This window comes from Amphiura filiformis, unplaced genomic scaffold, assembly GCF_039555335.1.
Source record: "Amphiura filiformis unplaced genomic scaffold, Afil_fr2py scaffold_22, whole genome shotgun sequence".
Taxonomy (NCBI): Eukaryota; Metazoa; Echinodermata; class Ophiuroidea; order Amphilepidida; family Amphiuridae; genus Amphiura; species Amphiura filiformis.
The window spans coordinates 2,738,045-2,810,133 of NW_027305486.1; positions in this window are offsets into that span (position 1 = coordinate 2,738,045).

A 72,089-nucleotide genomic window follows, 5' to 3' on the forward strand; every position below is an offset into this window, starting at 1 on the left:
TTATTAAACAAATGCTTTTAGCTGAGGCTACAATGTTTGCATATTAATAATAATCATGAATAATGTCAAAAGTCAGACAATATAAATAAACACATAATAAATTGTGGACAATGAGAAAGAGAGTGAGAGTATTATTTTCCAAACGAAAATAATACGACGCGAAAATATAATAATCCCTATTAATATTATACGCAACTCGCCATCTCAAATAATTAATTAAATCCAAGATCCAAAATAATATTCGGGGAAAACCCGAGTAATTGACGCAATTAGTGCATGTACATGTATATGCGCTACTCAGTAATGCGCTGTGCGGTACGTATACCTTTGACCTCATTGATATGCACAATCTTGCACGTCAGCCATCTCTCAAATAATGGAACCCAAATAAATCTAATTACAAAAAAATCTAAGATAGACGAACTAAATCAGTCATTTCTCTCTTTCCGCTTCACCTAGAAAATACTGTTATATACCAACATGAGCAGCAGGGAATACTATATTGTTTAAAACATATGATTTTGAAATACGAACACGATAAAGCATGATTTTGGGGGTGAATTTGTGGCCAAAACCGACAAGAAATGTGCAGAGATGCTATGCTTTCCGTATACACGCACACGGAAAATAAAACAACGAAGCATCACTCGAATTGCTCACAGAAAATCGCTCAAAATACATCCTAAAATTAATTTCACGACTCCCAAATCACCTCTGCGTGTTCTATACATAATAATCTAAGTGAATTTGGAATGGTTTAATTCCTAGTATTATTTATAATAGTAAAAATAATAAAAAGAATAACGGAAGAACAAGAGAAATATAATTACCTAAAACGATCATCACCGGAGTGGGGAAATTTCCACTCCGGCGAGACCGCATGGTAAGCAGCCAATCAGCGAGGCTTATTACCAGTTAATTGATTGATTGATAATGACGTAATGCAAAACGAAAATTCGCCTTTAAAAAGGCGCACTACGTGATTTGGATAATAAAATTAAAGGATACTAAATAATAATATTTAATATTTCGAATCCCGTCACAATCGCATAACAAATATGTTTTTTTTATGGAAAAAAAAGGTTAAACATAGAGTAACAAAAATCTAAATTAAAGCAAAGGCTGGCAGATAGGACGGACAATTTTATTACAGAAAATGTGAACACGTTCAGGATCAGAAACTTACGTAGAATAGAATTGACGAGTTAACAAAAATATGATATCACATTCCCATGTTCATATCATGAACAGAGAAAAGTAATCATCAAGAAGTGTCAATTTGCATTTATAAAATGGTCCTGCATTAGAGTATTTTGTTATGGATTCTGAATAAATTGGTCCTTATGGTATTAACTGATATTTTTAAAACACATGGTCTCATGAGGTCCGCTTACAAACAAAATATTAGAGAGATTGCGATATTCCAAACGCAGCACGTGGAACGTACGTTTTCTCGTACGTTTTTACGTACGTTAATACGGTGTTAAACATTGCTAGTCTCGGTTCCAAACTGGATTGTGCTCATTCGTCACTAAGGAGAACAAGTCAGATGGAATAAAGACTATAATATTTGATATAATCTAATCTAGGTCGATAGAGGGCATAGTGATTGAAAAAATAACAGTATTAAGCTGAGTCTCTGCCTAATTCAAACAGGCCGCTTTTTTGATTTTGACTAAAATTTTGACCTACATGCTGATTAAACTTAATTGTTTTTTTTTGTGCTCCCCCAAATATTATAGTTGCCCAAAAACATATATTTTGGTAGATTAAAGATCACTACATCCATGCATCACGACTTTACTTTCAAAATGAGACATTTTCGTCCTGAAAATTGGGCATATTGCATGGACTTAGACATGAGGTAAAATCAACATATTTCAACGTAACATCTGCGTTTTATTCTACCTTAGAATCCAAAGTGGGAAATCGCAATGTCATTTTTTGTACGCAAAGTATCACGCACACTTCAATGGGCAATCTCTGCGTATGAATATTGCGTTTAAATTTAGTCCATTTTAACACATCGCTGTACCGTTATTATAATGATTTGTTACAAACAAAAAGGATCATAATAATATAGACTTTCCTTCGTATGTTCATTATCTTTGACTGTCTTTAACATATTGTAAAATGGACAAATTTTGTGCATTTTCAACGATGTATCTACGTCGATTTCGCATGTGGAATATCTTCAAAAATAGTTAAATACGTGACCTCGCTTCGATACAGGAGAGTGGTTTTGAATAGGGATAGATCAACGTACTTCCGATGTCTACATTTGGAAATCGCAATGTCTCTATTCCCAAATAATAGGTGGACGGCTGTAAAATGCCCAGTAATTAATGTTCATTGAAGTGAATAATTTACTACATATGGTCTTATTGCAAAGACTTCAAGACTCTTGCCGCATGGGTTCGGAAGTGAAAATGAAGAATATCAGAAATATAATGATACCAGACGTGTTATAAATATAATTCATTTGTCAAACTGTGCAGTTTTAAACAAGCAAACAAGCAGACCCGATATTGATGCGAAAAGTCTTAAATTAATGTTTGTGCGTCGCAGTAAGGTCGTTATATCATCGTTCACAGTTTACTGTATATGCAGGGATGATATGGAATATGCCTTAAAGTAAACCATGATTTGTTTAGCTTTAAGCTGCGACATGACAACAGCCTGTCACCGTAACCTGAATAGAATACTGCTGTTACGATATTGTTTGAATTGAAGTGATTTGTTTTTTACTTCTAGGCGAAACCTTCAGGTAAACACTAGAACATTGATCTTTACAGTTCTGCATCAAGTTAATGATTTCACTCTATACTCAAACACCATAGCATGAATCTTTGACATTTAAACTTGAACTTATACTTAAGCAAAACTTTGTTTAATATTTTAGTCTAGACTTTTTATATGTACGATCGTATATTAACTTATACACACACTATGTACCCAATTGTGTGTCTATATTCCGTTAACGAAGACGACAAAATAAGAAAGAAAAGTTTAGAACTTACGAGAGACATGTGACTCCTGTGTGAGCATTCTTGTGGGATACAGCAATAGCTTGTGGGGTACAATGGGGTGATATATAAAGCAGGCATGGTTCCCACAAAAAAAATCGCTTATACCCCCTGAAACGTGCAGAAATACTATTTTTAGAGGTACAGCATAGAGGTATGGTGGGTCTGTGTGATAGAAACGTCCCCAGCAAACTAATATTGTACGTTTTTTTGTACCGTACAAGAATGACGAGATAAGAAGAAAGAAGCACTTAGCTTGCCTTTTTTATAAACACATATTACGCTGTGACCCAGAAGTATCCTGGTGTAAGTAGGGGGTGTATGCATGTGTTATAACTGCCTGAATGTCTGTGTCTTCTTATATTCAAGAACTGATGTTCTTTAAAAAGTAGTATCGTTCGAGATTGATATAAAGGTTGGCATTGTTTTTAAACACTTAAAATGTGTTATATTTAAGTGGATATTTTCACTAATAACACCTGGAAAGGTGTTCTAAGCTCGTATAAAAAAAAACAATTATCCTGAAATCATACCCTGAAGTCATGGTTACACAAAAATTACACCTTATACCATTGTGATACTAATTATTAATTAATTTAATGTTCGAACAACGTTGTCCAGTTTGAATTATGCTACATTATTGCATGTAATACACGAATAATTTATTTTCTAGAGAACTTGGTGCAATATTGTATTCAGGAGTAGCATGATAATGGATCCTTCAAAATATCTTTTACCAATGCAAATTTAAGTGTGAAGTGTATAAACATATCTTTGCGTTTAATCAACTAATCTTACTCTTATCATTTCACAATTTGATTGTATTTCTATAAAAGTGTAATTGCAGTAACAAGGTATATTGTTTGATTTCCCAGCTATTCACCAAAAGTGAGAATCGGTCATTGTTCATTTCCCTAAAGGCATTTAATCTTGACAAGTATTCCCATATTAGATTTAATTCAAAGTTAAGCAGATTATCCCCAATGAAATCATCTGATTATAAAAAAAAACCATTTTAGTTTGATATTGGAAAATTTAACAATAGAGTCGTGCGTCAGACATCGCAAGAGGGTTAGATTCGATGACCAGGACGGGTTCGTATTGAGTATATTTTGGATAACTCTTGCAGCTCAATTACTACCTTACGCTTTGCCATTCGTATTTGTGTCCGTAATCTATATAATATCGCGTATCTATTAAAGCAACTTTCTACTCTAGAAGCCTGTTATCCAATCAAAAGAAACTGATTGCCTGACCGCGCACTAATTGCGAGGTCATTAATAACTCACAATGACTCCGGACGCGCAACAACGACTTCTGCGCGCGCGTGCGTGTATAAGCTACGTGTTGATGGCAATGCACACGCCTACGCGATGCCGTCGCGCTTCTGTGATTGGTAGCTCTTGTTGTCGGCGCGAATGCTATATTCGCCTGGTTGGTTTTTTTGTAGGGTAGGTTACAACAATGATTAAAACTGGATATATTTTACAGCGTTTTATAGCATAAAATAACACAAAATGCCATTTTGATTTGTTCAAAATATTAGACACGACGGTATTGCACCATCTATTTTGTGGTCATTGTGTGAAATTGTCGGGTTTTGTTTTGGGCCTCGGTATTTTTCCTCGGCCCAAAACAAAACCCTCCGATTTCACACAATGACCTCAAAATAGATGGTGCGCAGTTATTATTGTCTAAACAGTGTCGTAGCCAGATCGGGTTGGGGGCAGGGGGATCGGTCGTCATGGCCGTCGGTTCATGTAAGGCCGCCGGTAGACAGAAGGCGTTAGTGGAAAAATTGGGTTAACAATGGACTATTTTTTACCCAGGGTGACAGAAAAAAAGAGGATAATTGAAAAAAAATGATAAAAAATTGTGAAATAAAGTGAATTATACATAAAAATGTTGTGCTCTTATATTGGTACCGCCTATTATCCTTCTTTTTTTTGGCTCTTCACTTTTTCAAACCATGTAAAACAATGTTGGGTCAACAAATCGCACCTTCCGTTGGCAAAATATATTTCCGTCGGTACATTTACAAGTTGTGTACCCCGGTTCCAAAACCCTGGCTACGCACTGCTTAATGACATTTTTGTGGGGACGGGAGCAGTTTGGTAGAAACCTGATCAGTGCACCAATAAATCAGCATAATTTAGAGTATAATCTGTCCTGGTTATGTATGTGCAAGGTGGTTCAGAAAAAAACGTAAACCCATGGAAACTCGTTGTTTTTCAGATCCAATGGGAGTAGGCAAACACCTCGAAAGAAACTGTCGAATGTTACTCTTTTTTGCACGAAAATGTCGATTGTCACCGTTTCTTGAATGTTTAATTAGATTAAGTTTCACATATAAACGTATTTTCTTGACTTTGTAACAACAATATTATTATACATCATTCAAGATATAATTATAGGCTTTGGAGGATAAATGGGATTCATCTGAATATATGATAATTTGTCATCCATACATGTCCGACATTAAAAAACAATTCATGTCAATCTGTGCATCACCAAATTCAACCTTTGGGGAATTCATCCTAAGTACAAAAGTATTTTTGGCTAAAATTTACGATTTTCACCGAATTTTCTCCTCAATATAAAATTAAATGATTATTTCAACCTAACTAAGAAGTACAAATTCAGTAGTTATTGGAATAAGTTTACAAGACTGAAATGAAAACCATTGATTTTACTCTTTTTTTTTTTTTTTTTTTTTTGAACAAGTTCATTAGGAATGTAGATTTCAACTGTAAATTTTGTTCATTTTGAACAATTCCTAAGTAAAAACGAAGTTTTTGACTCACCTTTTAGTGACGTTTCACCACTACACTAGTGGCTTCATCAGACTGGCAACTCATCACATCTGACTCTCACTCTAAACAATGACGAGGGGGCCTACGTACTCAACAACATCTTTGACCAACTCATCACGCCCTCAACGGTGCCTACTGTTACCCATAAAAGGAAACAGTCAGATGTGATAAGTTGCCAGATTGATGAAGCCACTAGTGTAGTGGTAAAACGTCACTAAAACGTGAGTCAAAAACTTCGTTTTTACTTAAGAATTGTTCAAAATGAACAAAATTTACCATTGATTTTACTGTCTAAACCAATGGCGGGATTCCCCCTTTATGGTCATCTTTGACGGCCGGTATTGGGGTAAAAGTTGTATCACTAACATGAGCGCAAAGGATGAATCTACGATTATCTTAGGTCATTTGGGCGTAACCGCGTGCGTTTTTATTACGTACACAAAATACCTTAGTTGTTCTGGGGTTAAACGGAAACAAACAAAACAAGCAGTCCTGTAATTGTGAAAGTATTTTGTTGGAATATGACTAGATATAGCCAATTATGACTATTAACATTTATTGATATACCACGTCGTACAGGATTACTTTTGTTTTAAACAAAAACAACCTTAATGTATAGGTAAACATGTGGAGGTTAAAATAGCATGGTCATTTGGAGGCATCTTATCACCGCTTGTATCTAAATTGCCGCTTTTATGGGGCACTAAACGTTTGCAAAAACAAAATAAAGAGGTTATGAAAACATCGCTTCAAAGAGCCGGTCACTGCTTCATTTAAAACCCACCAGGATGATGAATGTTTTATGACGGAGATGATTCTAATATACACACATCAAAATTCAGGAATATCTGGAACACAATGAGGGTAACAGTACTACCTAACTCTATGTCATCCGATACGGATTAAAGCGGACAGGCAATCAAACTTGATGTTGGTGTGAAAAGCCTTTCTTTTCTTTTCTTTTCTTTTCTTTTCTTTTCTTTTCTTTTCTTTTTTTTTTTTTCGTTTTATTTTATTTTCCAAATATTTTAATATTATCAAAATTGCTAAAAAGTCCTCCATGCTTTTGTTTGAGTCTTTCACATAACAATTCTAATAAAAGGTTCTAGAAATTCCAAAGAGCATTGGATTTTTTTTTGTTTTCTTTTTTGCATGAACAAGTTATACTAGATAATATTTAATTATTATACTTATTTATTTATTTATCCAAATATTAACCTTTAATATAATGTGTGTACTTATCTATTTTTGTATTTAATACTCATCCTACGGAGCTAAATTTTGTATCACGGACTGCGAATGTGTTGTTGCAACCCCTTATTTTATATTGTAAATGCCAAGTACCGTTATAGTGGTACCATTGTATAATAGTTATGGGTATCTTCTATCCAGTTTACATTCACCACATAAATGCCACCGGCTGACTGGTTTTTCAAACAAAGTTCCTTCACGTCTTTACTTTACCCATTAATCAATCCACTAGTATTGACTGATTTGTCTTCATGGGTTAAGTAGTAAAGAAAATAATTGAATTAATTCAACATATTTACTGCGCTTAGGAAAAAATACGTTCTTCAAAAACGGTAACCACTTTCACAATGTCAGCATTTTCAATGAACGGAAAATAAAATGAGCGTTTACTGTTGTATTGTATGTTTTAAGCTCACAGTTTGTCCAGAATAGTTTGTCAAGTATACATTGCGAAAAGCGTGTTGAAACCATTTAACTTTTTAATCAATTCCATGTATCTCTTATTTTAGTTTGATACATACTTTCACCCCAAAAGCTTCAAGCTTTGAATATCATCAAGTTCGTCAATAAGAATGAAAGTACATAATGTAGGCGTAGCCTTTATCCCATGAGCTATGTTCTCAATATCATATTGATTTGTCTATCTATTGCCACGGGTTGAGTTGAGTAATCTGTTGGAAAAACTATCATCAACACGAATGCTTATAAAGAACAAAGATCACGTCTTTGAACCATCAAACACCGAATATCAATCAAAACAAACATAATTACTAAGTTTGAATAGATGAATGACTTCAAGTGCTTATGGCTAGCATAGAAAAACAAAGTTGTACAGTTTTCAATTTATAACAGCCGTAGTGAGCCTCATCATATTCTGGAGGCTATGGGCAACTATCCCAATGACATTAAAGTTCCGTGGAATATGTAGAGCTTGTCTATAAATTCGATCAAACTCAGTGATCCTCTGGGATTGGACATTTCGCATTTTGTAAATAAAGCTGTTGAAATATGTCAACTGTTATCACAAAAGCATCTCTTATCACAAGAAACTATTCATTCCTGTTAGGCCGCAATCAACGGATTGTTAGACGAATTTCCGAGTATTTTCAAATGGTGGCAATATTGTTTGGCATCTAGCTATCTAGAATTTTTTTTAATTCGTTTTACTTGTAATGTCAACGAAATTACTTCACATTACCCAAGCGTTGGATCCCAATCTGAGCCCATTTAAGCGATACAAATTTTAACCTATCACCTTACCCCGGGCTGTTAGACGGACTGTCAGAAATTCCCTTTCCATTTTCGTACCTCAGAAGAACGAGGGAGACAATTTTATATTGTAAATGCCAAGTACCGTTATAGTGGTACCATTGTATAGTTATGGGTATCTTCTATCCAGTTTACATTCACCACATAAATGCCACCGGCTGATTGGTTTTTCAAACAAAGTTCCTTCACGTCTTTACTTTACCCATTAATCAATCCACTAGTATTGACTGATTTGTCTTCATGGGTTAAGTAGTAAAGAGAAAATAATTGAATTAATTCAACATATTTACTGCGCTTAGGAAAAAATACGTTCTTCAAAAACGGTAACCACTTTCACAATGTCAGCATTTTCAATGAACAGAAAATAAAATAAGCGTTTACTGTTGTATTGTATGTTTTAAGCTCCCAGTTTGTCCAGAATAGTTTGTCATGTATACAGCCTGTCTCAAAAAAAAATTGTGCAAGTGAAAAGCGCCCTCTTTGGCAATTAGAAAATACCGTTGTGACATAATGCTTACATCAACGTCAAGGGCACAGTCTTAGCTCTCAAATACCGTTTGTTCTGTTCAATTTGCTCTTTTTAATCTCGAGACATGTTTAGTTAACAACGAAAGGGTAAAATCACAATTGTGCCACTTTTACTAGGGAATAGGGCGGGTACATGTAAATCAATGATAGCTAATGTTGATGCGTCTAATGCACTCCCCCTTCGCATTAGACGCATCAACACCAGCGCGCGTGCATTATTTTGTCTAATTTCATTAATTTGTCTAATTTCATGAACTTGTCAAAGTTCATTAACCTATAAGTGTGCAATATTTGTTTGTCTTTTAACATGTCTTGAATGACAAATGAGAACAGTATACCATGGTAAAATCATTGACATGCAGATGTATTTAATTTTACAGCAGAATGTGAAATATTTATTTATCGTTTAATTTGTCGTAAGTGGAAAAGGAGAACCATTATACCTTTATCATGATAAAACATTAAAAACAATTATGTATTGTTGTGTAATTGATGCATTCTTTTGATTTCACGAAGGAACTCTTGATAAACTTGATGCTATCATTGATTTACATGTACAGCCCTCTTCCCTAGTAAAAGTGGCACAATTGTGATTTTACCCTTTCGTTGTTAAGTAAGCATATCTCAAGATTAAAACAAGCAAATTGAACAAACTAAACGGCATTTGAGGGCTAAGACTATGCCCTTGACGTTGATGTAAGCATTATGTCACAACGGTATTTTCTAATTGTCACAGAGGGCGCTTTTCACTTGCACATTTTTTTTTTGAGACAGGCTGTACGTTGCGAAAAGCGTGTTGAAACCATTACTTTTTAATCAATTCCATGTATCTCTTATTTTACTTTGATACATACTTTCACCCCAAAAGCTTCAAGCTTTGAATATCATCAAGTTCGTCAATAAGAATGAAAGTACATATGTGTACATCCATATCAAAAGGATGCACTTGTCGGCTGCTACATGTGTCTCATTTTACATAATAGCTAGGAATACATACCAGACTCATCTGAGTGGAGGTCACTTCAAATCATCAAAAAAATCATATGGTTTCAGGATAGTTCTCTGTTTTCCTGAACCATATGACTTGGGGATGATTTGAAGTGACCTCCACTTCAGATGAGTCTGGTATGTATTCCTAGCTATTATGTGAAATGAGACACATGTAGCAATCGACAAGTGCATCCTTTTGATATGGATGTACACATATGTAGGCGTAGTCTTTATCCCATGAGCTATGTTCTCAATATCATATTGATTTGTCTATCTATTGCCACGGGTTGAGTTGAGTAATCTGTTGGAAAACTATCATCAACACGAATGCGTATAAAGAACAAAGATCACGTCTTTGAACCATCAAACACCGAATATCAATCAAAACAAACATAATTACTAAGTTTGAATAGATGAATGACTTCAAGTGCTTATGGCTAGCATAGAAAAACAAAGTTGTACAGTTTTCAATTTATAACAGCCGTAGTGAGCCTCATCATATTCTGGAGGCTGTGGGCAACTATCCCAATGACATTAAAGTAGCTTGTCTATAAATTCGATCAAACTCAGTGTTCCTCTGGGATTGGACATTTCGCATTTTGTAAATGAAGCTGTTGAAATATGTCAACTGTTATCACAAAAGCATCTCTTATCACAAGAAACTACTCATTCCTGTTAGGCCGCAATCAACGGATTGTTAGACGAATTTCCGAGTATTTTCAAATGGTGGCAATTTTGTTTGGCATCTAGCTATCTAGAATTTTTTTAATTCGTTTTACTTGTTGAAAATACAACGAAGCGTTGGATCCCAATCTGAGCCCATTTAAGCGATACAAAATTTAACCCATCACCTTACCCCGGGCTGTTAGACGGACTGTCAGAAATTCCCTTTCCATTTTCGTACCTCAGAAGAACGAGGGAGACACTTGACATGAATTGGGTTGGAGACATCGAGCACCCGAGGCAAGTACTATTTCATGCTCCAATTATTATTAAATTGGCATCATTATAGCTACAAGGTCGTGACCCCGGCAACATATGTGAGTAGCATGTAATACTAGTATAATAAATAGGTATCCGATAACGTTAAACCTGCGAGAGGCAATCGATATATTTGTTTCACACCATCTCAAATTCTTTGCTGTAAGTATTAACCGGTAATGAATTACGTCTGCCTGCGATCTGATAATCACCGGCTTCCAATCTTTTTGAAGCTGAGTTCGAGATAAATAGCAAAATGAGGACACATTTGTGACAACAACCACCATCACCATGATCATAAATCATAATCATCATCACAACATCTTACTTCTCATAATTTGTTTTGTCATCAGTTTGGGAGATGTTCTTAACTACGTCCAGAATACCATTGCGAACGTGATTAGTTTACTTCATCATATGAGAAAGGGGGCACTCAATACTGAGATGCACATTGCGTGCACTAAAATGCACCCATTTTTTGCCTAGTTGCCCCAACGGCCCCAATATCCTACCAAAGCCCCCTTTTCCACGAGAGGCCCCATATTTTTCTTGTTTTTAACCCTAAGGACAAAATGTTTTTTTGCGTGTGTGTGTGTGTGTGTGCGTGTAAAGGTCCTACTAATACAGCACCTATCCCAAATAACATTTGCACCAGACCCCATGATCATAGCCCCCCCGAGCATCGCTACATTTTCTAGATACAGAAACAGAATGAATCCGGGATTTTAGGGGAATTTATACTTACCAGTGCACCACAATATAGTTATGTGAGTAAGTAAAAATGTCCATTATAGTTCATTAACGAATGTTTATTCATTAGCAGTATATGGCTAATTGGATCTGATGGGCTATCAACCACTAACTGTTTTGCTTATAACGGCAGGGAATTAATGTATCATGAACATCGTTGTAAGCTAAAGTGGTAAATTTAGCCAAATCTACGAAATGTTTACTTAAAACATTAAAGATTCTAAATTGCTTTATTCTAGCACTTGTAACGGTTAAGAGTGCGTTTTAGCCTATTACCTTAATTGTACTTTTACGAGTTATAAGTAACGCTCCATTAATTAATCACTCTTCGACAGTAGCAATTACATTATGCACTCAACAGAGAGCAGTGCACTTTTCAGCATTTAGATAATCCTTTAAAGGGACATTTAGAGATATGTCAATCCCAAACACCCCGCATATCATTTGTGTTTGTATCATACAGTGTGTAAAATAGCACCCATCCGCAAGTCCGAGGCGGCTACTTTGTCATTAGATGTGCTGCTTCCCTAACCAGCCTTTTCCGACTCTGAAATGTTGCCACTATGTCTAGTAGTGGCTTACCGCCGTGCGCCGTGCATCTTTAGTTTGGACTGTTTTAGTCCACATTCCTTATGGCCCATTTAGCAATTCGCGCGCGCATACGTCACCAGTAAAGTCATTTTATAAATGGTCAGATTGAAGATTTTGCAATTTTGACACTCTTACAATCTGATAGCAAGAGACACTAAAAGATCACCCGAGCACCGATACTTCAAACCCAAAGATAGACATAAAATATATGGACGGATTATTCTTTTTAGTTGCTTTTACACATTCGGTCGTTTCAAGTTATGAGGTTCAGGATTTGTGTTGGTTTTGGTCAAGTGGTTTCCTATTTTACCCCCTAAGCTCTTGACTGGCGTTATTACTGATACCTTTGTCTGTACTCTTTGTTAGAAACTTCAAACTTGTAGAAAGTAGTTTCGGCTTCCATTTCAGTTTCGTACATTATCTTTGATCAAAAAATACACAAATATCATATTATATTCCTCCCGAGATTACAAAAGATTGTAATTGTTTGCACAATCTAATCGACAAGACTGACGCAGAGTGGTTATATTGTTTTATTCAAGTTGTTCCTTATCACGCTTATGGTTAAAACAATTGTGATTTAGTAAAAATGTGTCATTACAGCGGGATAAGTCGAAAAATAGCACAATGCCAGTATGAAATTGCAAGCTCTCTATTGTTTGCTGCCAAGAGTTATTTTTAACAGCGAGCAACATCGCTATAAGTCGCTTCCCAGAGCACGATTTCCTTCATTCAAACTTCAACTTCATTCAAGTTAGGGAATACATGTTTACTTGACAGTGTTGTGTTTCTTGATCGACCCGACTGCCTCTATTGCAGGTAGTTTTTATGCGATCATTTATTAATTACATAATTTTCTAATAATAACAACATCTACCACACTAGTATACACATGTATTTAAATATTTTCTGCCATTTGTGGTAAGTGTATATTCGATAAACTGTATACTATTTGTGTGCATGTTGAGGGCGCTATTTACATACATTTTAATCTAGCCCAATAATATGTGTTATTCATTTAATGAGAAAAAAGTAGTTTGAGAATATCCTTGCTATTATATCACTCACTCTTATAATATTTAATGCTATTGAATACCTTGTAAAGATCCAAACAAGATTTTAGATAAATAGCACCATCAATTTTCAACTCTGCTTAAAATTAATACAGTTTTACATGCGATCAAACAACCGTGATCGTATTTCAATGCACAAGCACAGATTCATGAATTAGTTTGTAAGTATAAAACTAAATAGTGATCCAAAAATCTTGAAGCAATCCAAGATAAGATGAAACATTACACAGCTGAAATATTTTTTACTTTTTCATACACGTGTTACAATACAAGGTAATTCACCATGGAATAACTTTTGGTTTAATGTCGATTTCCGTCAGAAGGCAACGATTTCAACCAAGATGGGACACAAACAAACGCTCCTTATCGTTTACCGATAATTGTTCAGTGCACATATTCAGTGACTTTTTAAATCACGTAAGATTGCCCGTCAACTACCTCGATAGCGCAGATAACGTATGCTTTAGATTTGATTTGATTTTACTTTATTTCAATCCTATTTATCTTGGGTTTACCTTTCAATGCACTAGCATTGTTTTCCTAATGTGCCCTGTTTTTTTAAAATTTTATAGTCTCGAGAAAACATCCTATTATTTCAAAAAGCAATTGGATTAACGCGATATTCTGCAGTAGTAAGTAAATATGAATTCCAAAGGTGTGTATCCTTACCACTACACCCGTTATCCCATATAATTATGCGAGTAAGTGAAAATCTTAGTTATTTTTCCTTAAGATATCGGATAGCAACGTTTGCACAGTATTTTGTGGGACCTGAGAGCACATCAGACATATCGAATTGCATTCTGAATTCGAGGAATATCCTTCTCATATCAAATAATTTTGATTATTTTTTAAATTCGCGACATAAAACAAATTGTATGGCAAATTATTAAAATTTGATTTTTGTTTAAATTTTTAATAGTAACAGTCCCCGAAGTAAACTTTATCAATCTATTAATATGTACTTAATGTGTATGTAGCTGGGATGAAAAGCTGACCATCAATTGGACATTTTGACCTTTCACATTGAAGATATACAGTTTTTTTCTCAAAAAGAAATATTTTGGTGTTTTGGGGAAAAATCCATATCTTCACTACGAAAGGTCAACATTTCCATATGAGGGACGGCTTTTCATATCAGCTGCATACACTTTAAGAACCTATCATTAGATGTATACAATTTACTTCGCGGACTGTTACATTTTAAAAATAACACTATTTAATCATTTGCTATAAAATATGTATATATTATATATCGCGAATTTCATGAAATCAAAATTATTTGATATCAGAAGGACATTCCCCGTATTGAAATGTAACTCGATATGTCTGATGTACTCTCAGGTCCTACAAAAGATACATGAACCGTCGCTATCCGAGCCCTTGACGAACGTTTATTCATTAGCGATAGATATCTAATTGGATCTGATGAGGCTATCAACCACTAAATACATCACTTTTACCCATACTTGAACATATTTTGAACATTGTTGCAAAATACTGGCACATTTACGCAAAGCTACAATACCTTTACTTAATACATTATTGATTCTGCATTACGTTACTGTCGTTTTAACGACAATGCGCGCGTTATAGCCTATTAACTAAATTGTACTTTTACGAGCTAAAACTAACGTTCATGCGATGTGTAAAATAGCGCCTGTCCACACGTCCCAGACGGCTACTTTTTATTCGGACGTGCTATTTTCCTGAATAGCCTCTCCGGACGCTCTGAAATGTTATCACTGTAACTAGTAATGGCTTACTGACTTTTGTGACTGTCATTTTCTGGTCGGTATGTTGTAGACCACGGTTATACTTATGGTCCATTTCAGCATTTGAATTGCAATTCCCAGTAAAGTCATTTGATAATATGTTCCTGCAGGCACCACTGTATGCATCAACACCAAAGATATATTTATTCACGGTTATTTGATGTGATCATTTATTAATTTTTCTAACAAAAATTATAATTTATAATGTTCAATTTTAGACCTGGACAATGCCAACAGCTATCACACACATGCATTTTTTAGCTATTCTTAACACACATTTTCGTTTCTATATCAAATTATTCATGGTTTTTTTCTGCTTTTTATATGGTATGTTTTATTCTATAAAATGTACATTTGTGTTCAAATTGAGGGCGCTATTTACAAATTTATATGAGCCGATGTTTTAATATTATTATACAATTGGATACATGCATTCAAAACCCACCAAAGTCCATGGGAAGTGATTTTGAGGAAAAAAACCTGTGTATCATTTTAATTCCTTCAGTTAGATTTACCTGGTCAATATGGTAAGTTTTACATGCAAATGAGTGGGTTACACTGTATTAGGTATGACGATTAGCATTTCAGGGATTTCATGGGGGTTCATTTCAAATGCTGGACTCGGGTGGTTTTTTGAATCATATACAAAGACAACAATGTTAGAATGAGATTACCAAGTAGTAAGATAATACAAAATAAAGCACACAGGTATGTATAATGTTGATATGCATTCTGCCATGTTATATAAACCACACACTTTCCTTGATTAAACTTTTTTTTTCAAAAGTCACTCTCCAGCAATGAATGTGTTACAAGTAGATTTTTATACATACTGGATTTCAATCAATGTGTTACAAGACTCAAATCCTGGACCTGGGTGGCTCTTTCAGACATGCTATTTTTCACATGCTCAATAGACACAGAGGATGAATTTGAATTGTTCTTTCATACATATGACAGGCCTATGTATAGCAACAATTTCCCATGCTCAACTCAATTTGGCCAATGTATGGATTTGGGTGGGTTTTGTATTCATATATTCAATTGTCTTCCTCTTGTAAAGAAAGAAAAAAGATTTAAGATAAATAGCAAATAGCGCCATCATTGTTCAACTTTTCTTTAAAAATTAATACAGTTTTACATGCCATCAAACAACCGTATAATTTATTATGGACAAGTACTTTTCAGACATGACATACTACTCTTAGGAGAAACCTGTCGTGCGGATTAGTGGCCTTTTCGCTGAAATTTTAAACACCGTGTGCAAGTTTAATTTGTTTGATCCTGCAAAAAGTGTGAGACATTTTAAATCAACAAATTCTTTTAAAATAAAACAATAAAAACAACTTTCAGTTTAAGCATCAAGTTGATAGCATCTTGAATAAACATTGACAAATAACAAATAACGACAATAAGATAATTCTATATCATCAAATCAAATTACAAATTCCTTTTAATCACGACATCAAAGGGACACTGAATTTTGTTTCTTTCGTTCTTCTTCTTCTTTGGTTTTGACAGTTGAAAATGACTGACTAACAAACTATCGAGATTTCCTTGTAATTCCATACATCAAGAAGGATTACAGTCCCGTCGCAGTTTTAATCCCTACGCAGATACTTCAAGTAGTAGCTGGTTTCGTTGCTTGCACTATAAAATCGAAAAGACCGGTGTACAGTGGTTATATTATTTTATTCAAGTTATCCCATATCATTCTTACGGTTAAAAAAAGCGTGATACGTCGAAAATAGCATAATGTCAATCTAATTATTTGCACCATATTTCCCTCTTTTTATATAATACCTCAAAAGTATGATTACAAGGGTTAGTGAAGTGTTACATTTCAAAACAGTTCAATTTTAATTAAGAACTGTGCAATCAGCAGAAAATGTTCGATTTTTCCTGCAAAAAATCATTTATAATTTTCATTTCATTATTTATATCATTCTTTTTATGCAAGAATGTTAACGCTATTGACGATGAAAGGAAATTACGGACGTAAACACTATGAAAACTCTAATAGTAATGCATTGCTCATGCATTTGATTTAAAATCATTCCGTGGATTAAGACTAATTGTTATACTGCGAAGAACTGTTTTAACGGCGAGAAACATCGCTTTAAGTCGCTTAACAGAGCACGATTTTCTTCATTCAAACAAAATCTGAAATAAATGTTTATTGACGGTTTTTTTTTCTTGAACGACCCCGACTGCCTCTATCATATTTCACTGCATAGACAAAAGTATATAAACAATGTCTTCGTTAAGTATGAAACTAAATACAACACAAAAATAAACTACGCACATAAATAACCCGTCAAAAATCAAACCCTGCTCATATTATGACAATATGATAGACACGGTCGTGTGTAGCAACTTGTTAGCTCTATTTTTTTATAGCTCATATTTGTTATCAAAAGCTCTAATTTTACAAAGATTGATACCAGCAGACTTGTAGCACCAGTATCCGTACTCGTACCCGTAACCGTACCCGAGTCCCAATTTCCGTACCCGTTCCCGTACCCGTACCCATGGCTTCGGACCCGTACCCGTACCCATGAATTATTTTGACTTCGGACTGGGACCCGTACCCGTACCCGTACTCATGGCTTGGTACCCGTACCCGTACCCGTACTCATGACATGGGACCCGTACCCGTACTCATGGTCCGTGGGTACGGGTACCATACAGTACATGGCTACACAAATGCAGGAAAGTGAGAATAGAATACTCTCACTTCTCAGATGTATGTTAACTCCACTCTTGAATCCCACTGTGACGCCTCTGATATCAAATAGGTTACATCATGGATGGGGTTGGGTGGGGAGTAACACATGGATCCAAATAGAAAGCTATAGCAAGTACCCTTAATTTTATTTTAGCCTGGTCCAGTGTCCTGAAAAAGAAAATTCAAGCCCTTACACTAAAATGAACATGAATGCTGCACATATGTATAGCTTTACAATGTAACAGCCTGTGCACACTGCCACCCATATACATGTATGCTACAATGTACATCACATGTGTCATTCACACAATGACTGATCAATACAGGAAAAAAAACATTTCAAGATTGATTTCTTTTGTGGTGAATTATAAGTTATCATGTTAAATTATCATTATTATAGCTTTTATTAATCATTTTGATATTCCCCATCCAAATAAACTCTACTTATCATGTAGAACTACATGATAATGTGACTGTGTGAGATTTTCCACCAGCCACATGTACAATCTTGTGTCCAGGCTTGGGCTTATGCATCTGAGCAGTCAAATGAATAGAGAGGTCCTTACCAAATAGAAATTTGGGATTTATAGGAGACTTATAGGAGTTTTAAAATATTAATAAAACATGGATATAATTATCCAGATGTGCATAATTAATGATAATAATTATATGATTAAGCTAATGGATAATCTTGTGGATATGTATGTGCATGAATGGTCCCACTTACTTGGAATTAATTTAATTCCAATTGATGTTTTGAGATGAATAATTTTTCCACATTGTAAATGGATTAATTGGACTGGAATCGGACTGGGGTCGACTTCGAGCCCGAGTCATTGTTTGACCGAGCCGAGTCCGAGTCCAGCAAAAAGTGGACTTGAGTCCGGACTTGAGTCCGAGTCCAGACACAAAAGCTGCATCACTGCTAAATAGATGTTGAAATTAGTATTGCACAGTCTGGGTGTCCATACATAGACATATTTATTTCACTTGCGTCCCAAAAATATGCCACCTTTAGGCTATAGATTCACAAATATCCAATCTTTTTTGTACTTGTTTAATTAATTTGTTTATACCCATACCCATAATAGGACCCATACAAGTACTTGAAGTCCCAATTTCCATACCCGTACCCATGGTCCGTACCCGTACCCATACTGGGACCCGTACCCGTACTCGAGTCCCAATTTCCGTACCCGTACCCGTACTCGTACCCATGGCTTCGGACCCGTACCCGTACCCATACTCATGCCCTATTTTGACTTCGGACCCGTACCCGTACTCATGGACTGGAACCCGTACCCGTACCCGTACCCATTATTGGGACCCGTACCCGTACCCGTACTCATTGTCCGGGACCCGTACCCGTACCCGTACTCATGGCGGGTCCCAATACTACAAGTATACGAGTATACCAGTGTATGAAATTTGCTTGTCCGCTTGCCCGCGAGCAGCCCATGTCGGCTGTCCCATATGACCAGTTTATTAAATTGTTCATTTAGAACGCATAGATTGTTGTAATGACTTACTGATGATATGACATAGAGGTTATTTCAGGCTATATGTCAACGGTCGTGCTCCTTTCTTAATTTGCAACTTTTACAAATACACCAAATTTCATATACTGGTTTCATTTTTGTTTCCATTTAGAGGTTTTGGTAGCAATGTGGTATCAAATTAGAGCTAACATGACGACTGTGCCAATCAAGACGTTATAATAAACCAGGTTTAGATTTAATACGGGTTACGGTAATAAGCAGTAAAATATGATGTATCCGTATTATATTGAATGCCCTTAAAAGGCATTAAAATAAAACTATATACATCTTGTCTTCTTTCGACGAGTAGGAAAAATGGTACTAGTACATTTTATATAAGTAGTTGTATATTTTACTGCTTATTACGGAGTAAACGCTTTAAATCACTTCAAAGAGAACGATTTTCTTCATTGAACCGAATTTAGTGTAAGTGTTTACTGACGGTGTTGCCGCGGCTCCACCTCTATCGTATTACACCGTGGAAAATATAACTTCAACAGAGTAGTCAAGTGTTTTTATTCATTGTGTTAACTTCTTTTAACTTTATGTTCTCAACGATCCAGTACTGTTTTTGTTCACATTTCTTCTTCTTCTCCTTCCGGTACTGTGCAGAACCTCAAAGGAGACGACCATTTCGTTACGACTCATTATCGTTTCCCGCGGGACGCCATATACATGCCTCTAATATGCTATGACTATGACTGTGTATAATATTAAAATATTTGTAAATTTGGCATAACAATACATACAGATTTATATGTGATTTAGGATGTGAGAATTTAAGCACGTTACCATGGGCATCACGGCCTTTTTTTCTTACCCAATTTAAGCGTGACAAAGTATGCCCAGAATAGCCACTTGTGATATAGGGGGCGAATTAAATCAGGCTACTTTAATACGTCGTCTATTTTTAATTCGGTCTCATTTTACTCTCATTCTCTTCTGCAATTTCCTGCAGTAGATGAACGAGCTGTCTCCTATACATCAGTTAAGTGTAATTATTCAATGCGTAGCATTCTAACGCGTGTGTAGTATATTGCCAAGCACCGGCTGAGCTGTTTCCGTTGCTATATTGCAAAGATCCGGGTGACAATAACCTACCTTATTTTCATCTTTGGACCTGCTATTGGAACTGTCGCTACAGTTGCATTTGATAGGAGTGCAGTATGAAGTTGTTTTAAGTGTGTGCTGAAGCAGGATTATATCAAGACCGTGCTAAATTACAGCTATTCACCATTGTTTTTTAATAATAAGTGTTACGAGTCGTACTGACTCAAGGCTAAAATCACCATTTTCCCGAACTCACACGAATGCACAACACTATACTGATTGATTAAGCTAACAAAATCCAAGTCTTTAATTGAAAACAAAGTATGCTTGTTACATATAACAACAATATTGCATATACAATAAAATCACACTATCAGTTTTATTCTATCAGTACTTAACCAGCGGTTTCTTGTTGGTGATCCTAGAGTTCTTGCAATGTTCTGGACGACTATTATATATCCTTATTCACTTGTCCTGCAAAAATCAGCGAAGTCCAGTGTACACTTGCGTTTATAAATATCCTTGCGTATGAAATCCTCACATGGAAACGATGCTGCTTTCTCCTATTACTTATCTTCTTGCGCTGCTTTCTCCTAAATATATCTCCTTGCGCTGCTTTCTACAAAAATGGTGTTTCCTTCACCAATCACTCTCTCTCCAGGGAACAGGTTTCTTTGACACAGCTCCGCTGTTTTTGACAGATGTGTGGCCTTCACAAACCCAGCAAACTCCAGCAATTCGACAGAAGAACTTTAATCCTTTGATGAGGTTGCTGTATTAAAATAGCTCAATTATTGGCTAAATAAACTGGTTAAAATGTACTTCTTTTTGAAGCACGAAGACCATCACACACATGTGGAGTTTACAATCTCCCATGACATTCTGTGAAACCAAACTCCAAATCTTCACCTTTTATACACACAATCTATTAATAGACCATTCTGTCACATTTACTTCCTGGGGGGACTTTCCAAAATGATCTCCATTTCACAATACAAGGGATTTTCCCCTTATGGTGCAACTATGCACGGAAAAACCCCTATGATATTAATAACTCTGATTCACTTTGTTTACAGCATTTAAGGTTGTTGTAACACACAAACTCTTGCATGATCACTTCCAAGGTGCTTCCCCTGGTCTCATATTTCTCATGACATACGTTCAGCTTGTAAACAAAGTTAAATAATTAAATTAAATTACTGAGGGTACATCACATAAGTAAGCGCCTTTTAAATGTTATATAAGATTAATATCATTTTCAAGGTTGAAATATATTTTGCTGATATACCTCTAATATTACGCATAATGATGCCGTATATTTTCGTCTTTTGGCGTTCAATTGAATACAAGCATAATGGTGCACCAATTACACACCTATTATACAGTATATGCACAAAAATGCTAAATTGAAGATATTGATATATGACAAGAAGAGGATAATTGAAAAAGATATAAAAGACCAATTAATGAAATATAAATATTAATACCTCATTAGAACGTACTTAGCAAGGTTAATTACGACACGATCCCGTTTCAGTGAGTGGCATATAATTGTATATTTCATGTGCTTTGGTTGATTGAATATTCATGACTTCTTGAATCGAAAGAACTAACGCGATTATATTGGAAAAACATTCAATCGGGCCTGTTTTTGCATTTATCATCGAGACTGATTAAGTAGACATAATGCGATAATGGATTCCTGATACGGAGAATTTTAAATAATTATTGTCTGAAGATAACTTTCCTCCAAGGCATGATTTAAATTTCATCTAATGCTTGTTCTCTTCTATATACAAATTATATAAAGTTTGATGACCTGTTTTTCTTAGATTGAAGGAAGTTTTTGATGTTCGATTGCGATACGCCATTTTACAATACAGAAACGTTAATGGCTAAAACATAGTAAAAGGTTCAAAAGTTACTCCCCCTCCTAAAATATCCAAATATTTCTTCGCATAACTTCATTTCAATTTGTTCACTTGAAAAAGAAGAAGAAATGTTTCGTAATTTTAGGGGGGGGGGGGATTTCTTTGAACCCTCAATCCACAATTATATCTCCAAAAAGCAGTAATATTCTAACGTCACTACTGTTATCGAGCTTTATAGTGCACACATTCAATTGTTATTATGTACTTAACCAGTGGTAATGCATTTATTATTAAAAATATACTTAAAGGTTTATATTTACTTACACAAAAGTGCCCCATTGATGATTGCAACAATCGCACCGGGTATTTGCACTTATCACTCTGACGTTAGTTCATCTTAATACATATTCCTATTAATTTCCGTCATATATAAAATATAAAACCAGCTGACTATCGATTATGCCAATGTCCAGGGTAGATGTCAGATAAATGGCAATGATATAGTTCATTTACACGGCCTTTTAGTCAAGTAGGAAAGAATGAGTGCACTTTTCATTTTGCATCTGTATTTTAACATGATAGTAGTATGACACTTACGCGCTCATGAAACCTTAGATTGAGATCCAATTGTAGCTGAGATGTATTCAAGTCAGGTTTGAATCTTTCCGTTGGAATGATTGCAGCAGTGCAAGTTAAAATGTGTCAAGTAGTTGGGGCATCTCCTGGGATCTTTCTTCTGTTTAATCAAATATCTAAGATATGGTAATTTCATGTTCACAATTCCGTGAATTAATTATAGTGTTAACCTAGTATTGAGACTTATGGATTGTTCCTGGTAAAATTGTATTATCCCTCAAAGATGTTTTGACAATAGTCTAGTGCAGAAAGTGCAGGAGGTACATGAAAGAGGAAACACATGACATTATGGGTCGCATGTGCCTTTCGGATATAGTACTTGATCGTTCTCTAAGTTTCTATATTGTTCTGAAGAAAAAGAAAGAAATATTGGCGACCAGCAAGATAACTCACCCTGTATGTTTGTCCTGATTGGTGACACGTTAGATAAACCTGATATCTCTCCTTACGATGCTATCTGGATAGTCTGCCTTCGACTATACAAAATCGTAAAAAGACAAGGAAGATAAAAAAAAATTATAGTTTTGGGTATAATTGAACAGATTCATCAGGATCGGTATAGTAAACTGGTTAACAAAGTTCTTTGTATCTGATCCCACGGTTGTTTGATGAGATCATTTATTAGATTTTTCAACAAAACATCATGTATAACCAAATTTTAGGGTTAAACAGATAAAAGTGATATCGTGCTTATGTATACGGATGCTTTTGAGTCGTTCTCAACTTTAATTTCCCATCTTTTACAAAATTATTCACTTTTATAGTATATTTTAAAGTTTTTTCGGACATTAAATGTACCTATTAATAGGCATGTCCACTAAAAATTGAAGTACTTTTAAATTGATTCCGACCTAACTTATTGGCTGGGAATTGATGAAAGAAACATTTTGGCGTTTAAATAATCTTAATCGGACGTTTCATTCCAGAGATATGGCCTTTTGAGTGTTACGGTTTTATATAGGGCTGCTAGAACATGTTAAAAAGTTAAAGTCCAAAAGGATTACTAACAGAAAGTTCAATTTTAAGGTACTTTTTCTTAATGTATTTATTAACTAGCGTTATCTGGAACATTATATTTGCTTATAACAACATGAAAATAAGATCATCCTGAAAATTTAATCGATTTTGTTGACATACAACAAAAAATATAAGACCTCAAAACCCATGGTTTGTTTGGTGAAACCGCAAGCATGATCATAGATGGCCGCCATGGAAAATATCTCCATAGAGGAGATGAACAATAAGTGCATTATTTCAAATGAATGGCGGTAGTCTTAAACTTTGTTCAATCTTTTACGGTCAGCACATTTTATCTTCAAAAATTATTATATTTCATCATGGCATAAGTTTGATAATATTAATCACTACCAATTTTGAGAAATTGGCTCCAACTCAAAGGTTATCTTTAATACATTGAGCAATACACTGTGTGTGCATGGAAGCCATGATGGATAGCATATGAAATGGACATGGTAGTGAGAAGTGCATGATTTGAGATGGGCCGCGGTAGGCTTAAACATTCTTAAATTTCTTAACATCCTGTACATTTTGTCTTCAAAAATAGTTACATTTTATGACTATGTAAGTTTGCTTGTCTGATTCACTCCAAATTCGGAAATAATTGCGTTTGAACACCTGATGCACGGAATGGTGTCACTTCAACCTGTTGTAGTTCTCATCTCATTAAATGTTTCATTAAAAAAAGTTGATCTCTGCATGGAGGAAGGTCCTCTCTATTTACTGACCAATCAGGAAAAAGTTTCATTAATGTTTTCCGGTGGAATCAGGAATTTCTTGAAACACCCTGATATAGGCCTACATTTGGATCAAAAACAAGTATGTACGCCATTTAACAGGCCTGGGATTTCTTGTATCGATCAGTTTCTCCATAGACAATACGTGTGTGAGTGCACGCACACAGTAAATGAAAAATCGTTCTAGTGGAAACTGTATGGACAGTGGGCATCCCTACTATTAATGCCTAAATTGGTGGCACTATTTAGTTACTGGAAATTACGGTAAGGTGCTGGAGTAAATGTTTTATCACTTATATGAGCGCAAAAGATAAATCTACGATTACCTTAAGTCGTCCGGGCGTTTTTTTTATGAAGGATGGAATACCTGGGGTGGGGGTTGGTACACCCATTCGTAGTTCAAGGGTTAACGGCAAAGAGAGCCTGGCTTCGGGTTACAATGGACAAAAACCTTTACTGACAGTTTTTTATCATTAGTATTTATTTTGAGTTACGAATAACAAAACTACATAAAATATGGTACATTTTGCTTTTAATCTTCATATATAATAATAGATATTGATATAATACCAAAACCCAGATTTTTCTTATTTCCCACAACACACAGTCTTGTGTACTTTAGTTGTGTCATACATTTTGGCAATTTACCAACACTAAACGAGTAATTCAGATGTGGATCAGATATTCGTATTACTTTTTGGGCCGATACTCAATTGGTGTTTATATTTGAAGCCGGAACACACCACTCCAGGAAGATTTCGAACTATACAGGCCTAATGGATGTTCGTCATTGGAAAATAAATGCAAGCACTAGTATTTTTGAACGAATAGTATGTAAATATTAAGTGCATGACTAGTGGAAATAATATTGGTATCGTGTCGTGGGAAAACAGCACATTGGCACATGCTAACATACGCTCAAATGAAACGTTTCTATTGTGTTTCAATCTAGGTAAACATTCAATACGGGAGGCCTTACCAGAAAATGTATCATGTTCTTAATTTGGACAATAACATATACATTTTGGAGCATCTATCACATATATAATATTAAACGCATGGCATGACAATTTTCATTAGATAAAAACCGAATTGGGTGCTTGATGATATTTCTAGTGCAATTGACCGCAACCAATATGGTAGCATCAAAGGGTCAGCTATTTCTCATTGTCTAATTGAAATTCTTGATGGTTTTTTTTCCAAAGATACTGACAAAGGAGTAACTGTAGGAACCCTAGTTGTGACGGACTTCTCCAAGGGATTTGATTGCATCCACCGTACTTTAGCTATCCAGAGACTCTACGAGCTGGGTGCCCGAAGCGAATTACTGCCGTGCATTATAAACTTCCTCACAGCTCGTCGTCAACGAGTGCAGTACCACTCTTCCCTGTCAGAGTGGGAAACTATCTCATGTGGTGTCCCACAGGGCACTAAGCTGGGCCCCATCACATTCCTTGGTGTAATCAACAATGCTTCTGAGGAGTCTCTGACTAAAAGCTGTAAGTGTGTCGACGATCTCACCCTTGGAGAGGTTCGTTCTGCTAAACAAGTCAGCCAGATGGATCTGATGTTCAGGACTTGGATGCTTGGGCAAAATACCATCATCTCAAGCTCAATCCGAGTAAGTGCAAGGTGATGCAGGTTTGTCTCATGAGATAACCTCCTGTCCCTCCCAATCTTCACATTGATGGGATGGAGCTTGAGGTGGTGTCTGAGACTAAGCTCCTGGGGCTGACTGTCCAGTCCAATATATCAGGATGGGTACCAGAGCTTCCAAAGTGGCACTTACTGGGCTGGTCAGTCTCATAGATTCTATGACCGGCCACAAATCGACGATAATTTCCAACGTAAATCATCGTTTTAGTGCAACAAACACTTTCATTGTGTGATTCCTAGGTTGCCAACATTTATATCTACCGGGAATTTGGATCATCTGTACCCCCTAACCCCTCAACCAATTTCAAATGTGCAGCAACAGTTTGTACTTAAACTCGGGCATCAAATAACAGAACAGTTTCTTCAACTTTGAGCGGACATACAAGGTATAACATCATCTATGAGCTCAAATTGAGCGTAATGTACATATAAAAATTCTCTAGTTTCCAGAACTATTTCGTATAACACTCTCTGGTGACATAAATACTTGGAGACGTTAAAGCTTTCTCTTTAATTATTTAAAGTTTCAATTTGTTATGCTTAAAGTATTTCAAATTGCTTCATCACTTATCTGTTTTAGTTCTGAGGGTCTAATACTTTCTTGACATGTCACCTTGGCAAAGTTCATTTTATTTACCAGGCGATTAACTTTGGATATTTCACAATTCCATTTGTCACTAACCATATGCAAGTGTTTACCAACATTCAAAGAAAGTTAAAAATAAATATCGCCCTCAATATTATCATTTAGTTAATATTTCTAAACTGCGGTAGACGATATAAGTAAAAGGAAGCTCAGCTTTATCAATTTCAAGTAAGAAATCCTCATAGTTTGCTGTGCACTGTGTATTTTTTGCTACATTAGTGTGAGATGGGAGCAGATAAAACATAGCTCGTAATTTATCACTGTGGCATGATTGATGGTACACTTTTACCAGGCGTTGTAAGCAGTAATTCATTGAGCATAAAAAGATTAAAACAGGAACATCTCTTTAGTGGTTTTATTGCAGCTAAGATGACTTCTGTAATGAATTTTCAAAAAGCACTCAATCTTACTTTATTTCCATTTAAAAAAGCACACAATTCCTTAGAGTATCGCTACCATTTGATTCTAAATGCTCGAGTAAATCAAATAATCACGTAAATGGGACTTACGTTATTAAGTAAATTACATAACCACTGGGAAACCACCTACTCACGTGGGACTATCCTTGGGATTTCCGGAATTTCCCTGGTCTTGTTGATAACAGCAAAGTGGAAGCGCTCCTTGATTATGATGACATCAGGTAAGTCCATTCATGTGTGGGGAAATCCACAGGCACCCATGGCCATGCAGTAGTATAATACATTGGTAAAGTGCATACACGTAAAAACACTATATGCGAAGCATTACGCGTCACATCATATTTTGCAGAAATTACAAAAGAAAATCAACCGACCGACCAAGGTTTTGGCACCTAAAGGGCAAGTCAACTATTTTTGTAGCCCTATATAAGTAGCGCATTATACCATGGTGGAACATTCACTGAAGGGAATACCCTATCTAATAATATTAGTTCGTGATTGTAATGTCAATGGGTAGTTGGTATAAGAACTGGAAGACATCAATACCATCTTGTCAGATCTTTGCTGAAATGGAGTGAACTGTGATCTATGAATTAAGCACCGCTTGGAATCAGCCAAATAGCAGTTATAGAAAATGTGCTATGTAAACATTCGTCCACTGCATGAAGGTGACTTTGAATTACGCCGAAATTGCGCAGCCCTCCAGAAATATGTTTATTGACCCCCTTCGTCAATCTGAGAGAACTGATTCAATAAAGTTCTAAAGTCTCTCAAGTGGAACACAACGAAGAGTTGTAATTGCAAGACTGGAGTGAATGGTTAAAGTAACGTCATTTTGAGTGTCGTCATTGCGATATTTAAGATGATTTTGAGTAACGTTATCGCTGTTCAATCCTTTATTCTACATGAGATCAATCCTTGCACGACATTTTGTCATTCTATATAAAGATACAAAAGTGATTATATACTTGTTCGCGGAACAGCGCCTGTACGCTTGATACAAAACGTGCATTTTGATGAACTACCCGTAGTTTATTAGGATCATTATAAGATTGAGGTAAACTTCACAAGTACCGAAGAAACATTGTTCACAGTTGTAAGCGAACCCCACCTTCTTATATTACAATTGAATCTCATGATAGTTAATACTTAGAGTTTTAATTATGTCCTTTAAGAGTGCACAATCACATTGCAATCATTGAACTATTGCCTGGCAGCTTGTGCTATTTCAGATCAAACTACGTATGTGTACTTTAGAAAACACCTGCGCTGGATTAATATAAATATATTATTTGATGTACCGCGCAAAACTTTCTGCAATATATATATATATATATATATATATATATTTAATATAAAAACAAATGTGGGAAAGCAACTCTTTTTAAAAATGTTAATTTCCCGATTATATGCACTTAACTGAACTTGATTGAAACGGCCTGTTCAGAATATGATTTATTGTTTATTTAAAGGAGTATTTCGTGATCCTAGCATCCTCTTTTTATGACATTTTTCAGTACATATCCACGAAAAAAGCCTATTCCCAAAATTTCAGTTGATTCCGATTTTGCGTTTGCGAGTTATGCATAATTATGTGTATTACTAGGGATGCCCACTCTCAATACAGTTTCCACTAGAACGATTTTTCATTTTTTGTGTGCGTGCACTCACACACGTATTGTCTATGGAGAAACTGATCGATACAAGAAATCCCAGGCATGTTAAATGGCGTACATACTTGTTTTGATCCAAATGTAGGCCTATATCAGGGTGTTTCAAGAAATTCTTGATTCCACCAGAAAACATTCACCAAACTTTTTCCTGTTTGGTCAGTAAATAGAGAGGACCTTCCTGCATGAAGAGATCAACTTTTTTAATGAAAAATTTAATGAGATGAGAACTACAACAGGTTGAAGTGACACCATTCCGTGCATCAGGTGTTCAAACGCAATTATCTCCGAATTTGGAGTGAATCAGACAAGCAAACTTACATACTCATAAAATTTAACTATTTATGAAGACAAAATGTGTAGGATGTTAAGAGATTTAAGAATGTTTAAGCCTACCGCGGCCCATCTCAAATCATGCACTTCCCCGTGCACTTCTCACTACCATGTCCATTTCATAGGGAGTATAAAAACCGGGGACCATCATGACTTCCATGCACACAGTGTATTGCTCAATGTAGTAAAGATAACCTTTGAGTTGGAGCAAATTTCTCAAAATTGGTAGTGATTAATGTTACCAAACTTATGCCATGATGAAATATAATAATTTTGAAGATAAATGTGCTGACCTTAAAAGATTGAACAATGTTTAAGACTACCGCTTTTCATTTGAAATAATGCACTTATTGTTCATCTCCTCTATGGAGATATTTTCCATGGCGGCCATCTATGATCATGCTTGAGGTTTCAACAAACAAACCATGGGTTTTGAGGTCTTATAGTTTTTGTTGTATGTCAACAAAATCGATTAAATTTTCAGGATGATCTTATTTTCATGTTGTTATAAGCAAATATAATGTTCCAGATAAGATAGTTAATAAATACATTAAGAAAAAGTACCTTAAAGTTGCACTTTCTGTTAGTATTCCTTTTGGACTTTAACTTTTTAACATGTTCTAGCAGCCCTATATAAAACCGTGACACTCGAAAGGCCATATCTCTGGAATGAAACGTCCGATTAAGATTATTTAAACGCCAAAATGTTTCTTTCATCAATTCCCATCCAATAAGTTAGGTCTGAATCAATTTAAAAGTACTTCAATTTTTAGTGGACATGCCTAGTATTACACTGCTCCATAGACAATGCGTTGTAATTTCGTTCTGGTGCACCAGAACGAAATTCAAATTTCACGATATCTTTGCAAAACGAATTAATCTGCAAGAAATATTTTGTACATAAACATTATGTAGCCAGAGGTTTCCAGTGATATAAAAATCTCAACTTTTTTGAGAAAAGTGGGGGATGAGGCTGTGGATCACGAAATGCCCCTTTAAGTGAAAGGGATGCTCATCTTATCAGTGTCTTGAAAACCAAAACATAGATTGCGATTCATGCTACATTAGTGTAAGATGTAAACAAATATACCATGAGTAATTCACTGAGACATGATTGATGGTACACTTTTAACAGGCGCTGTAAGATTAATACATTCAGAGTAAAAAAAAGACTATAACAAAATTTTAGTGATTTTATCGCGGTTATCTTCTTTGATGTATTTTCAGGAAATCTTAATTTATTTCCATTTAAATCATAGTTTGTAGAGCAATATTGATACTTATTTCTTCATACCCGGTTCAAAAGCTAAAGCAAAACGTGTTACAAACATTATTGGTTTTAACTAAACACATCACTACAGCGTATTATCTGCACACTCGGTTCGAACGATAACGAAAGCAAAAAATATTAGTTTTAAATAAACACATCACTATAGTGGGTTTTTTTTAATCTCACTTACGTATAGAAATTATAACGATGTGAGATTATAGTTTGAGTAGTGAATATTTTATATGTGTCTTAACCTCAGTGTTGACACGTGAATAAAACCTAGCCACCTGAGAAACGCTCATCCTATTAAATCCGTGACCTATGAAGCCATTTAATACAAACATTACCCCAACTTATGTCGCTATGACGTCATAATAATATTATTAGCGTACCGGCAACAAAAAATCACAAAGTCTGGCAAATGCAAAACAAAAAAAAGTTAACGGAACTAAATATTATCTCCAGATATATCACGCATCCATTAATCACTAATCGCTTGCAATATTATTTAAATAATGACTAGCAGTGCCCAATAACATACCTTACTGAACAACATCGGTATTAGGCAGAGAAAATAGTGTTTTTAGACAAAACGATATTTTGTTTTCTGCATAGAGGTTGACACCAAGCATGCTCAATACAATTAGTAAACAACCAGGTTGATTTACTAATTGTATTAGAATGCGTGGTGATAAATTGGCAAGAAATTCTTTCCGTTGGGGTGTTTGATAAAATTCCCTTTAAAGGGAAAGCTTCCTGGAAAGCTTAGGCAACATATATACGTCACTTAAACGTCAATTTGAAAATATCAGTTATTGATCAAATTCCTTTATAAATGGCCATGTCTGTAATTTTTTGTGAAGGCGGGGGGGCTGGTTCTCAAGTGTCACGATAAAAGGGCTCAGGGGTGTCGGGTAGGTGTCATTGAGAGTAAGTGGGTGTCATGGTGGGTCAAGAGTGTCATAGTTGATTATGGGTGTCACAGTAGGTCAATCTAGATGTCGGTGGTCAAAGCCTATTGACCAAGCATGGTCAATGGTGTCATGGCAGGTCAAAGGGTTTTATGGTGGATTAGTGGTGTCTAGTATGACCCACAGGATGGCGTCAAATGATTGAAACAAAAAATAAGTCATAATACAATAATAAAAAATAAAATAAAAAACATGGGGGTCGTACACCTAATATTTTTATAGTTATAAGAAAAAACATAACATTTGAGTCCCTATTTTCAGGGTTACCCACTTCTCCCATGCTTAGGCAATGACATAATACGTCACTCATACGTCACTCATACTTCACTTATACGTCACTCATACGTCACTTATACGTCATACGTCACTCATACTTATACGTCACTTATACGTCACTCATACGTCATTTATACGTCACTTATACGTCACTCATACGTCACTTATACGTCTCTCATACGTCACTTATACGTCTCTCATACGTCAATTTGAAAATAATAAGTTATTAACTAATTGATCAAATTTTATGAAAAAATCATAAAATTTGGGTCCCTATTTTCAGTGTTACCCATTTCCTAAAGCTAAAGCAATAAAATATACGTCACTTATACGTATATTTGAAAAAACAAGGTTATTAACTTGATCACATTCTTTTAAAAAGAGTGTTGTTTGTCATTTTAATTTTTGATCCTTGGTTCTCACATGCCACGGATCCACGATTTCGGGAGGGTCAAAGGGTGTCATGGGTACGTGCCATGTTGTGACAATACTCGAATGTAAGTTCATACGTGCTGGTGATAAACAATTTCTAAAAGTTTAAACTGACATTCAGTACACAAATCCAACTAACCTTGAATTTTCGATGTGGGACACACATCTTCATCAGAAGAAGTCCTAGGATGTTGTGATGGACTTGCCCTTTTGTTGATCATTGGCGACTTTTGGACTTTTGGTTGTGACAAGGCAGTGCGTCAAGGGAAAGACGGGTGGGTCAAAACGGGGTGTCATGGGATGTCAGTATGGGCCAATGGGTATCATGATAGGTGAATGGATGTCATGGTGGGATAAGGGGCGTCGGGGTAGGTCAATGGGTGTCATGGTGGGTCATGCAGGTGAGTCAAGGGGTATCATGGCGGGTCAAGGGGTATGGGTCATCAAGGAGTGTCATGGTGGGTCATGAGGTGTCATGGTGAGTCAAAGGTTAATATTGTTGGTCAAGGGGTGTCATGTTGGGTCAAAGAGTTTTATGGTGGATCAATGGTTTCTAGTATTATCCTCAGGGTGGTATCAAATGAATGAGAGAAAAAAAAGAAATACAATAAAACAAACCTGGGGGTCGTACACCTAACAGTATTATAGTTATAAGAAAAATCATAAAATTTGGGTCCCTATTTTCAGGGTTACTTATTTCTCCAATGCTTAAGCAATGAAATATACGTCACTTATACGTTGAACACGGATCGATTGGCGCGAGGTTCACATTGGTGCGTATGCACCAAATATGTATAAACATGTCTTTATAACCAACACTGAAGTACGTAGGAGATAATTCCGTGAAAGGGAAGCTGAGCTTATCAATTTCGAGGAAATATAAAATCCCCATAGTTTGCCGTGCATTGTGTAATTTGTCGCTACATTCGTGTGAGATGTGAGTAGTTAAAACATGACTCGTAATTAATTACTGTGACATGATTGATTGCACACTTTTACAGGGGTTGTAAGCAGTACTCCATCGAGCATAAAAAGATTAAAAGAAGAACGTCCCTTTCGTAATTTATGACTTCAGTAGTGAATTTTCAAAAGTCACTCAAATTCACATTATTTGGATTTTGAAAAAACACACATTTTCTTCCAGTAGTATTACCATTTGATTTTACACACTCATTTGGAATGAGTCTAATAGTTTAAACAAATATGTGTTACAAACAATATAATTAACGAGTAATTTATTTGTTTCTGAATTGGTTCAGACATTCAATTCAGAGACTCGAGACACACTGATTATTCGGACAAATATCTCATTCGTTTTTAAAATCAGACCAAGAAGCAAACGCATTTACATAAGATGCACATGTGTTACAAATGCGTACTATTCTTTACTTATTATGGCCCTTGCCTAGGTACAAATTAAGCAATTGAATTGTATGTACTTCAGGTCTTGTCATATTTAAGACGAATTTAAGACGAATCATTACTTTTATGAGTGTACAATCACATTGAAATCAACGAACTATTGCCTGCAGAGGGCTTGTGCTATTTAGATGAGTACTTTTGAAACACCTGCGCTGGATTAATATAAATATAATATTTATATTATTTGATGTGCCGCTCAAACCTGTCTGTCAAATACATTTTAAATATAAAAACAAATGTGAGGAAATTTTACAAATGTTATTTTGCCGATTATGCAGACTTAACATGAACTTCCATCTGTTATCCGTGGTGGAAAAGGCATATTCAGAATATGATTTATTGTTTATTTAAGTGAATAAAGCTCAGCTTATCAGTTTCATGAAAACCAAAACATAGATTGCAATTCATGCTACATTAGGGTAAGATGTAAACCGATATACCATGAGTGATTCACTGTGGAATGATTGATGGTACACTTTGAACAGGCGTTGTAAGAATTAGTACATTCAGAATATAACAAAACCGCATTTTTAGTGATTTTGTCGCGGTTGTCTTATGTGATGTATTTTCAAAAAAAAATCTTAATGTATTTCCATTTAAAACATGCAGCTCCCAGAGCAATGTTGACATTTAACTCTGCATACTCGGTTCGAAAGATTACAATTGCTAAAGCAAAAAGTGTTACAAACATTGGTTTTAATTAAACACGTCACTATAGCGTTTTTGATCTCACGTATGTATAGGCCTAACCATTATAACAATGTGAAATTCTATTCTATATAGTTTGAGTAGTGATCTTTCTTAACTGGTTGACACGTGAATACAATCTATCCACTTCAGATCTCACACCACCAAATCAGAGAGTCCCATAGAGATATGTGCTAAATTTGCCTTAAGAAAAAGTCATTTTTTCTTCACAGGAGCGACTCAGTTTTAAGCGACAGCTATGCTGGTTGAAATCAACCCTTGCCTGATCCCTCTGGCTGGGAAAAAATATAAGTTGACCGTCATTATTTTGTACGACTGGCCCTCAAAGTCTACGATGTCTGGGAATTTCCTATTTTTCAGGCAAAACTATGCCGGTGTTTCTGTAAAGAAAAGGCTGCTTAAAATCATTAAAAGTTATTCGATCTCTCCCATCTGTGGTACACTTGCAGGAATTAATATTACTAATCATGACCAATCCAAATTTGGCTAATATTATGCAAATTTCTGCTCATTTTAATGCTTAAATTGAGAATGCATGGGTTTTTCTGAGAAGTGAAATTAAGGGCGCATAACCACATAATTCTATTTGGTGGTGTGAAATCTGAAAGAACGTTCATCCCTTATAAAGTCACTTTGTGTAATACAAACATTCCTCCAATTTATGTCGCTATGAAAAATCAAAAAAACATGCGATTTCTTTGGAGTGTCTGCTATAAGTTAAGGGAACTATCAATTATACTAGATGGTCGGCCCTACATCTGTGACAGAGACGGAGGAGCATTTTGATCTTCTGTCTGATTTTTAAAATAAAATGTGCAAATTTTCCACCTCATTTGTCAAATCTTGAAAAAATATAATTAATAACTTAATCTTTGCTTCATGTGGTCTCTCTTTGCAAAACTTTAATAATATAAGAACCTGTCTGGCCGTCAAAACTAATTCTATTGTGACGCACGGCTGTATTGTTATATGTTGCGTTTTTAGGCCAAATTATTTTGTAATTGAAGGAGCATAATGATTTGCTTGGAATCAACCATACTGGCCAAAGCAGATTAAATGTCTTTAGGGATGAATACAGCTGACCAATTTTGTAGTGCCTCAAATCAATGAAGTGATACAAATGAGTCCATTAAGTCTATTATAAACTTGACATTTTCTGATTAATGTGAAACAGTCTCGAGGGCATATTTTTTCTTTTGTGATTTTGCTCTCTCCGATTATAAAGATGCACATTAATGACGCTATAAAATAACAGTGTTACGTACCCCCCGTCTCTCATAAAAGGAGTAAAACCATTAGCGGATTATAATCTAGAAGGAAAGAGGCACTATAAGTATTGCTACAGCACAGAATTACCGTTGTTCTATTTAACTTTAACATTGCAAATAAACGTACACTCTTCGTGTAAAGGGTAAGTAGAAAAAGTTTTAATAGAGGTGCTCTTTTTTTTCTCTTTTCTCATTTTTTTAAAACTTTCTGAAAAACTGCCACTCGATTAAAAGATATTTGGTCAAAATGGTATTGTTGGTAGCTATATCAACGTCTTGTCCTCCATCAACAGTAAACTCATTGTGACCAGTAATAAGAACTCCGTGGCTATTTTCATGAGCCGAGTAAAAAAAGCAACTGCACAAACTCAATTGAAACCAAAGCAATATGAAATCACAGTAATTCGTCGGGTGTATTACATAGTGACGGATGTTAAACTTCTCCAGAAAAAAAGTTTTTAAGTTAGACTCGATCAAAGAGTACGTCAATTTGTGATCAACCATAGCAGAACACTAACAAGTAAAATCCTCAAAAAGTTGCTGTAATTTAAAAAACTAGTATCTAAAGTATCTTGAAACATCTAACACATGAAGAATTATTCGCTATTAAATCAGTAAAATGATTACCAAGTTATACGTCAGTATGTAAAAACGTGAAAACGTTTCACCCTAACATCCGTCACACATCCGTCACTATGTCTTGCACCAATATCGCGCACGCTAATCTGGTCTCTCGTGTTGATCTATGGACATCCGTCACACATCCGTCAGTATGTCTTGCGCATAAAAGTCGGATCAAGGAAGGACTTTGAAGCATCCGTCGGTTCTTTACGCTTATTATTGAACGCTTTTTTCATGATAAAACCGACTCGTCACGAGTGCCCACGACATACATGGCATATTGTATTTGAGGATTTACTCCTGATCTTACTAGTTCTCACTCTCATGATATAGCTAGTCACACAAGCTGTAACTTCTTTTTACAAAACGCCAATGATTGTATTCAGTTTTTACCAATTTACACTGTATTATCTGTCAATTTGAAGCCGCCTCTAAACGCCTCTGAACATCTTTTGATCATCTTTCAATAACCTACTCAATAAAAAGGATCATATTTTCATTTTTTATTACTTAACCATCCCTTTTATATTGTAAAGTTTTGAAATAATGTCTCTAAATAATTGTCGAATCAACTCGAAGCATTCAAAATTTATTAAAAGTTATATTTTACTCAAATAATGATCCATTGAATATCTGCTCTACGTAAACGTTTTTGGTTTATACCCAGTTATCAACATACGTCAAGAAATCATGTAGGTTTCAATGAACGATATTGAATTACGTACGTTCAAATTGAAAAATCATGTTTTTACATAGTGACGGATGTGGCAGATACGCCATACAATTTAGTTGTTTTTCCGAGTAAACGGCGTTTTACGTAGTGACGGATCTTAGATACGTCAGTATGTAAAACGTCGGGTAATGTAATATATCAACATCCGTCATTTGCATAATTAATTAACTAATTAATTATGCACACTTGAGCTTCAAATCTTGGTAATATTATACTACTCACTATTTAAAATACATTGGCCAATTTTCATAAAAATGACAACAATCAACATCCGTCACTATGTAATGCACCCGACGAATTGACAGTTTTCGCATGGCCAAACGGGTATGACTACCATACTTCTGTATGGAGATTACAGCTCTCCGCGTCTTATGAGGAATAAGGATAAAGTAATTGTAAAATTACGTGTCTCCGGATATCATCAATGTCTGCAATATGACTTGTGAAAACCTTTGATTTGAGACAGCCCCACATTTATTCAAGCCGTTCTGTCAATTTCTGCAACGACTCGCAAAAATAGCCACTGATTCCTTATTATTGATCACAGTGGCGTAACTACCGAGGGGCAGACGGGGGCAACATGCCCCGGGCGCCACCCTTAGGGAGGCGCCAAATTGACTTATTCAGCATCGATTCTGCGCCCCTCCAAGCGATGAAAGTCAAAATATTTGCGCGCTTCGCGCGCATTTCAGCACAAAATCAATTGAGAGAAAATTTTAAGACCAATATTCAACATCCAGTAACCAAACCAAAATTAATTAGTGGTAGCCCTAATTTGTCCAAACTTTCGCGCGCTCCGCGGGCAATTGTTTCAAGAAAAAGGGGGGCATATCATTAGCCCTGGGCGCCACAACCCCTAGCTACGCCACTGCCCGCTTCTAAGATATTCTCGAGTGGTGGGGGTGGGAGGAGGGCTAGGTGCGCCAATTTTGTTTCTTGCCCCGGGCGCTACCAACCCTATAACGCCACTGATTGGTCACACACCAGTAATTCTATAGTTTTGCGACGACAAGGTGTTGATTCAGCTATCAAAATACCCTTTTGACCAAATCAGGGTGTTCCAAAAGTCTCGATACCATTTTAAACCGTCACATATCCCACAAGGATTGGCCGAGGGGAAATCAAAATACATATTTGGAAAGAATAAATTCATGCAATTATTTAGATACCGAGCATAATCCCTATTACAACATACAAGACCAAACAAAAGTATACCTCAAATGCAACATATCAATTCTAGTTAGAAAAAAATGCGTGTTTCTCATTAAATTAGTTGAAATTGAATTTTGATCTTCTCTCTGTACCTTCTTAATGTATCTACTAAATCATTACCTTATTCTGTTAGGATATACTTTTTTACGATAGATTGAAATTAATAAATTCGTATGGCATAAGAGTCGTATTTGTACAGTCGATATATTTACGTTTAGTGTTATTCATTGTACATGTATGTATCTATATAAACATATCAAAAAAAGTAACTAATCCCCATAAATATTGGCCATTATTCAAAAACGGACTATTGTATTACAAATCTGTAAATTGCGTTGGAAGCATAATTTCTTTTTGCGCATTTTGACACCTCATTTGATACGATAGCGTAGAAAACAATAAAACACCGGTCAAATTAATGTAGTGAGGTCCAGATTTGAAAGTTGCACTTACAAAAACACTTAGATATCATTACACATATTGTCATTTTCAGTTTTAAACTCATGTGATTTAATGGTTTTTACAAATGTTTCTTGTAACTGTTGTTGTGATGATCACTTTCATATCAGTTAATATCGGTTGTGGCTTCCTTCTGCCAAGCACCTCCGCCTCATACTGTTTACAAGACGTCTGATGCATCCCTGGTCTATTGCTGCCCATTCCCGTCTCAGAATTTCATCCAGTCCATTGAAAGTTGTTGTTGGCTTGATCCTCTTGTCTACCGGTACTTTAAATGTCCCCACAAATGCTCCAACGGGTTCAGGTCTGGAGATTTGGCAGGCTATAACATACGATTGATGCCTACTTGTTCCAGAAACTGGTTGGTTATCCTAGCCCTATGTGGAGTTGCATTATCGTCATTCAAAATGAAGTCTCTTGTAACCTTGGCATGTTCAAAAGGTGGGATGTTACGAAGATGACCAGCCTAACCTGATCTAACTTAACCATTGAAATGGACAACTTGGTGGGGCATTTAAAAATGTGTTAACTCTTCGTGTTTCAACTAGGGATTTTTAAGTGAATATTGACCAGCAATAAGAATAATGACAATTGATATTGATTTTCCCGACATTTTGACCCCCAAATGCACGAAACAAAACGAACATTCCCATGAGAGCCGAGCAGATTTCCTTCCATTATACTGAATACATATCAATAGAATTTACTGCAACTTTCAAATCTTGGGTTACATTGATTTAAATGTACGCTGCGGCGTCAATATTTAGACAATTGCTACAAATGAGGTGTCAAAATACGCAGAAATAAATTCTGCTTCCAATGCATTTTACAGATTTGTAATACAATTGCCCGTTATTGAATAATGACCATTATTTAAGGAGGGTTAGTTACTTTTTTTGATATGTTAAGTTAGTTTTGTCTTCAATAAACATTATCCGGAAAGTGCATTGCTCTGAAAAGTACTTTACTACATAGATTCGTATGATGGGTCGTTACTTGTAGCTGGTAGAAGTACAAGTTACTGTTTGAAATGAATCCAGCGTAAAGCAATTTAGATTCATTAACCTTTTTATTACACTTACTGCAGACTAATTAATTGATATAATTTAACCTGAACATATATTGTCTTATAGTGCAGCCTTACTTTCATGTTTAGCGTACCGCTAATGGTGATTTTGGAATATGTTGACGGTTAAGTTCGTTTATATTTTGTAGATAATGAGCATAAAATGAAAGCACTAGAAGTTTGGTCACTGAAACTTTCAGACATCCAACTAAAATTCTATACATTTGACTCGTGAAAGAGCAGCATTTAAGATACCTTCAAAATTAAATCAAAAGTAAATCACATCTCAAAATAAACATAGGAATACATTGTAGGAATAACATGTTGTGCTGCACATGTTTCATCATCTGAATATCACCAAGTACAGGTTAAATTGTAATACACTTTAAGTTTGTTTTTTCTTCCGTTTTTTTATTTTTTGTACAATGTTATGTTTCTTACTTCTGATGGACAAAGAGTCATCATGTTTATTTTAGCGAATTATATAATTTCATAACATTATGCACATAAATGTCTTGAATGTAAGTATTTAGTTTATGGAGACTAACTAAACCAAAGTCAAAACATGTCATTCAGTAAAATGCTGTGATATCTGACTTTGCAACAACCTACTTATAAACGAAAAAAACACAGTACAAGTGACACTTAACTTGCTTCTACATTTAAAGTGACATGGCGTTATTTCTGGATTTGTGTAGGAAATGATGATTAAAAACGAAGTTAATTTTTGTGTTTAAGCATTTGCCTATGTGTGTGTTTTCTTGTGGATCACATGACAATTTATAATACACTTTTTGAAAACGCATCGCATATTTTCGGCCAGAGAAGGAGGTTACCCCCAAACTATCCATATCCTCCATCATACTGGTAGTGAATTAAAAATCCAAGACAGATATGTTCTGCGCTGTTGTCGGGCATGGAATTACATTATGCTGTAGCATTGGATCTCAAACGCTATATCCCTTGGAAGAACTACTGTGTAATCAGCTCGTATTCATTTTTATGCAATATTATGTCTTTAAGCTTGATATTCAGGTACTGGTACAAGATAACTTCACTTTACAAAATGACAAGTAACAGTATTGAGTGCAAATATCCGCTGCGGCTGTTGCAATCCTAAGGGTGCTGTCTTGTTTAAGTCAATATCCACATTTAAATATACTTTACAAAACTATATTACCGCTGGTAAAGTAAATAAATGTACATTTTCATTTAAAGCAAAATGACAGTGACGTCGTTAGAATAATACTTTAGATATATTTGCTAACCCCTTAAGGCTCAGTATTCTAACATGACATTACTATGAGTGCGAACAGCAATTGAATTACCGACCTCATGAAGTTCTCTCAAGCTAAGAAAATACAAGTTATCGAGTATCATACATATTAAACATGGACTTTATAAAGAGGAAAACTTTTCCTCGAGGTATTAATTCTACGTATCAAGCATCCATAACCATAGTATGTACATATTTACACAATTAAAGATTACAACCAAATTTGTTAGGTAAATACTATAGTACTTTTGTAGAGTTTATAGTTCTGTATGTATATGTAATATCGCTTAAGGCGACTAAAGATTAAGACTCACTGAGTAGAATTGTAATCATATTCCGTTTAGATACTAGATTCAGCGAATTAACGTTCTGTTTTGTAATAAATATGATGATATTCCTCTTGGGTTTAATTTTAGGTTTAATCTGATATCAGTTTGACGTCACCTAGTTTTAAATCAAATAATGAGCGTGGAATATTTACATAACCTTAATTCATGAAAATATTACATAAACAATAATATGTGACATTATCTGGTCCATGGAGGTCAAAGGCTGCACATTTGAAATTAAGATCGTCGTCAGTCGTCATAGCGCGTTCAATTGTGGGAAATTGGTCGACAAGCCAGACCCGGAAGTAGATATCACCAAGTAATCGCACGTAATTTCGCATTCATGTGTCACAAATAAGCCATAGCACAGGAACAGTATGTGTTTAAATGTAAATTATAATTACACGCGAATACATCCTAAACAGCAGTTTACAATAATTGTATTAGGTCCATTTTCGATCTATTGATCACACGGAATCCTTGGTGGAGCTGTTTGCAGCATTATCATACTCGCGTAAAAAATACAATGGTGACTAGCAAGGCGATGTCGACGCTGGAGGTCAAAAATTGGACTAGCAAGAGCAACAGTTGGCGTCGCATTGTATTGTGAAATGCAGGAATTGTCAAAAATGCCACAGTTGGCCTCCATGGACCAGGTTGTGTCACCTATAATGTCACTGAAACTTCAGTAAGATTAATTGTACTACTTATTGCATTCTAATTACAAACAGTTTTCCATAGAAGGCCCCATGTCACAAGGGAAAAAACGGGAAATCGCCATAAACTTTGTGTTTTTTGTAAATATTTTAATGTATTTAAAAAATTGTTAAATATATTTATATTTCACTATTGTCATTTAATGCGATTTTATAATTAATTCTTGTAATTTTACAACATTTTTGCCGATTTTACAAAAATTTCGGTGATTTTACAAAAATTTGGTGATTTTACAAAATTGTCGTGATTTTACCAAAATTGTTGCGATTTTACATAAATTTTGATAATTTTACAAAAATTATGGCGATTTTACAAAAATTATGGCGATTTTACAAAAATTCTGGCGATTTTACCAAAATGTTGGCGATTTTACAAAAATGTTGGTGATTTTACAAAAATTTTGGCGATTTTACAAAAAAATTGGTGATTTTACAAACATTTTGGCAATTTTACAACAATTTTGGTGAAGTTACCAAAAATTTGGAGATTTTACACAATTTTTGGTGATTTTACAAAAATGTTGTTGATTTTACACAAATTGCAGTGATTTTTGGCGATTTTACATGTTAATTTTACCAAAATTGAGACAATTTTACACAAATTGCAATGATTTTACAAAAATAATAGTGACTTTCTTTTTACAAAGTATCCTGTGTGTACATGTACGTGTACATGTATCTATTACTAGAGCAATTGAATACCTGAGTGGAAGAAGGGCCCAACTCCATTTTTTTACAAAAATGAGTTAGACCCAGCATTTTATTGCCAGCAGACAGTTCTTCCTTGTGTGTGAAAGATGAGCCAAAATCCACTCTCTAAATAGTCTTCCACGTACACTTAATCATGCTTTTCATGGAAGAAAGACCCAACTCCATGGAGTTGGGCCCTTCTTCCACAAATATTGGGTTAAATAGGAATTTTGTTCATCCATGAAATCTGCTTTTCACTACAATAAACTTTCTTGCTAACATATTACATGCTTCTACTTGTGCAATTAATGGATAATTACCAAAATTCACATAGCTATTTATAACACAACTGCTTATTAGTGGAAGAAGGGCCCAACTCCAGATCGTATTAAGACCTGTACCGTTGCCATGGAAACATCATATATAATTTTGAATGTATGTAATATTGTATGTTCATGTATAAAAGGTCTCATGAAGATGAAAACATTCTGTCTATAAAACTTTTCCAAATATTAAGTTTTTTCTTAATATCTCAAAAACAGTTTTGATGGAGTTGGGCCCTTCTTCCACTCAGGTATTCAATTGTTTTGCCCATGTAGGGGTGTGTTCTGTAGCTTCAGATTGTCCTATTTTTCCTATCCAACATGTCCAAGATGACCATACAAGTATGTGGGCTATTGCCATTGGGCTATTCCAGTTGAAATCCATACACCCCCTAAGATGGAAGACATGACCTTAAACCGCCCACACTGGGGTCTATATATTGAAGCACCCATTCAAGTCACCCGGTCACCCCAGTTGAATTTCACTCTCCTTGTGAGTTTGTGTATTTTCTCACCATTTTTAGTTATATTTCTTTCTTTCAGGGGGGAAGAATGTATGAATTGCACCCATCCCATAATACAATGAACTGCACATTTAGAAATGTGACCACCTAGGCCTAAATGGGATTAATTTATATAGATTTATAAAATACTAAAGACTATAGAAGTGCATTGAAAATTGCTTTGAAAATATGTGGTTCTCCTAATTGATGATATAACTTGGACAAAGAATGACTTTTATTAAATTTATCTATTGTACAGGTCCCCAGTCAAGTTGTCTGTGTTACAGACTGGGAATCTGATAACTACATGTACCTGTGAGCACAGATCCTGGCAGTGATGTATCGTTCGAGTCCGGACTCGGACTCAAGTCCGACTCAAGTCCACTTTTGTCGGACTTGGACTCGACTCTAACATAAAAAGACTCGGCTCGGCTCGGACTCAAACACAAAAGGACTCGGACTCGAAGCCAAGTCCGGTCCGAGTCATGCAATTATACCCTTACCAAACTTGAATGCATTCATGTTGTATTTGGAATGCATTCGGCAGCATTGTGGTAGAATGCATTATGAATTCAAACAACCACAACCTATATAACCACAACCATAAGGTCACAAGCTTAGTTTTTGTTGTCGAATGCATTCCGAATGCAAAATAGCATTCGAGTTGCCCTCAATATGCACGAAATATTTAAATGAGTTCCGAATGCATTCTGAATGCATTCGCTGAATGCATTCTGAATGCATTCGCTGAATGCAGCGAATGCATTCTGAATGCATTCGGATGCAAACGCCAATACATTGTTTCCTGTTGCATTTGTTTTCAAACGAATGCATTCGTATTCAAACGAATGCATTCGAAATCAATCGAATGCATTCGAAACAATGTAATGCAATTGGAGCAATGGGCATGCATGTCTGATGATTCTTTTATGCTGCAGCTACTTGTTTTTCCAATGAGGTTTTGCATTTAAATGATGGGAACTTTCATGCATGGGTCAATCTTACCTTGTTTCATGTGGTTGTTTGACGCTTTAAAAACACTCAAGATCTACTATATTTGTTGATCGTACGGGTGGTGATCCTCCGAGCCTTAATGGGATTCCCGCACACTGTGTGGCAATCCTCCGCTGTGGGAGGTTTAATTGCCAAACACTGTATGGTGATCCCCCGAGCCCTCGTCCATCGCACACTGTGTGGCAATCACACAAGGAGGCCGTACGTACATTATCTACAAAATGTATTAGTAAGGGGCTGTGCAATAATTACGAGCCCCCAGGGGGTAAAATTCCAAACAGCACTCCCAAAATTGCTTGCTCCCCCCCTCTCGTCCTGCCAAAAATTGCTTGCCCACCCCTCGGCCTGCCAAAAATCACTTTGCCCCTCCTTGCACATCATGCCAAATTTTTGGGATCCCAATTTGCAAACCTTAATTATTAATGGTCGAGCACAGCTAGCAGGAAAATTTGCATATTTAAGCGTTAATTTCCAAGCGTTTTATTCAAAAGGCACCCCATAAATGTGTGCCAAAAATTGCTCCCCCTTTGCTTGCCCCCCCCTCTTGCTTACGTTCCCCCTCTTTCAGCTCGCCAAAAACTTTCTTGCCCCCCCATTTTACCCTCCCACCAGGGCTCATAATTATATTGCACAGCCGAAGAACTATATAAAGTGTACAAATTCTCACTTACTTGCTTGTACTACATGTATACGTATGTACGTACATATGTACTCTATGTACTCTATGTACAGCATACAGAGATACATACATGTAGAACATACACCTGGATTACATCTGGCATAATATTACAAAACTGTAATAGCTATATGCCACAATGACCATTTATATAAGCTTATAAGCTTACCTTAATTGTTAGATTCATGAATATTCTCCTCTTGGAGTACTAGCTGTTGCAATTAATACCATTTCCTATAATAATACTGCACATTGATCTAAATATAGTCCAGAGCCTTGGTGTGTATTTTATTCACAAAAAACCAAACATTTCCTGTGGTAATATCACAATACCAGCAGCTCACATCCATACAACCAGGAAGCTAGTGGAGACTATAACTGCCAATATCAACTGCCACTTTTGTAGCATAATTTGAAAAAAACATGTGATGATCATGTGATCATCATTTGTGGTTGGATTAGAATGCAACCGAATGCAACACGAATGCAAAGATTTTTGTTGAAAATAGTCTAAGTCCTTAATTGTCAGATCCGAATGCAAAAATACCACAAAAATGTATATATTGCATTCGAAAGGATTAAAAAAATTTGTGGTCTGTTGCATTCGAATGCATTCAAATGCACAATACCACAAAAAGCCACATCACTACCACAATGGTAAGATACGAATGCATTCTGAATGCAATAATTGCATTCGGGTTTGGTAAGGGATAGATCCATGTTTAAAAATGTGAACTGATTATACCTAAATATGTCAAAATAGATCTAAAATTTGATTTAAAATTTGTTGACTTCACTCTATTTGCCCTTTTTCCTAAAATTGGGGGCTGTCAAATAAGTCATCTGTCATGTATCCTACATATCCACCATATTATTTAGGTTAATATCTGTGAATTAGCATAATCATATTATTGTTAGCATTAATGAAATAAACCAGTTTTATATAATTAATTATGCATAATTTTACTGTTTAAAAATATCTTAAACTTCTTTCATGAGCTTTCATGGAACTGTCTAGTTTCATGAAACTCAGTGAAAAAGAGAAAAAGTGCACACTGGACCATGCAGTATGCATGGCAGCTCATCCTAACTTTGTGCTCCTCCTTACATACATGTACATGTATGGGTATGGTTATTACATAGGGTATTTTACATTCTGTCGGTCGCTCACGATAGATTCGGCTATTCCATCTTGTGCCCTCAGACACAGGGGACACTTACTGTTGTACTCAATGGGGAAATCACAAAACATGTCATATGATATATACCTCTTTGTGAAACAATTTAAAAGTTTGATTTCTTATCAGGGGAATACGCTCCCAATAATGAGTAATTACAAAGGAAAATTAATGCACATTGATGTGTTCTATGCGGAGAAAATTGACTGGAAATCAAAGACCCTGTACAATCCAATAGGGATGTTGTGAGGGTGTCCCTTTGACAGATGTGAGAAATGGGTAAGTGCACTAGATGGAACAACCCTGACCGAGATAATACATACATGTGTAGTTTGTATGTGTTCACTAGATTTGCTGCACATTTGTTCAGTTTTGAAAAGATATTTGGAACTATCAGGTACAAAGCATACCACATTCTTGAACTTTTGTTTGGTGACAGCATAATCCACCCAGACTGACTGATAAAAGTGGGGGGGGATATGGACCCCACCCTAACTGATTTGTATACATGTGTAGTTATTCCAAATCTTCAGGCTTGCTTTAATGAATATGGTAAAAAGATGTTTGCATACTGGTAACAAAATGCCAAACTGGGAAAACATTTCAACACATTTTCTTCTTGATATTTCTGAAGGCTGAATTTATATTATTATGATTATTATTATCATTATTATATTTTTCTATAATTTATCCCACCACCATTGAATACATTGCTCTCCATGTACATTTATGCTGCACACAGCCTGGTGCCCCTTCCCTGTGGCCTGTGTACATCTGTGAGTTACATGCGACACGGGCATGTGACTAATGTGACATACACACAACAACACACCCCCATTTACTGCTGTCTGATACATGTAGTTTTTAGAGAATACCTGTGACCCCCATCGTTTAAAATGTTTACCAAATTACCCCCTTTTTCTTTTTTTATACCCAATGACCCACACCCACACTTTTTAGGCCCCTACTTCACTGATAAAAAGCTGATAGACACATGCATGTCAGATATAAAGTTCAGTGCCCCACCCCAGGCATGGACTCGGGTCGATTTTTGTTGGACTCGGACTTGGCTCGGACTTGGCACCTCCGGACTTGGACGACTCGAGTCCGGACTCGGATACAAAAGCACTCGGACTTGGCTCGGACTCGGGTTCAACTGGACTCGGCTCAGCTCGGACTCGGACGAGCTGGACTCGGGTACAAGTCTGAATCCTGGATTGAGCTATTCCGGAAAATAGATGCGCACCCCCTATAGAGGAGTTCCGAAAACTGGACTTTTTGTCCAGTCGTGACTGTTGGAAATCCAGACATTTAAAGTGCCCAAAGGCAAAAAAATCAGGCAAAAAATAGTTTAAAATCAGCAATCCTCCATTTGAGAGCTTATTTTGGAGATTTCTGTGATTTTTCCTTCATTTAATTGGATTTCCAAGCTTTATCAAGTGACATTGGCAACAGGAATTCCAGTGGTTTTCCGAAAGAATAATTGGAAATCCAGACATTTCTTTGATTGAAAAGTTACTCCTCTATATAGGGGTGTTCCTGAAATTTTGTGTTATTTTACATTATCTCCTGAAAATTTGCAGTTTTACTAAATGTTCTTAATTTTTTTAAATTTAAATTTTTGTATTAAAACATTTTCTGAAAGTTTGTGTTTTTTTTGTCTGTTTTTTTGTTTGTTTTTTCATCTTATTTTACATTTGTAAACAAATATTTTGGGTATAGTTTTTCATTGTTTACAATATTTTCTGAAATGTGTTTTTTTTGCGATATTTTCATATATCTTTCTTTTATTTTATATTATGTTCATATACTAATATTTTGTGTTATTCTTAGTATTTTGACCCAATTAACGTTTCCATCTTGAATGGTTCACCTTAACCCACATATCCCATCTGTAAAGTGAGAACTGAAACTGATTTTTGAATTCGTAGGGCCTATTGTAAACCTAATATTGGTCAACCAAATTTAGACCACTCTCTGTAAAATTAGGGATCGGGCCATACCCCTTTAACATATACTAAATCTTACTAAAAATACATCCCCCTCATCAATTTCCATGGTGCTCAATTACAAGCATGCAAGAGGGGTGGGCAGTAAGTGAGTCATGGAAACTAACACAGGACAGACTGCTTAGTCATTCTTGCTATCTACTGAAGATAGCTTATTTTCATTGATTTGTCATGAAGTGAATGATAATAATATGCAATCAGAAATGCTCAAAACATAAACAGTTTCAAAACAGCTCTCAAATCTTATCTTTATCCACAGTAACTTTTGTTTTTGTTTTCCATAAGGCCATATAAAATTAATATTTTGGTTCTCGTCCAGAGGATTTTCATGAATTGATGAGGGAGGGAGGTGTTTGTTTGTTTGGTTTTTTTTTTTTTTGAAAATGTAAAATCAGCATTGTCAGTAGTTTTCGGTCTTTTCCAACAGTGCTTGAGGAAACGATGAGGCACTTTTTTTTTCAAATGTGAGATTCTGAGGGATAAACCCCCTAGAGTACCACAAAAAGACTTGGAAGTGATCTGTGTTCTCTAATAAACTTATTTATATGTATGAAAAATTCATAAATCATTCCAAAGTCTAAAATAATTGAAAAATCTATAAAAAAAAAATCTGACAAATCCCAGAAATTGAGGAGGGAGGGGACGAGAACCAAAACATTAATTTTATACGGCCTAAACTCTTCTCATGAAACATGTATATCACCAATATATTTAATTATTGCTTAATGTTTATATTTTTGATCTTTTGTGTTTTGCTTACTAGCGCTTTGAAACTTATCTCGAAAAGGTGCTTTATAAATGTTGTAGTAAATTGACTAGTAGTATGTATGTATTAAATGTCTGCCTTCCATGAATAGGGCTAGGATGTCTCAGTGGTTGTTCTGTGCTAATTATTCAGAGCACATTTTATACAATAGCTTTCAATTTTGAAGATGTTCACACACCCCGGCCCGTACATACACACAACCTCCCTACACAGGAATAATAGTACTAAAGATTCAACCAAGCAATCCCCCCTCTTGTAGATGCTGCCAAGTGTGGAGGTGCGTTTGTAAATGGTTCTAACTGTGGAGGTGTGTGTGTTTTGTCACATTCACAATGTGGAGTCTGCTAACAACCGTGGAGCTCCACAGTTAAAGATAACCTCAAAAATGGGGTTTTTGAGCCATAGAGGGGGGTATACCACCTGTCATTTTCTGATTAGAGCAACCTCCACAGTATGGCGGTTGCTGTGAGATTTGTGTAAAAAAATTTCCCCAGTTTGAATGTGGGTGTGTGAATCTCCCCAGTTGGAAAACACACACATTACCTCTAGTGGCGTAGCATCGTGCCCCCACAAATCAATTGTAAAATTTGAAAAATCCCATAGGAAAATATAGCCAAAAAAAAACCAACTTGTCCCCCAAACAGACCTGGTGCTCCCCAATCATGGTCGGTGCCCCCAATATGATGACCCATGCTTACGCCACTGCAATAACTTGATCATGTTGATACAGCCACCCAAAAACTCCTCTTTTGAAACTTCATACTTCAATATCAACTCATCTGACAATGATTACAAGATCAGAACAAGAACCACTCCCATCAGACCGGGGCGGAGCGGACGCTGAAGTGTACGTGTTGTGTTTTATGGAATGGCCCCGGAAGAATGGCAGCATAGCTGCATGGTAAAGAGTTTATTAAAAAGGAATGCATAGCAGTCAACTGACCCCAAAACTAAGGCCCATTTGACCACTGCAGTGGAAGGTTGGCTAAGAAACATGATAAATCCATGTTATAATAAGCTACATGCCATATAATGTTATTGCATCAATTAGCAACCTGTCAAATTCATAGATAACCTTGAGAAAAGATAGAAATTATGCATGTATATGTGTATGTTATCACACGAGTTGGGCGCAGCCCAACGAGTGTGATAACACACTTATACATTGGTTACAAACATATATCAACGTGTACCCCCTCATTATCACTGTAATTGATGTTATGATATCAGATATATTCCCTCAACTTGTACCCCCTCATTATCACTGTAATTGATGTTATGATATCAGATATATTCCCTCAACTTTCACAGGTGGTCTGATAACACACTTATACATTGGTTACAAACATATATCAACTTGACAGGTGGTCTGATAACACACTTATACATTGGTTACAAACATATATCAACTTTGTACCGCCTCATTATCACTGTAATTGATGTTATATTCACAGGTGGTCTGACAGTTCTGTGTGTTCCTGTCGTGTGCTCCCAACGATTATCATTGCTGGAGTGGATGGTATGATATCAGATATATTCCCTCCACTTTCAGCACACTCTTTGAGTGAATTTCCTCCGTTCATATCACAGAACAACGCATACCAATGTATAAATACTCATAGATTTTAATCTACCGGTATGGTATACTCTAGCAGCACTGGCAGTTGTTGGTGAAAGAAAGTTGACCATGTTGACTGGGTGAAATCTGAGTTGGTTGAGCACAAGGTTGAATATGAATGGATGAAGGGGCTCTTGTCAGTCCACAATGCATGCATTTTGTTGCATAGAACTTTTACAATTCAAAACTTTTCAGTAATAAACCACATTTTCAAATTCTGCATTTTCAAATTTTGAAAAGAAATAGATAACTAAATAGAAAGATTTTTTTTTTGGTCTCATCGGACTTCTGGAAATTACATGAATTTTTCAATGCTTGCAAATTTTTCAGGCATTGAAAATATCTTACTTTTAATACAGGCTTGTCCTTCACCTTATATTAGGTGAATGGTTTTGCAGGAAAGTACTTACTTTCTGAAAACACAGACATCAGAGAGCAGTCATGGTCATGTGCAGTGGTGTCCTGGAGTGGTGTTTGTGTGTGTGACATACTAGTACTAGACAGAACCCACATGTGGGCAGGAACCAGGGAAGTGTCACTTGATTCGTGCAGCATACATCAGTAGTATAGCCAAGATTCAGTGTGGTGTGAGGGAGCAAAGCCAAATGTTGGTCCCCATTAATTTTGTCAATAGTAATTTTAAGGACACTTTACTCTTTGATGTACCCATTTTATCCCTGAAAATTATTCATGGCAGGCAGCCCTGGGTCCCCCTTAGCACACATACAAATACAGGAGGAATAAATTTTTAAAATTAACACCATTGTCAATATAATAAAAATTGAAGCCATATAAAGGCCCTTCACAATTGATTCATAGTTTCCTGTTTCTTACATTCACACTGTACGTGTGTATGGGTCGTTCATAAAAGACCCCCTTTGAAAATCTACAGTGGTAGGGTATTCTAAAAGAAATCCCCTGTTTCATGGTTGAAAACAAGGGATGAGGTGACTTTTAATTATTAATTATCTATTATTTTTATTTTAAAACAAGCGGTCGCAACCTACATCTACATCAACCCGTTTTGACTAGGAGCATGGATTTAATTATTTTACAACTATGTTTAATTTTATACAGGAGTAATCGTACAGTTATGTTTTTAGTTTATTCATCATTATAGTTGATATGATCAAAGTCAGAAAGTAGCAACTGGAAGTCATTAAAAGTTACTTTAAAAGAGAAAATCCAAAATAAAGATAAAATAATTAGGCCTAAATATTTTGCAATTCTCTACTTTGGATGCGGACGGGAAACAGGAAACTAAGAATTATTTGTAAAAGTCCTAATCTACGATCTTATTTTATGAAATTGGTTAATTTTTTTCAAACCTGATTTTTTGGCATATTTGTATAAATGTTTACACATGTCCCAACGTCCACCTAATTGGAATTGGCCAAATTTGTTGTGTTTGTAAGTCAAAGCAAAGTTTGACATGAAGTCATAATTCATAAAATTATGACTTTATGTCCTCCCATCGAACTGCATGTTAAACGGTCAAAATAACCGGTAGGGTTTTTTCACTTTAACTTGTTATTTCAGCTCAAAACGAACAGAAACCCTTCCCTACAATAAGGCCAAAAATAAATTGTTTGCTTGTCCATAGATCACTTTCAGAATTTGGGTCGGTCGGTCAGTCAGGAAAAGTTTATCACTAAAAAGCATAGCCTAATGTAAAGTACTTGCTTGTATGCAAAACACTCACTGACCGCAGAATTTCCACCAAAGACATAATTCAACTCCTCTACTTAATATTTAACATGTAGGTCTGCATGTCTGACAGACTTAAAATATTGCATTTTTAAATTCACAAATGTTATATTCACTTTTTACTTGTGTAGACACTGAGAATGATAAAATATCAGAACCCTCAGCCAGGTACGAATGGAGAAGGGAAACATGCAGGAAATTGTATTTTACACACCGGCGTGCCAGGATCTTTTCTGTGGGGGGCTCAGAGATTGCCAAAAAGTGGCTAATTTTACATGATTTTTAACAAAGTGTAGGGGGGCTTTAATTTGTTGAAAACTACACATGTAAATCAAGGATACAAGGTTCATGCGTGCGGTTTGCTTTGTCTGTGAACTGTGTGGGGTGGTTGTGTATATGTGGGGGTTGGGGTGTGGGGCCGGCCGGGTGAAAGTGTACACAGGTGACCAGAAAAACACAAATTAGAATTATGCATCCTTTTCTGAGAATAAACATGAATCACACAAATCCTTAGTAGGGTTTTGTTTTGCTCAAAAGAGCAAATCCTGTTCCCCCATATGTTTTAAAAATCTCTGGTCATGCATACCTGGGAGTGTTCTCTTTGGATAAAGTTAAAAAGAAGAGAGACTGGCCACAGCATTACTGTTACTATTTGTTGCCTGTTTACTATGCTGCCTTTTCTTTGTTATTTAATATTACACTGCAAAAAGCGTATTAAGGAATTGCACCCCTGTTTTTAAACATATTTAAATGCTACACATGTTTAGAAACTTTGTGTAAGAAAAGTGTTTAGTTCCTAAAAACCAATGTCAAATTCCAATTTAGACATCATGTGTTAAATTCTTTTACACAGCCTATCAAATTCCTTAAAGACATGGTGCAAGATATTGTTTAGAAAAGTGTTTAAAATTCCTATTGCAGTGTAGATTTCACATCACCAAATAATGTCTCTTGTGGGATTCCGTCCTGATCTGCGGTGTTTTTACATTTCGGTAAAAGTTAACCAACTATAAATCAATATTAAAAACCAAAAAAATTGTGCAGATTTTGGGAAAAATTTGTGCCAGGTAATAAATGTAGGCTTGAATCTAAACATCTACCAAGATTGGAAAAGATTCTGGGCTGGGTGAAAAAAGTGTATTGCATTCGTGGTCCGGTAGCTCGAAAATTCAATGGTCACCAATATATTTAATTTAGTTTGTTTACTTGCTTGTATGTTTGTCAGTCAGGAAAACATCACTTTGAAAAATTGAGTCGCTTCGTAAGGTAGGTAGAGCCATTTGAATAGAGGCCATTTTGTACACAAAGTATAGGGAAATTTATTACTATTGTGCACCCTCAAGCGAGAGTACGTGTGTGAGCCTATACGGAAGACGTTTTGATTCAGCAAGTTAGACCTGTGCCAAACAAGTTTTGATTAGCATTTGCATATTGACTGATGAGGTGTTTTTGATTGTAATTCATATAATTTATAGCTAAAATTGCAGAAAAAAGCAACGTTTAGGCCTACTAGGCTATCAGTGCTGAGGTGAGTTATGGCCCGAAATTGGAGACTTGGAGAAATATCAGTATAGAGGCACTGTTAGGTCAATGCATGAACAGGTAAGCTTACCTTTTGTGGGTGTGTGTGTGTAGGGTAGCAGCCAAATTGGAGATGGAGAAAACATCGGTATGGTGGCACTGTTATGTAACTGCCTGGATGGGGGGTGGCTAGGCTAAGCTTATGATTTCACCAACATGATCAAAGACCCATGTAATTCAACACTTGTATAATTCATGCATTTGCCTTTGTGGTCATGTTTTCCCTGCTGCTTCTGTCATATCTGTGTGTCTGTCTTGCTGTCTGTCATAAGTTTAGCCTGCCTACCCCCCCTTCTACACACACATAAGGTAAGTTTACCTGATCCAAGGCCCGTGTCATGAGCTCCAGCAGCCTTTATGTTTGTTTGTTTGCGTGCATTACCAAATTAACTTCATGTCTCAGACATTATAGGCCTACAGATTGGGATCAACATTGTCAAAATAAATTGATTTTAATTTGTTCCATTACATGTGCTATCTACAGTAGATAGCACATTATTTGAATTTGGCGCCAAGTTGAATTTGGCCCCAAAAATGTCAACTTGCGGTCACTCAAAGTGAAGTTATATAATGTTAATTAGTATTAAAACTCTTAGGAAATTATAAAATCAAACATCTTGAGGTCCGTGAAGATTTCACATCACCAAATAATGTCTCTTGTGGGATTCCGTCCTGATCTGCGGTGTTTTTACATTTCGGTAAAAGTTAACCAACTATAAATCAATATTAAAAACCAAAAAATTGTGCAGATTTTGGGAAAAATTTGTGCCAGGTAATAAATGTAGGCTTGAATCTAAGCATCTACCAAGATTGGAAAAGATTCTGGGCTTTTATTCAGATTTTTCATGTATTTCTTAAACCGGCTGCTTCTAGGTAAAATCACAAGTGCTTCTATTTTGAAAATTGGGTGAAAAAAGTGTATTGCATTCGTGGTCCGGTAGCTCGAAAATTCAATGGTCACCAATATATTTAATTTAGTTTGTTTACTTGCTTGTATGTTTGTCAGTCAGGAAAACATCACTTTGAAAAATTGAGTCGCTTCGTAAGGTAGGTAGAGCTATTTGAATAGAGGCCATTTTGTACACAAAGTATAGGGAAATTTATTACTATTGTGCACCCTCAAGTGACCAGTGACAGCCAGGCCTGATATGTATACAGCTACTGATTGCTCCATCCTGGGGGCATTCAACTTGACAGAGCCAGGGGTGTGCGGACAGCAGTTCAAAACTATAGGGGTTTCGGAATCAAGCATGTTTAGAAACGTGGTTCAATAAAAGTGTGAAATCCTAAGCTTTAACAAACTTTTATCCTTCAATAGTGACTTCCACGGCAAATTTATGTAAAGTCATCAGTGGTGTAGATTTCTTTTCAACATTGTGTCTGTCTTAATTTAATTTTAAAAAAAGGATGATTGATCTTTGAAGCCCTCTGAAATAATTTTTTTCCTGGTTTTCCATTTGGCAGGCCAATGGTACATGTATGTACATGACACTTGAACATGGCTGCAATGCTTGATGTGTGTTGTTTAGAGAGTAGGGATGATTGTTGAATGATGGTTTAAATTGTTGTGTGTTTGTCAATTTCCATTTTGCCCTGTGTATCATGGGGTTTGAGATTTCTTATGTTTGGTGATGTGGGGGTGTGTGTGTGGTGTTTTGTAATTTAAAAAAATTAATATTAATGTCAAAAAAATATTGTGATGATGGACTTCCTGTAAAGTGTTAAGTCCGTGATCAAGAGCAAAATGAATTATCTTTTGCTTCTGGCTATTGTGTGTGAAAAATTGTCATTTTCAAGTTTCAAGTTAAAATTGGCAAATAGTACATAAAAAGTGATAAAAAAAACCTAGGCCTAGTTATGGCCATAAAACAGATTTGGACAAAAATAAATGTACTTAAAAAGTATTGAAAAGGGAATAGAGCTAGCAACACCTGGGGAGCAGTTGAGGAAATGTCAAGAGATATGTATAGTTTAATACTTGTACATAGGTACATTTTACATAGGACCAGAGTGAAATTATATGATTGAGATAATTGAACATGTAGAAGACTTGCGCTGTAGGCCTCAGTTATCGAAATAGAGTAAATGTTGCTATGCCATATTAAAATATCCAACATTTTGGACAATTTTTTTTTTAAATTCAAATTTTGACCTTTTTTGACCCATATTTTTAAAACGAAGAAACAAATTCTAAAACTAATATCATCATAGTTTTTTGTCTTTTTAACACAAATATGCAATTTTCATCAACTTTGTTATTAAGAGAAAGTTGTTATGGTCAGAACAGAAATATTGACATGGAAAATCAAAATGTAGCTCTTTTCTCAAAAACTGCTCATTTCTGCCCACATCTGCTGTGCTTAGTGTTGGGAGACCTTGCATAATTTTCTTTCTGAAAATGAATACTTTATGTATATTAAAGACTTTTTAGAACATTAAAAGGCGCCCCATTAACCATGGTTAATGTGTGCCTAAAATTCCCCCTAGTTTTACCCTCGGGGCTCATAGTAATATTACATAGCCCCTAAATGGTCTAGATATATATTGCAAGTGCATGCAGCGAGCTAGCAAGAAAAATTTGCATATTTAAGCGTTTCATTCCGTACTGTTTTTAGAGCGTTTTATTTAAATGTGTGCCAAAAACGCTTGCCCTTAGTCCTCTCGGCTTGTGTCCTTTTGCTGATACCCAATTTCATTATTTGTCCATGTATTTTGAATGAGAGCACACAATGCACAATAAAAGCACCAGCTCTGAAACTAACTTTAACTTAATTAGGTTGATTTTTGCATTACTTTTAATTTTTTTTCTGTTCAAACAAACTTTATAACATTACTTTAAGTCCTTCATACCTCACTCGACTCCAAATTCAGTTTTTTAACCCCAATATGTCCAACTTAATGGATATTTTGTAATTCACTCCACTTCAATTTGCGCGCATTTCATTTTGACATTTGAAAAACCCGCCTACAAATGTATACTATGTTTTTGATAGAGAAAAAAGTAAAGGGAAAATGAAAATAACAACAAATAATGTTTCTTCTCCTTAAACAAGACCAAGGACAATAACACTTTGGGTGCTCCATTTTATTTCAATACAATGAGGTTACGAAAATGGCAGTTGTTCCAAATCTACCTTACACAGAGTGGGCTGACATTCAAATTTTAGATGCCTCTTGGACAAACATTAAAATTGGGTATCGCTATAAAATGTGTCATAAAAACAAAACGGTTAATGCTAATTCCTTGATTTTTTCACACATGATCTCTAATGGATATGTTATGTATAAAATGTTTGAAAACCTAAAAGGTTCAACTCGGTTCTTAAATAAAAATGGATTCTTTTCTCTATTGTACTTTTTTGACTCACCCTGTACTAGAAAGAAAATTCAAGAATAATTGAACAAAACCAAAACAAACATTTGAAAAGTCAAGGCGACAGAAAAAAACCTGAGCGGATAGACTTTTCAAGTATGGTAGGTTGGTCGAGATTTTTTTTCACTTTAATTTTTCTGGAGGCTAAAATGACCCTAATTAATACTAGTCTCCGAAAGCTTGAAAATTTGGAAAAAAATTGATTTTTTTTTTTCAAACATATTTTGAAAATGTTCGAAATGTTCAGTCAATTTTGACCAGTGCATGAATTAAGCAAAAAGTAAAAAAATCTCCCCATCCCTCTCTCAAAAAAAAAAAATCTCCCATTGTGTTCCAATATCTGTGGTTGGTCAAGCCTATATTTATACTAGGTTGCTTTTTCCTCCTTGAGAAATCTTGAATAGAACTTAAACATAAAATACCCATTATTCTAGTCTATGAAATACCATGAGTGATTTGCTCATCTGGATAAAAAAAAAAAAAAAAAAAATTCAGATTTTGGTACCTTTGTCATTGTCATAAACGTGTATAGCCTGTTAGTGGCTCAGCCTAAAGCCTACTTATTACAAAAATAAGGAATTTACATGAATCTGTATTATTAGTTTCCTGTTAAAGATGTTGAAAAAGGGACAAGGTGACTTTTAATTATTAATTATCTTTTATTTTCTTTATTTAGTTTGAACTATTACAAGCAACTATTGGCTCGTTTTGACTAGAGCGGGCATTTAATTATTTCCCAACAATATTTGATTTTATAAATAAGTGAAGGTGGAGTTGTACTCTTTGTTCATTCATCATTATTGTTGATATTATTAAAGTCAGAAAATGGCAAGTAGAAGTAGTTGAAAGTTATTTTAAAGGAGAAAATTAAAAATAAAAAAAATAATTAATTATTTTGAGATTTTCAATTTTGGAGGTGGGCGGTAAACAGGAAACTAGTAATCAAGTGCGAAGGGCCTAATTTATATACTGACAAGTGACAGTATATAAATTAGCTACATGTATTTGAATGGGGTTCCAACTGTCAGTACTGCTGAGTGCGGCAAGTCTATTTTGCATAACAGAAAGTGCATAGGGCCTTGCATTCGCCACTTGCACGGTTCCGCCATTATGCACTATGTGCAGGGAGAGCCTCGAACTGGCAGCATACATGAATGGGAATTGAACCAGTCATATAACATTCTGTGTAAGGTTACGTAATTCTTCCTTTCATGTATGCTGCCAGTTCGAGGCTCTCCCCGCATATAGTGCATAATGGCGGAACCGTGCAAGTGGCGAATAATGGGATTTGCAGACTAAAAAGACAGAGGACTTGGGGAGTTATTCATTCCTATGAATTACAGTGTCTGTCAAAATAATCTCATCTCCTATGGCAAAGTTCATTAACACCATGCAATTAATATAGCTGAAAGTTGACCCCAGGTTAAAGAGTATGGGATTTTTTACCCAACAGACTCAAAGGTCATTCTATGCCTGTACAAGTGTATTGGGGTTAAAGAACTGAGTATGTGTTTATAGCTCATATGTGGGTGTTATAATTTGGCCTCATGTTCCAGGGATGTCTGTGTTTATATTTCTCATTTCAGCTTGTCATATTATGTCTCAATAGAACTTGCCCCGTTCCACAAACCGCGACGCCTCTCGAATAGCGAGCGGAGCAAGCACTGAGTGTAGGGAGGGAACTAGTATTTCCACTGTTCATTGTATTACCCCTCAGAACAGCAGGATTTACACTCCCCACCAAGCAATTTGTCAATCACTTATCACATACCCAAATATCATGAGCCTGGAAATCACCTACTGTGTTTGGCATGCAACGTTAATTAATACAATACACCAAAGGCTAGACCCAAGTTTCTAAACCAGACTCTATACAGTGCTCTATAGTAGAACTTTCAGTACCAAAATAATTTGCTTTCAATGTTGGTAAAATGATGTGTTTTAAAGTTCATGTTATTTGGTGAAATAGCTTTTAATCAATCAAAAAGATCCAAAAAAATCACAAACACACGCAGGTATCTCTATTGTCTGACCAGTAGCCTATATTATAAAGTGCATGTCATTTCGTGATCCACAGCCTCATTTCCTAACTTTTCTCCAAAAAATGAGATTTTTATACCACTGGAAACCCCTGGCTACAGAATGTTTATGTACAAAAAATTTCTTGCAGATTAATTTTGTTTGCAATAATCGTGCGCAACTTGCAAGTAAAATCAACTGAAATTTTGGGAATGAGCTTTTTTGGTGGATATCTATAATGAAAAATGTCTTAAAAAGAGGATGCTAGGATCACGAAATACTCCTTTAAATGGTGATGCAATAGAATATAATAGAAAATATTATATGATTCTGATTATCTGGTATGACTTTCCATTTTGAATGCAGTAGGCCTAGTGTATAGTTTCTTTTTTTAATTAGCTTACATTTGCTCTACCATTTAGACTACGTCATGCATGGCCAGCTTTTATAAAATGAAATTGGAACAATGGCATAGCTTCCAGGGGCTCTGGCAAAATTGCATACCCACCCCTCCACCTGCCAGTACAGGAACAAAAAAGAAAGAAAAATGTGGGAGAGAGAGGAAAAGATAGAAGGGGATTAAGGGATCTAAAATGAGCGTTTATTGCGTTTCGACAGTATTTTTTGTGGGACATGAGAGCACCTCGGACCTATCAATTGCATTCTGAATACGAAGCATGTCTTTCTGATATCAAATAATTTTCATTTTTGAAAATCACAATATAATACAAATTTTATAACAAATTATAAAAATTTGATATTTTTCAAATTTTTGATATATAACAGTCCTCGAAGTAAATTATATAAATCTAATGACATATTCTTAAAGTGTATGTAGCAGGAGGAAAAGCTGACGGTCGATTGAAAATTTTGACCTTTCGTTGAAGATATGGATTTTTTCCCAAAAAGACCTAATTTTTTTTGGTGTTTTGGGAAAAAAATCCATATCTTCAATACGAAAGGTCAAAATTTTCAATTGATCGTCGGCTTTTATCCCACCTACATACACTTTAAGTATAAATCATCAGATTTATAAAGTTTACTTCAAGTACTGTTAAATATCAAAAATATCAATTTTAATGATTTGCCATAAAATGTGTATTAAATTGCGAATTTCAAAAATCAAAATTATTTGATATCAGAATGACATTCTTCGTATTCAGAATGCAATTCGATATGTCTGATGTGCTCTAATGTCCCACAATAAATACTGTCCAAACGTTCATACCCCAGCCCTTAAGGGAAAGAGAAAGTACAGATCTGTACAAATATTCCATGAGATTTATCTTATCACTATATAGGCTACTCGTAGATCCAAGGATGGTGATTGTGGATGACAATATTTTAAGGAGCTTAAAGGGCTATCATTTTCTTCGGAAGGGAAGTGACAAATATATTGGGAGTCATAAATTTTTAAAAAGAAAAATGAGGGGGGTCATAACATTTTTAATGACCAAAATGTAGGGAGTCACAAGATGACCACAGATAGTATGTTTATTTTATTGAAAACGACTGATTTCACTACAATTTTAGCCTGTTTAGGGGGCAAGGTGTATCAGTGGTGGGGGTGGGCATAAAATTTTTGTTGACAAAATGGGTGGGGTTGCAATTTTATTGACGGCAACTTTTTGTAAATTGGGAACACCCTTCTGAAGAAAATGATAGCCCCCTTAACATGCTGAAGGCAAACAATAATTAATGATTCTTTCATTTCTTTATCCCTCAAAAAGTGCGTAACATCTACACAAACAGGCCTGTACATGACATGATGTTTTTGCAAGGAAGAAGTGCAGAATTTTCTACTTCATCTTGCTTCATCTAAGAATGTACTTTTGTTGGATATTTTGAACAGCTCAAGTTAGCATGAAAAGTGGTCCCTTTGTGAAATCTTCTTTTTACTTGGGACCTTCTTTGATAATTTTACTCTGAAAAGAGGACTTACTTGTTGATGTAGGGCGTCGCACCACGACCCCCATACCACCCCTTTTTGGTGGATTTGGGCCCCCGCCCTACACAGGCTAACCCCTCTAGCAAAAATCTCAGCTATGCTATTGAATTGTTGTTCAATTACCTGAATCTAAGTTATTACCTGTATCACATTTCCATCCCTGATTTCACCAAAGATACTTCTAAAATTCTTCTCCTAATGTAAAATTGATGAAGATAGTTTGTGGAGTGCAAATTTTCACTGTGCATGTGTTTGGGCTGAGTAAAAATAAAAACATTTTTCTAGTCCGAGTTTTTAAAAAAAAATGGAGGAGGGACTTTTTCAGAAATGAGACTTTTCTGACTTTTGTCGGAATTGCAACTTTTTTGTGTACACATATAATCCTTGAGACCCCCTCTCCCAAATACTAGTAAACTGATGCATTATTTCATCAAATTTGCATTGTGTAATTTGGTAGGCCAATAACAATATTACTTTAGGCCTAGTATACGATATCCAAGACTGAGAATGAACTTAATGAAGAAGAAACAGAGTAATATTATAGGCCTATATGTTTTCTTATATCCACTATAAAACAAAAGAAATTGAAATGTGCATGGATTAGCTTTTCTGTGTCCATGATTTCGACTTTCCACTGCCCATATTAATCCACAAAAACAATTGGAAACAACACAAATCCTGTGAGGTACTACTTCCAGCTACATCATTGCTTGGAATGTTCTGGAGTTTTGAACCTCTCATTTGAATTTAATCTGGAAATGATATTATTGACATTAAGTTTACTTGACAACATTTTTTGTATAACATTCATGTTATACAGATAGACTAAGATGACAAACATTAAACCATACCACACAATGCCCCACATAAATTAGCATGAACTTGCTATGTGTTCATTTTTGTTTAATGCTAAACAGTACAATGAAAATTCTACAGAACATGCTGAATGCTTGGAAATCATTCGGGATCATGGAAATTATGTTTTGTTTTATATTTATATTATTGGCACCTACCTATACCTATCCTATTTGCCAAGCCCATAAATAAGACCTTGCCTGCAGGATCTCACATCCTTGGGTATACAGAAACTCATACTCCACAACTTGAGTTTGCATTTTAAGCACTATACTGTTGTATGAGGCTATTGAACTATGTCATTGGAAATGAGGCTAGTTTGCTTCCAAAGACTTGAAACAAGTCTAACGCTTATCGAAGAAAAAGTCTACTACCAGGATCACCATCACCATGATTTTGGAAGTATATTAAGGCATAAAGCTCTACATAGCTCTACATAATTTTACTCAGTTAGCCTGAGAATCAGTGGCGTAGATTTCTTTTTGACATTGGGGGGGATGAAGTTGGAAAAAAATCTTGAAGTATAGTCAATCCAGCACCCTTTGGCGACATAATTAGTTTATGATATAAGTGCGCGCGAAGGGCACGAAAATTTGTGCTATTTTGAAGCTAAACTGATTAAATATGGTGTAAAAGTAGATTAAATGCGCGCGAAGTGCGCGAAAATTTGCACACTTTTGGGGCTAAAATGGGCAAATATGAGGTTAATTTGGTCAGAAACCCATTATCAGGCGTCAACATTGGTGGGGATGATTGTATGGACCATCCCCCCTGGCAAAATATTGGGGGGGATAAATCCCCCCATCCCCCCGGGATCTACGCCTATGCTGAGAATCTTTGGCATTTTGGTATGCAGGTTTATGCAGTTTTATGCACAATCTGTTATGCAAAATAGACTTGCCGCTGCTGAGTGCTGTTTTCTTTGTTGTTGTTTTTTGCCAAATTTCTCATTTCAAAAATACCATGACAATTTGAATGACTTATCATTCACTTCTAAGCATTATAATTTTTAATTTGTTTACAGGTTCGCTGGGATCACTCAATGGGTCCAGTTTTAATAATAACACTATAGAGTCTACAAACTAGACCCACTGACTAAGAATAAACTTTTGCCCAGCCAGATGATGCTGTCTGGTACTTTCTGCAATTTGCGAAAAATATACTGCCACAAACATTTACATGTCTGAAACTTTAAATAATCAGACAAACTTGGATAACATTACTATTACATAATACCTGGCCTTGTGCTCACAATTTTAACCAAATCACCATGCACATAATGATATGCTGATTTATCAGTGGGTATACACAGTGGTAATTTTATGCAGTCATGCACATCACAATCATTCACTTGTCCACTCACTGCATGGACTCAACATGCTGAGATAGCTCCATTGAAATATAATTATTGAAGTATTAAAAATCATAGATTAATTGGTAAAATGAATTAAGTTAGTTGCTGAATGACACTGACAGACCAGCACCTACCTTATAAAGTTTCACTGGAGTACTTCCATGTCCTGGGCAAGTCAACAATATTTTTGGCAGCTTAAAAATTTGCCAGATTTTTCAGATATTTTTTCATTTTCACCAGAAGAAACCATGAGGCTTACAAAAATTATAGGCCTACACACAAAAGTCAAAAACAAGAGACATACTAAATAGAAAAGTGTGGATTTATTTAGAAAGGCCCTTTACAATTGATTCTGAGTTTACTGTTCAAGATTTTAAATATAGGACGAGGTGACTTTTAATTATTAATTATTAATTATCTATTATTTTCTTTATTTAGTATTAGTTATCACAACCAATTATCAGCCCGTTTTGCCTGGAGCCGGCATTTAATTATTTTATTACTATGCTTACTTTTACACATACACTGTAGTATAAGGTGCAGTTTAATATGTTGTTTCTTTATTCATCATTATTGTTGATATGATTCATGTAAAAGTAAAAGTCATTAAAAGCAATTTTAAAGGACAAAACAATTAAATATTTTGCAATTTTCAATTTTGAACGTGGGCGGTTCACAATAAACTAAGAATTGATTGTGAAGAGCCTAAACGTGTTTTTATTTTTTATGAAACAAAATCCACCTGCATACAGCTGCATAACAATTTAAGGGAAGCAAGAAATAAATCCCTACTTTTTTTATTTAGTATGTTTGATATTATTTTTGATGACAAATTTGCTAAGTGATGAAAAAAATCTGGGATTTTTTTCATCACTTACCAATTTGTGACAGGGCCAAAAGCCAAGGAGGCATTTTTGAAAATTGAGTTACTATATTAAATTATTTACCTTGTAGTAACATTAGGCTATCATTATACTGAAAACACCAAAAGTCTCGTATACTTGGTTCTAAAGTTATGAGGTTTTGTGATGTGCATTTTCTTATCTATTTTATTGTTTTTTACTCCATATTTTTGCCTTTATCTCAGTTTCAAATTTGCCACCTTTGGCCTCCATGGACCAGATCATGTTACATTTTAGATTTCTTATGGTTAAAAAAAAATTATTTTGTGAGGAAAAAAGTGAGGATTTTTTTCAACACTCTGCAACTTTTTTTTATTGTGTTTTTTATTATTTTGTGAGGAAAAAGGTGAGGATTTTTTTCATCGCTTAGCAAATTTTTTTTTTTTGTACATTATATAATATTTTATGAGGAAAAAGTAAGGAATTATGTTTTATATTATTTTATGAGCAAAAGTCAGGAATTTGCACCACTTTCCAGTGTTTTTTATTTCCTTTTGGGATTGTTTCCCAACTAAAAAACCCAGTGGAACTATTATTTTATTATTAAAAATTATTTTATAAATCAGCAATTCTAAAAAAGTGATGAATTATAGGATGGCAAAAAATGAGGCCACTTTTGTTATCCCCTAGGCATGGATAATTTAAGAAGAGAAATATAGGCTATATTTAAAAATAAAATGAAATTTTCTTATTTTGTGATATTGGCAATTAAAAACCTATCCCTGTAATAATTCAAATTGCTTATGTCAAAATCTAACCTTTTCTCGGAATCGACTTTCATGCGCCTTACAATGTACATTAAAGGAGTATTTTGTGATCCTAGCATCTTCATTTTCAGTAGATATCCATGAAAAAAGCTTATTCCCAAAATTACAGTTGATTCTGATTTTGCGTTTGCGAGTTCTGCATGATTTATACAGAGGAGGCTTTAAAGGCATTCCTACAACATGTACAATGCACTATGATTGGGAATTTTGATCAATATAACCTAATTTTAAAGACAAAGTCCCCATAATTGCCACACACACAAAATGGTAATTTTAAAACTGCAACCAATGAGCTCAATAGTTGAGACTTATAACTTATATTTGACTTTCTTACAGGAAACTTTTATATTGTCCCACTGCATTAATTTTATTCATAAAGTCACAATGTTTTGAATGTTAATTTAAATAAAAGGATGAAAACACCAGATATTTGCACACAACTGTAGGTCAACTGTACCACATGTGTACAAAAGCCAGACACCATATTATAGACAATGTGTTATAATTTCGTACTGGTATACCAGAACGAAATTCAAATTTCACAATATCTTTGCTAAACGAATTAATCTGCAAGAAATTTTTTGTATAGCCTATACATTTATGTATAAAGCCAGAGGTTTCCAGTGATATAAAAATCTCAACTTTTTTGAGAAAAGTAGGGGGATGATGCTGTGGATCACAAAATGCCCTTAGGTCACAATCAAAATACTATTAAAGAATGTTGATTTTATATTGTCTGAGATGTAATTTGCACCAACCTAGATTGACCCACAGTCTCGGTTCGGTTCCATCTCTGGATAATGTAACAATAAATAATCACATTAATGCTCTATGAACAAATGTGACGTGTCATGTCAAAAGGAGACACTTTTGGGCAGGATCTTAAATGGAGAAAAAGCCAAAAATCTGCCCAGGTGATTTTTTTTTGGGTTTGTTGCGAATTTGTGATGTTATTAATGTTAAAAATATTGTCTGATAGTTTCAGACCAGAATATAACTGGCATCTTGTATCTTTTGAGATATTTTGTCAAGGTAATTCCTACTCTCAACATTGTCAATGATATTTGTAAAGGCCGATATCTTAATTTCCAATTTTATAATACCATAGCTTACGAACTCAATATCGTCGCTTAGGAATGTCCGATTTCATTGGGGGATAAGGCATTATGGAGCAAAATATCTCTTTATTTAAGATATGTAAAAACCTCAAAATTGATAACCTGCCCAAAAGTGTCTCCTTTTGACATGACACGTCACAAATACCAAAATCTTGTAACCCCACCCCCCTTAGTTTTCTCAATGCCAAAAACCCATTCCTCTTCCTCCACAAGTCCACAAAGTAGAAGACCAGCCTGTGACCAACTCATAGAACAAAGATTTGAAAGTTATTTTGTGATCTTTGATTGATTCTGAATCAATTTAGCTTGGGCTCACCTCCTGCAACTTCCGGGCATTCCGTGGAGGGGTCAATCAAGGCAGGGGCGACGCTAGCGGGGGGTGTATGGGGGTGTGACACCCCCATACACAATTTTGTAGGCAAAAATTGACTTTTGTCGTCAAAACCATGTGATTGTCTGCAAATGTAGTCAAAGCTATGTATGATTGTCGACAGATTGCAAGAGTCATCTAAAATATTAATTGTGCTGTTGTTACGTAATATAGCTATGGTTAATGTTACAGTAGTTACTCATTAATAAAATTTCGTCAAAATTTTTTTTTTACTCCTACGTTTTAGGGCTTTTAGGGCGCTAGCGCCCATAATCCTTTTTTTTTTGCTTAACCAAAAGGAGGCCGGGGGCACTCTCAAGTCATATATTGGTACACGTCATTAGACCTGTCAATAGACCTCTTTTTTGGGGAGGGGGTAAATCTCCAAACTTCACCAAACATGAACACAGTACAGAAGTATTATGAACACAGTACAGAAGTATTATGGAACACAACCAAAAAGAAACACAATACAAGTCTGACTGTACAAAAATTCTAGTAAATGGAACTTAACCAAAAGGAGGCCCGGGGGGGGGGGGCACTCCCATATACTGGTACACATCATTGGACCTGTCAATGGACCCCCTTTTTTGAGGCAAATCAGATTACACCTAATGACCCTCTGTATTTGTATAGAAATTTACACCAAATCTTTGCCCAACCTCCCTGCCCCCCCCCCCAAATCAAATGGTGCATCCCCTAGGCCTACTCATCAAACAGGAGTAATACAGACCTTCACTTAACAGGAACACACACAGTACAGCAGATCTGACTCTTGGCTCATCCAACAGAAGAAATCATAGAATATCCCACCCAAGTTCACCAAACATGAACACAGTACAGAAGTATGTCTATTATAATGGAACGCAACCAAATATAAACACAATACAGGACTGACTGTACAAAAATTCTAGTAATGGATCTTAAACAAAAGGAGGCACAGGGGGAAATGGCACTCCCATCCCATATATTGGTACACGTCATGTACCTGAGGCTGATATGTCAATAGACCCCCTTTTCTTGAGGCAAATCTCCCACCCAACTTCACCAAACACAGTATATAAGTATTATGGAACACAACCAAAAAGAGACTCAATACAGGTCTAACTGTACAAAATTCTAGTAAATGGAACTTAACCAAAAGGAGGTCGGGGGGGCACTCCTATATACTGGTACACATCATTAGACCTGTCATGATGGACCCCCTTTTTTGAGGCAAATCAGCTTACACCTAATGACCCTCTGTATTTGTATAGAAATTTACACCAAATCTTTGTCCAACCTCCCTGCCCCCCCCCCAAATCTAATGGTACATCCCCTAGGCCTACTCGTCAAACTGGAGTAATACAGACCTTCACTTAACAGGAGCACACACAGTACAGCAGATCTGACTCATGGCTCATCCAACAGAAGAAATCGTAGTAATATCCCTACACATCATTACCTGGCAAGACCCGTTTTCTGATGCAAATTTTCCACCAAACATGAACACAGTACATAGTATGGAACTCAGCCAAATAAAAACACAATACAGGACTGACTGTACAAAAATTCTAGCAAATGGAACTTTAACAAAATGAGGCACAGGGGGGCACTCCCATATATTGGTACCGGTACACGTCATGAACCTGATATGTCAATATACCCCCTTTTTTGAGGCAAATATCCCATCCAACTTCACCAAACACATTAGGCCTACAGAAGTATTATGGAACACAACCAAAAACAAACACAATACAGGTCTGAATGAAACTTAAACAAAAGGAGGCACAGGGGGGCACTCCCATCCCATATATTGGTACACCGTCATGTACCTGAGGCTGAATAGACCCCCTTTTTTGAGGCAAATCTCCCACCCAACTTCACCAAACACAGTATATAAGTATTATGGAACACAACCAAAAAGAGACTCAATACAGGTCTAACTGTACAAACATTCTAGTAAATGGATCTTAACCAAAAGGAGGCCGGGGGGATCACTCCCTTAACCAAAAGGAGGCCGGGGGGTCACTCCCATATATTGGTACACATCATTAGACCTGGCAATAGACCCGTTTTCTGATGCAAATTTCCCACCAAACATGAACACAGTACATATTATGAAACTCAGCCAAATAGAAACACAATACAGGACTTACTGTACAAAAATTCTAGTAAATGGAACTTTAACAAATTGAGGCACAGGGGAGCACTCCCATATATTGGTACCGGTACACGTCATGAACCTGATATGTCAATAGACCCCTTTTTGAGGCAAAACTCCTTCCAATTTCACCAAACACATTAGGCCTACAGAAGTATTATGGAACACAACCAAAAAGAAACACAATACAGGTCTGACTGTCAAATATTCAAGTAAATGGAATTTAACCAAAAGGATGCCGGGGGGCACTCCCATATACTGGTACACATCATTAGACCTGTCAATGGACCCCTTTTTTGAGGCAAATCAGCTTACACCTAATGACCCTCTGTATTTGTATAGAAATTTACACCAAATCTTTGTCCAACCTCCCTGCCCCCCCCCCAAAAAAAAAATCATCAAACAGGAGTAATACAGACCTTCACCTTACAGGAACACACACAGTTCAGCAGATCTGACTCTTGGCTCATTCAACAGAAGAAATCATAGAATATCCCACCCAAGTTCACCAAACATGAACACAGTACAGAAGTAGGTCTATTATTATGGAACGCAACCAAATAGAAACACAATACAGGACTGACTGTACAAAAATTCTAGTAATGGATCTTAAACAAAAGGAGGCACAGGGGGAAATGGCACTCCCATCCCATATATTGGTACACGTCATGTACCTGAGGCTGATATGTCAATAGACCCCCTTTTTTGAGACAAATCTCCCACCCAACTTCACCAAACACAGTACCGTAGAAACCCGTCTATAAGGAATAGAAGCGACTGTGATGATAGCATATTTCACGCTAGCGCCCTCCAAAATATTATATCATTATGGAATTTGAGCAAATCATTTACCGACACAAGCAGGTATACAATGTATTATTTTATCTTTATTTCGCATCTCACGAGCATAGCTCACTTGGCAAGGCATAAGACTTTGGTTCTTTAGATCGGAAGATGGTGAGTTCGAGCCTCATCACGGTCACAAAAATATTGTTCAAACTTTTCATTTATATTTTCTTGCATTTTCTAAAGACTCCTTTCGTGATCATTTTTTGTTCATATTTAGTTTAATTTATTCTATTGTTTTTCTTTTATTGTTTCTTTTCTTTGTCTTTTTTTTCTTGTTTAATTTAATTTTTCTTTATTTTTCTTTGATTCATATAATATTGGCAGGATAAGGAGAGGAGGGAACTAAAGACCCATTCAGTGATTTGCTCATCCGGACGATCGTAAAAATCATCAAAATTCACCTTTGTCATTGTCATAGATGTGGTAACATAGCCTGCTAGTGGTTCAGCAGAAAACCGTGTGACACATAATATACATTTGGCTACATTTTATTATACGATAAATACGAATTTATTAAACATGGTAACAAATATTCTCTAGCAGATCGGTTATACGATGGAACTGGTAGGCATAGGCCTATTATAAATTCGGGATATTAAATATCTTCCTGACGAGACAGATCTGCGCATGTGGTCAAAGACGATTCCTTACTAGCCACAGACCGTCCGCTGGAATTAGTTGAATCGCTATGGCTGTTGGTCGGACCTCTCATCTCTCCACATCGATTGTGACCTATCCCCGACATTGCCCTTATGAACTCACATCCTCCTGTTTTATTTCAATACGCTGGCGAAGTTACGTAATAATCGGATTAACTACCATAGCAATAGGTGAAAACAATTTTGAATATACCGCGTTATACACTGATACGTTCAGGCGGTACCTCTTCATTGAACCATATCATGCTGCACCTGTAAGATCTTTGAAAAGACCAGTATTGTATTCAATCTATGATTGCAGACATACACAGTACAGGTGATGAGTGTAACCTGCTTGTAGCGCAGCGCGATATGTTCAAAATTGTTTTCACCTATTGCTATGGTAATTAATCCGATTAATTACGCAACTTCACCAGCGTATAATGGCCGAATAAATTCTGACCATCACTTGGCTTGTTGGATTCGTCTATAGTACTACAATTCGCTGTCGAAGTGACGTAATAATCGCAATAACTACCATCAAGCAGATTGCACTAATCACCCGCGTATGTCACCAAACATAGATTGAATACCACTCTTTTCATAAATACTAATCTTACATGGCGAGTGATTAGCATTTCTTTGACAACTATGGTTTAATGCATAGGTGCCACGTGAACGATGAAGTGCAGGGCTATATATTTGAAATTGTATTCATCAATTGCTATGGTAGTTAATCCGATTAATTACGTCACATCGACAGCGAATAGCCTATAGTATGGGTTCAAGTGGAACAAAAAAATAGTGTATGTCCATTGCTAGCTATGGTAATTAATCATGTTAGTGTTTACATCACTACTTCGGTGAAGACAAGAGAAGTGTGCTTTCTCTACCAACGCCTGTGATATAACAGGTGCAAGCGAAACAAAATTGAATGACCAGAATAGTTTCCTTTGTCAGATGAATTGATTGAAGTTTTGAAGACACTCTATTCTTGATGGGACAATAGATTCAAATATGGAATAATTATTATTCCTCATCTATTTTTTTTTATTGAAAAAACTGCAATTGTGGCAACAGAACAATATTTATTTTGATTTCATTTCAAGTAGAAACAAAATCGTGCTTAAGCCAAAAACGCACCCTACCTCAAGAATTGGGATGGCACAAAGGTGCAACATAGGTTTTATTGCAAAGACGAGGACAGACAAGTAGTTACAACACATCTGTCTAACCGTGGGTTTCGCTATTATTTAGAATAAATGCTTTTACTAGTTTCTATAAAACCACAAAATTACTAAAAAACTATAAAAAAACTAAAAAAAAAAAAAAAAAAAAACGCACCTAAAATTAAAAGTAGAAAGGTAGATTTGAAGAAAGATAAAAAGAACATGTCAAAAGTTAAAATTAAACGAGAATGAAAAACGGAACCGGTGCCCGGACCATGCTCTCTTCAGTTCCAAAGTCTGACGCTCTATCAATTGAGCTATACGATCCTGATATACGAAACAGTCGTTATTATGTCAATACAATTGATTGGTGTTACAACATACTTAGATGGAATGCATAGCCACCCAGTGC